The sequence below is a fragment of the Heterocephalus glaber genome, unplaced genomic scaffold (genome assembly GCF_053883595.1).
Source record: "Heterocephalus glaber isolate CG9 unplaced genomic scaffold, H.glaber_assembly_v1.0 deba00001442, whole genome shotgun sequence".
Taxonomy (NCBI): domain Eukaryota; kingdom Metazoa; phylum Chordata; class Mammalia; order Rodentia; family Bathyergidae; genus Heterocephalus; species Heterocephalus glaber.
The window spans coordinates 50,633,119-50,705,207 of record NW_028258296.1 but is presented as its reverse complement, the minus strand read 5'-3'; the positions used below and the strand labels follow the sequence as shown (position 1 = coordinate 50,705,207).

Sequence of the window (72,089 nt, the reverse complement as noted above, 5' to 3'; positions counted from 1 at the left end):
GGAGCGTTGGAGCCTGTTAGGTTTAAGAACAGGTTGGGTGGATCTTGGATATTCTTACTAATGGCATTCCCACTTACCATATACAGTAGACATTTATGTTAAGTTCTTTGAGCCCCTCTGATTTGCTAAGTCTTCCCAGGAGAAGAGATAGAAAGAAGAAAGTCCACACACTCAGAGCCAGCAGAATCCCAGGCTGAGACTAGTTGGGTTGAGAAAGCAGCTTCACCTGACACCATCCTGTTCTGTGGGCCTGGGCTGCCTGTGTATATTTATTTACTCGGAATCTTTTAAAAGATCAGCTCTATGGTAAATGGCAGAAACTGGGTTTTGAGAAAAACAGAATTCTTGGGTTACTTTGTTTAAATGGTTATTTTTCCAAGTCAAATAAAATATGAAAACTGCTTAAAAATATAGTTCACATACTGTAGCAGTAGTCCGCTCTTGTATTTCCAGTGTAAAGAACAAAGAAGGATATGATACCTTGACTGCCCTTTATATTATTATTAATAATAAAGGAAACATACCGATACAGAAGAATTCAAAGCACTCCTCCCTTCCCCTCAGCCTCTTGAGTAGCTGGGACTACAGACATGCACCACTGCACATAGCTTGCTTAAATCTTTATAACTTGTGTGGTAGAAACACCAAGTGGGATTTAGAGAAGTTAAGCAACTTGCTCCAGGCTGCTCAGGATGAAGGAGAACTGTCGTCGCATCCAATTCACAGACTCCATGGCCCTTAATCTACCACACGGCTCCGCTTTTCCGCAGTGTGATCCAAGTAACGTGACCTAGCGTCTTTCTTTAACCACAGCTACTATCACCACCACTAACAAAACTCCAGGAATGTGTTGTATTTGTGAATTCCCATCCCTGCCCTCCTCCTGCCCTTTCCCTAACTCTCTCGATTCCTGAATTTCTAGCCTGGGACCTCCTCTACTTGGATGGAGCATCCATCCCATTTAGCAGCAAACTATGCACATCAGGTGTTTCTTGTGTGTGTTTTTTCAGCATTATTATGTGTGATTGTTTAACTTTTTTTTTGTATTTGTTTAATCTCTTTCAGAGTCAGAGTTGAACAGGAAGGGACTGTGTCATACTTTATATATATTTTAATTTGTCACCTTTCTAGCATGACACTGGGCCCACATTAAGCTCATAGTACACATTTTTTGATAATTCAGTTAACTGACTTGGGGGTGGCAGCCATGTGGAAGACACCTTGTCCTGCCTCTCATGGTACTTAGTATAGTACTGGGTGCATAATCAATGCCCATTTCAGTTGTCAATTGAGTGTCTGACTACCTGGAAGAAAAGGTGAGTCCAACAACCACTGAGTATCTACCACATACTTTAGATATATGATTTAATGTAGGGTTCACAATAATTTTGTGAGGTAGATATTGCTTCTACTTTTCATATAGCCCCAAATTATACAGGTGGTAAATGTTGAGACTAGAGCCTGGCAGCAGGGTGAGGAGACCATAGGCACTCTAGAATGTTGGCATGGGACAATCAAATGTCACCCTTGGGAATACCCAGGAGGTAGTTGTGTAGAGGTGGGAAAGCAAGGGTCTAGAGAGTCGGATGGTCAGGACCTAGGAAAAACTGAGAGTGAGCAGCTCCCAGGAAGAGCCCAGGCTAGGAGGAATTTCTGTTCCCAGGCCCTAGGCTGAGTTCTGCCACCCAGATCTGCTCGTGCTAATTTGTTGTCTTTGGACAAATGGCAGCAACCACTCCAGGTATTACTTCCCACTTGTTGTTGGACCTGAGCTGGTTCCAGATGGATAAATCTGCATCAGATTGGAAAGAGGGCTCCCCAGGAGACTGGGAACCCTGGCGTAGGGACAGGAGACAATGGGCTTAGAAGAATGAACAAAGAACGCATTCCTTCAGGGGAGACAGTGCCCAGTGAGCTATTGTGAAGCATTTGTGGAGTGGGATTTTTTTGTAGCTCAAAAATAAGAGAGTTTTGGGGCCGGGGATTTAGCTCAGTAGTTCCGCCGCCTGCCTTGCAAGTGGAAGGATCCGAGTTTGATCCCCGGTACCAAAAAAAAAAAAAAAATAAGAGAGTTTATATTTCCCAGAACCTCTACAAAGTACTGCAGCTGCTGCTAGTCTGGAGGTGAGAGTGCTGGGTCTGTTCTAGGGTTCCCAGTCTTTTTTGCCAGTTCTCTGCTAATAGCCTCCAGGACCTGGCATTCCCACTTCAACCTTGAAAATCTTCCTTAATGACACCGATAGGTGAAATAGACACCCACAGCACATGGATATGGGGGAGAATACTCCAAGCCCCATTCCACCCAAGCCCAGCACACACTTACACAGATCTTCCCTTGGGCCTGCACACTGTCTGTGCCTGGGCTGCCAGAGAGGGGCAGCCAGCCTGGACTGCATGTTCCTTTCAGTCTCACCGCGTGAGGCCTCCCAGCCCCTCCACCTGTGCGCACCAAGATAGACTGCACGCTTCAGGAGAGCAGATGCCATGACTTGCTTATTCACCATTGCCCGCGTACAGTAGGCGCTCAATAAATATTTGTTGAGTACATGATTTCACATTTCAGCCTTATGAATCTGTTCCTCTCTGCAGTGCTGTGACTGGTTTGGCGATTATATACATGTGGCAGGCAAAGTGCACACGGAGAGTAGAGGTGGGAGGGAAGCCACTAACACATATGAATGCCCACTGGTTCTCAGAGTGTGGGACGTGCTTTGGCTCCTCCAGCTGCCTTCACCTAAAGATGGGGAAACTAGGCCCAGAGAGGAGAGAGGACTTCCCTCTCAGAGCAGCCTATGTTCCTCTCACTTTCCTTCCTAAGTCTTCCTAAGTAATCACACCTTATGGGCTGCTAAGCCCTATCTTTGGCCTGGGACCCAGGCCCTTCTAGACTCACCTGTGTACCGATTCTCCAATCTCACTATCTCCTGTCCACTGTGCTTGCTGCTTCTACTCAATTTCAACTGCCCATTCTTTCCTTTCCCTTTGTGTTTGAGGAATTTCTTTGCACTTTGGCATCCACAGCCATTACCTCCTCTGAGAAGTCTTCCTGGGATGCCTCTAGGCAGCTTAGAGGTTACTTGTCCTTAAGTCCCAGAGTAGCCTGAGATTGTCTTTGTGTCGTACTCATCCCATGCAGTTGTGAGCCATTTGTGTTCGTTGGCTTTCTCCCTCACCCTCCTGGAGATCTTCAAGAGGAAAGATCTTGTCTTCCACCCTGACCATCCTGCCAGTCTACCATGTGGAAGAAGCTCAGGGAAGACCACCGAAGGATACCAGCTACGTTTACTCACACCAGGAACTTCCAAAAAGCTCTTTACCTACACGAACTCATTTGATCCTGCAAGGATTGTTGTAAACAACTCTACGAAATAGATGATTATGATATTTATTTTTATAATGTTTATTATTATGATCATCATGGCCATCCCATTTTATTAGAGAAGAAACAAAAACACAAGCTAGTGAGCAGCTGGCCCCAGAACACATAGAAGTTATCACCTCATTACCTCTTCCTGCTGGCCAGGCAGTCTCTGTCCTGCTCCCGGACCTGCTCATTCCTACTTTCTCAGAAATGTTCCCCTCCTCCACTGCCTCCCCAGACTACTGGCTCCCCATTTCCCATAACCAGTTTCTATATTTCTGGCCCAGACAGCAGTCCTGACATCTCACAACATTATGGGCCTCACATAACTAATGGCATTCTTTGACTCCTCTCTTGACTGTGTCATAACATTGCATTCTTTCCAACATAAGGGGTACTGTGTGTCCTCTAGCCAGGCTTTGTGTCTCCTGTCCTTTCTGTGTCCCTCCCTCGTGTTCAGCAGATTATTAGGGATGTGACAGTGCTCTGTAAATACTTACAGATACTTTGACAGAACACTTAGAAGTTGTGCTGCATCTTTGCAGCCAACTGTGGCTTTGTATCATCATCACACTGACAATACCAACTGCCCCTTCTCTTCTAAGTGTGTGCGTGTGGCTCCCATCTAGAGGTGCACTCAAGCAGACTGAGGCTGGGGACATTTTGGTGTCATGTGAGTGCAGTTCTTTGTCCCACTGTCTGGAGATCAGACCTTATTTGCAGGTTTCTGAGTATCTGGACTCTTCCTTTGATTTCCTTACTTGACCCTTGGAGAAAAGAGATTGATTCAGTATAAAACAGCTATTGAGCTGAATTAAGAAGTGGTAAGAAATAAAATATAAGGGATATCCGGGAAAGAAGCCTTCAGATCAGCTGGTACTGGGATCTGAGTTGTCACCTCTCCTTTTCTGGGTATGTCCTTAATGACCCAGCAATTCCCCTGTACCTTAGGATCACCTTGTTTGGAGGAAGATCAGAGAAAAAGCTGAGAGATCACTTACTACATACTCTGCATGACTGGGGAAAATAGTCTTTTTCTGGATTCTATTTTCTTGCCTGAAAAATGACATGATTTCTAGCCTATCTAACTCCTTAGGAGCTGGCGTGTAGAATAAATGAGACAAATATGTCAGAGTAACTCCATAGACCATAAGCCACTTCTTCCCTCCATCTGTCTATCTGTCCATCTACTCATTCATTCTTTCAATAAATATTTGTTGAGCACTCACTATGTGCCAGATACCCAGTCAGGCAATGGAGACACAGTGCAGGCATTTTAACCAACAACACTGTTCCTTCTCTAGAGATGGTGGGGGGAAGGCCTTCATCAGGTAATCACACTATTGAGTAAATAAGTACTCCATGAGATATCAGGAAAGGAGTTTTGTTCCATGGGACAGTTGGGCAAAGGGATAGATCACGTGACATACTTTCTTGCTCTTGTAACGAAGGCAGCGGTTTTGGCATTGGGATTTGCAAAAATCCTCTGGGAAGCTTGTTTAACATGCAGATTCCTGGGAAACAAACCCAGGGAGTCTGATTTATGTTTAGAAATGTATATACTTAAATGTTCCTTCAAAACACTTCTCTAAATGTTTCTCTTGTAAATGGCCTTTGGCCAAATTTTAGGAGTGACAAAGTTAGGGAAGGGTCTTACTTGGAGACCGTCACCTATGACATCTTTGCTGATTGTGTGTGTGTGTGTGTGCGTGTGTGTGTGTGTGTGTGTGCGCGCATGCGCGTGTGTGTATATTTCTAAGAAATTCCACTCCAGGACATTCCTTAGGTTTGGTAAGCCAACATATTTTCTCTTTGCTTACACAAGTGTGAGTTGGGTTCCTGTCACTTAAAACTACCACATCCTGGTTAACTCAGGTCCCTGTTGATCTTTATAGTTTGCACTGGTTGAGTGGTGAATACAAGACCTACAGGAACAAAGTTAGGATTTATTGTTAGAAACAACATTTAGCATGGTTACTCCAGGAATAGATATGGAGAAGTCCTCTGTCTTTACAGATCCACATATACAATTACAGGCTGTTTTTGAGCATCTGTGACATGCACAATTCATAAATCATGAACATCAGTAACTTTCCTCAAACTATTAAATTTTGACCAAACAAGACTGTTCACTACACCTATGACAAAATAAAAATAATTTTGGTGGGTTAATAAAGGCTCATAGTTGCAATTAGTCTATTGTCATAAAATCACATAAATTGGAGATTGGTGTTTGGGTTCTGGAGTCACTCTTAGATGAGTCCTGGCTTTGCTACTCCCTGGCTCTGTGATGCTGGACAAATTACTTTACTTCTCTGAATCTTTATTTCTTCTTCTATAAAATGAGTATAATGAATAAGACTTATCGGGTTGCCATGAGGATTAAATACACTATGTATATAAAGAGCTTAAAACACTGCCTGGCACACAAACAAGGTTTGATAATTCTTAACTATTACTATGCAGATTTAAAGAGCTTGCAATAGCAATTCCTACATAGGCTTCTCCCAGCCTAAGGACCTTTTTCCCATATACCCATGTTAGGAAATCTTGTTTGTAACTTTATTTCCTTTTTCTTCTGCTAATAAATACTGTTTTCCATTTAAATCTATAATCCCATCCCCTAGAACTTGGGCCTCCTGAACACTTTCCTTTTTTTTCCTGCCAATTCACCCAATTCCTAAGTTTCTGTGATTCCCCTTTCCATATCCCCAAGCCTCCACTGTAAGCCCCTCTCCCTGAGTACATCTCCTCTGTAAGTCGGGGAGCTCCTAGAGGTCACTGAGAAGCTCCAGATCACCTAGGTCCCCAGAGGCCAGCCCACACCAGCAGGGCCACAGAGGCCCTGAGCCAGGCACCAGCTAGCTAAGGATGGAACTCAGTTTGTACCCTATGCCCTGAGCATAGGTGACCTTAACTATAAACTGGGGTATCTACTACTCACTCAACTGCATTGCTGTAGGAATTGAAGGTGATGAGAAGTGCAAAGCCCAGCTTAATAGTCTTAACATTTACTATTATAAATATTGTTATTATCTGAATCTTCAGAGAAAATAAAACATGAAATCTCCTGCTCTGTTTGAAGACTGCTGATACCTCCCACTACCATTTTGCCTTCAATCTCTCTCTCTTATTGGTAAAAATACACATGTCGATCAGCCCGCTGCAGACAGGCAGGTCTGCGCACGGACTACTGAGGGCCTGAGTCACGCGGAACAGGCAGAATCAGCCCGCTCCCTGGCTACAATCCACTGGACCCCCACCCCCGCTCCTCTGTACAGCCACCTGGTTCCACACTACAAAGATGCAGAGGACACTGGACCACCAGGCCACGGTACTGAGTCCCGCTGCTCCCGGCCCAGAGGTAGGGGCTTCTGAGCTGCTGTCCCACTGCTCCTGGCCCAGAGGAAGGGGCTTCCAGGCCACCATCCCTCCCACTGCTCCCAGCCCAGAGGATAGGGCTTTTGGGCCACCTTCTGTCCTGCTGCTCCTGGCCCAGAGGAAGGGGCTTCCAGGCCACCATTCCTCCTACTGCTTCCGGCCAAGAGGTAGGGGCTTCTGAGCTGCCATCCCACTGCTCCTGGACCAGAGGAAGGGGCTTCCCGGCCACCATCCCTCCCACTGCTCCCAGACCACAGGAAAGGGCTTTTGGGTCACCATCCCTACTGCTGCTCCCAGCCCCTGTCCCACCCCTCCCAGCTCAGAGAAGGTAATCCGTGCAGGCGCCAACAGCCCCCACCCCAGTTGAAATGAGAAAACACATAAATAAGTCTCAAAACCAGACTTCCAGATCACCTACAGCAACCACAAAGGGAAATGAGATGGAACACTCTGATACTCAACCACCTGGACCCACAGAACTGGCAACAAAAGGAGATCTGGAAAAAATGAAATCAGAAATAATTTCTCACATAACAGGAGAAATTGTGCCCCTAGTGCAAGACATGATTAATAAATCTAGGGAGGAGCTCAGGAACATGATGGAATCCCAACATAGGAAACAAATGGAATCTATAAAACAGATGCAAATAGATTTCCAGGACATGAAAAACTCCATTGAAAGTCTACACAGCAGAATGAGCCAATGTGAGGACAGAATTTCAGATATAGAAGATAAGATTGCAATTAATGACCAGGAAAAGAAAAATTGCTGCAAAATTATAAGGGAACATGAGAAATCAATCCAGCAGCTGCTAGATGATGCAAAGAAGAATAACATAAGACTGATTGGAGTCAATGAAGAAATAGGAAAGAGTGCAGATGACATAAAAAAAAAATCTCTTCACAGAAATAATGGCAGAAAACTTCCCAAGCAGGGGAAAAGAACTTGACATACAGATAAGTGAGGCATATAGGACTCCAAATAGCCTTGATCAAAAAAAATCTACACATAGGCATATAATTGTTAAGTTTCCAGAAACTCAACAGAAGAACAAAGTTCTCCAAGCAGGCAGAGAAAAGAAACAAATCACATACAAAGGAAAGCCCATCAGAATCACAACAGACTTCTCAACACAAACCATCAAGGCAAGAAGAGCTTGGAGTAACATATTCCAAGCCCTAAAAGAAAACAGCCTCCAACCCAGATTGACATACCCACCCAAACTATCTTTCAAAATGGATGGAGAAATAAGATACTTTCATGACAAAGAGCACCTTAGGAACTTCGTGAACACCAAACCAGCACTCCAAAGAATTTTACACAATATCCTAGGAACAGACATTGAGGATCACAACCCCAGGAAGCAAAGCAGAATGAACCCATCTGGCATGACAAGAAATTAAATGTAAAGGGGGAGAACCCAACAAAAAGAAAAAGTCATGGCAATGACAAGTCAATATGTTTCAGTTATAACCATCAATGTTAATGGTCTCAATTCACCAATCAAAAGAAATAGACTGGCAGAATGGGTCAAGAAGCAAAATCCAACAATATGCTGCATACAAGAAACACACTTAATTCAAAAGGAAACTCATAGACTGGAAGTTAAAGGGTGGAAAACAATACTTCATGTGACGGGAACCCGAAAAAAAGCAGGAGTAGCTATGCCCTTTACAGATCAAGTAGATTTCAAACCAACACTGATTAAGAGAGATGAAGAAGGACACTACATCCTTGTAAAGGGAAGAATCCAAGAGGAAGAGATGACAATCATGAATATCTATGCACCAAACACTAGTGCACCCAACTACATAAAACAAATACTAATGGACATGAAAAGTCATATATGCACTAATACAATTGTAGTGGGGGACCTCAACACCCACCGTCACAAATAGATAGATCGACTAGACAAAAAATCAGTAATGAAATACTAGAACTCAAGCGAATTCTTGAACAAATGAACTTAACAGATGTTTACAGAGTCTTCCACCCCACAAAATCAGAATACACATTCTTCTCAGCTGCACATGGGTCATTCTCCAAAATAGACCACATACTCACACATAGAACATGTTTAAGTAAGTGCAAAGGAATTGAAGTTATCCCCTGTATATTACCAGACCATAGTGTGATGATATTGGAGATTCATAGCAAAAGAAACTCAAAAAATTTCATAAACACATGGAAATTGAACAACACACTTCTGAATAACCAATGGGTCACAGAGGAAATTAAAGAAGAAATCAGACAGTTCCTTCAATTAAATGAAAATGACAATACAACATATCAGAATCTATGGGACACAATGAAAGCAGTCTTATGAGGGAAATTCATAGCAGTGAATACGTGTATTAGGAAAACAGAATGAGCCCAATTAAACGACCTGATGCTGAACCTCAAGCTTCTAGAAAAAGAAGAACAGGACAACCCCAGAGCTCATACAAGGGAGGAAATTATAAAGATCAGAGGAGAGATCAATGCAATGGAGACTAAGAGAATGATACAAAAAAATCAATGAAGCCAAGAGTTGATTCTTCGAAAGAATCAATAAAATTGATAAACCCTTAGCCAACTTTGTCAGAAAAAGGAAAGAAAAGGCCCAAATCCATGCAATTAGGAACCAAAAGGGTGAAATTACAACAGACCCAGCAGAAATCCAGAGGATCATCAAGACCTACTTCCAAACCTATACGGCAATAAGATGGACAACACAGAAGAAATGGACAGATTCCTAGATAAGTATGAATTACCAAAGTTGAACGAAGAAGACCTAAAAATTCTGAACAACCCAATATCAACCAATGAAATTGAAAATGTAATTAAAAACTTATCAACTAAGAAAAGCCCGGGGCCTGATGGCTTCACTGCTGAATTCTACAAGACATTTAGAGAGGAACTGCTGCCACTACTGTTTAAACTCTTCAATGAAATTGAAAGGGAAGCAATACTCCCAAATTCATTCCTGGAAGCAAGCATCACCTTGATACCGAAAGCAGAGAAAGACCCATCCAAAAAAGGAACTATAGGCCAATCTCACTAATGAACATAGATGCAAAAATCCTTAATAAGATACTGGCAAATAGAATGCAGAAGATCATCAAGAAGATCATACACCCTGATCAAGTGGGATTCATCCCAGGGATGCAGGGATGGTTCAATATACCAAAGTCAATCAATGTAATACACTATATCAATAGAGCCAAGGACAAAAACCATATGATTATCTCCATAGATGCAGAAAAACCATTTGACAAAATCCAACATGCATTTATGATAAAAACCCCACAAAAAATTGGAATAGATGGTCTCTACCTCAAACTGATAGAAGCCATCTATGAAAAACCAACAGCCAATATCATACTAAATGGTCAAAAACTGAAATCCTTCACACTAAAATCAGGAACATGACAAGGATGTCCACTATCATCACTCTTGTTCAATATAGTACTGGAAACATTAGCCACAGCAATTAGACAAGAGAAAGAAATAAAAGGAATAAAGATAGGAAATGAAGAAGTCAAACTGTCATTATTTGCAGATGACATGATACTCTATATAGAAGACCCTAAGAACTCCACCAAAAGTCTTCTAGACTTAATAACCAAATTCAGTCAAGTAGCTAGTTACAAGGTCAACACACAAAAATCAATAGCTTTCTTCTACACAAACGACAGACTCATTGAGAGAGAAATAGGGTAAATAATTCCTTTCACAATAGCATCCAAAAAACTGAAATACCTAGGAATCAACCTAATGAAAGAAATCAAAGACCTCTTCTCTGAAAACTATGGCACTCTGAAAAGAGAGATTGAAGATGATATCAGAAAATGGACAGACATCCCCTGTTCCTGGGTAGGAAGGATTAATATAATGAAAATGGCCATACTTCCAAAACTGCTATATAGATTTAATGCAATTCCAATTGAGATCCCAGCAGCATACATCATGGACCTTGAGAAAACAATCCAAAAATTCATTTGGAACAAGAAGAGACCCAGAATAGCAAAAGCCATTCTAGGTAACAGAGACATGGCAGGGGGTATCACAATCCCCAACCTGCAACTCTACTACAAAGCTACTGTGATAAAAACAGCATGGTACTGGCAAAGAAACAGACCTGAGGACCAGTGGAACAGATTAGAAGATGCAGAAACAACGCCAGACACACTCAGCCATCTCATCTTCGATAAAGGAGCCAAACACCCTCACTGGAGGAAAGATAGCCTCTTTAATAAATGGTGCTGGAGAAATTGGGCTTCAACTTGCCAAAGATTAAAACTAGACCTATATCTCTCACCATGCACTAAACAAAAATCAAAATGGATTAAAGATCTAAATATTAAAATAGAAACTCTGAACCAGTTGGAACAGAGGTTAGGTAGAACCCTTGAAGACATCGGTGTAGGAAAAGATTTTATGAACAAAACCTCAGTTGCCTGTGAACCAGCACAAACAATCAACAAGTGGGATCTCTTCTTATTAAAAGGCTTCTGCACAGCAAGAGAAACCACCAGCAGTGTGAAGAGACATCCCACAATGTGGGAAAAAATCTTCACCTGCTCTTCCTCAGACAAAGGTCTACTATCTCGAATCTATAAAGAACTTAAAAAGATCAGACCTCCCAAATTTGAAGACCCAATCTGAAAGTGGGCATCTGCAATGAACAGACATTTCTCAGACAAAGAAGTAGAAATGGCAAATAAATACATGATAAAATGTTCAACATCACTGGTCATTTGAGAGATGCAAATGAAAACAGCGCTGAGATTCCACTTCACTGCAGAAAGAATGGCTGCTATCATGAAATCCACCAATACCAAATGCTGGCGGGGCTGTGGGGAAAGAGGAACCCTGCTCCACTGCAGGTGGGAGTGTAGACTGGTGCAACCACTGTGGAAATCAGTATGGAGATACCTCAAAGAACTAGGACTGGAAGTCCCATCTGACCCAGCTAGTCCACTGCTGGGGATCTTCCCCAAAGAATGAAAAGAATCATACCACAGTGATATATGTGGACTCATGTTCACAGCAGCACAGTTTGTAATAGTTAAAACTTGGAAACAGCCCAAATGCCCATCAACTGGAGAATGGATAAAGAAAATGTGGGGTTTTTTTATAAAATGGAGTACTACTCAGCCATAAAAAATGAGAAATTAGAGACATTTATAGCTAAGTGGATGCACATTGAGGCGATACTCTTAAGTGAAATAAATAGGACACTCGTGTAAATACCGAATAGTTTCTCTGATGTGAGAAAGTGAAAGTGTAAATAAGGACTAAATGTATTATAGGTAATGTGAAATAGGAAGAAAAGGGGCAAAGGGGAAGGAAGTGGGAGGGATAGAGAAAAGGATAGAAGGGAATGGGATTAATATGAGAAGATGGAAAAATAGGAACAAAATCTTTGTAAATAGGGAGGACTGGAGGGGTTGAAGGGAGGGCTGGGCAAGGGTGAAAAATAAGAACCAAGAGAGACTATGTAAAGGTGCAAATTTCCAATGATGAATGTCATTATATTGTATACCTAAAATGTACCAATGATTAGAATGAATAATTGATAATGCAAAATAGGAAGAAAAGGTCCAAAGGGGTAGGGATAGCGGGAGGGGCAGGGGAAAGGAAAGAAGGGAAAGGACAAATGATGAGAAATGGAAAAAATGGAAATAAAGCCTTTGTAAATAGGAAAGGGTGGAGGGCGTGAAGGGAGGGCTAGGAATGGGGGAAAATAAGAAAAAAAATACACATGTCATTAAATTTACCATCTTCACTATAATTCAGTTGCACTGAATTCATTTCACGTTGTCATATAATCTCCATAAATTTTTTCATCGTGCAAACCTGGAACTCTATGCCCTATAATTCCCTATCCCTTCTTGCCACAAATCTTGGCAACCACCGTCGTATGCTCTGTCTGTGAATTTTACTATTGTAGGTGGCTCACATAAGAGGAATGATTCAGTATTTGTCTTTTTGTTATTGGCTTATTTCTCTTAGCATAATATTCTCAAAGTTCGTACATGTTGTATATTTCAGAACTTCTACCCTTGAAGGCTGAAAAATATTCCTTTGTGTATTTATATCACATTTTGCTTACTCATTCATCTGTCAATGAACGGGCTGCTTCTACAATTTAGCTACTATGAATAATGCTGCTATCAACATGAGTATACAGATAACTCTCTAAAACCCTGTTTTCAGTGCTTTTGGATACATACCCAGAAGAGAATTGCTGAATTGTACTGTAATTCTATGTTTAATTTTTTGAGGAAATATCATTGTTTTCCACAGTGTCTGTAGTGTCTTATATGCCCATCAACAGTTCACAAGGGTTCATTTCCTCACTGTACCAACACTTATTTTCTGGTTTTTGTTTTTGTTTTTGTTTCTTTGTTGGCTTTTTGCAGCAGCTATCTTACTGGGGGTGCGGTGGCCCATGACTCTAATTCTTGGCCTTAGGGAGCTTCTGACCAAAGGCAGCCTTCAGGGGAAGAGTTTCCATATGCACTCCCAGGGTGGATTCATGACAGAGGGAGCACAGAACCCAGAGCTCCACCCCCTAATCCATTTATAATCAGAATTTCCATTAAATCCGGTGCCTTAATTTCACAGGTAAGAAAGCAGACTGAGGGTGTATAAGCAGTCTGTCCAAGGCTCACGGCTGGTAAACTAGTAGCTGAACTGAACCATAAATGGGGAAGAACTGCCGTGTCAACATCCACACCACATTCTCTGAGTTCGAGGTGAGAACACTTCCTCTGGGAGTCCCTGAAGCCCAGACACCCTGGGCTCTGCTCTGCTCCTGCTGGCTGTTGGCGGGGGTGGGGTGGGGTGGGGTGGGGGGGGGTGCCAGTTGATGAATAGAAAACAAAGCAGATTGCATTCAGTAGTCAACCAGGTCCCCAGATGCACCTGCTGTGGCATTGGGTGCTATTTATGGTCACAATAAAATGTACAGCCCCATCATTGGGAAGTTTATGGGAGTTTCCTTCAACTTCCAAACTCAGAATTGAGAGAGGGACCTGCTTTCCTTTAGAGTGTGACCTGCTTGAGAGAGTCCATAAAATTACTGCCCTGGGTTTCGTTTTTGCCTGATCTTTATCCAAACAGAGCTCTCCACCTGCAGCAGCTGGGCAGGCTCACTCAGACACCCCTTGCTGGCACTGTGGGGTGTCTGTGGAGAAAAGCCAGTGCCAGACTGCCAGGATCCCAACTGCAGAGGACTGGTCCCATCCAGGGTCTGCTGACCTCTTGCTCTGCAGCATTAATGATCAATCAGCCTTTTGAAAGTGAGCACAGATTTACTCTCCAGGTGTGCCTCGGGGCTGCAGGTCGGTAATGAGAAGCACCATCTCTCACAGTAGGAACCCCCAGCCAGTGGGAGCAGTGCCCTTGAGGCAGGCTACCAGGGAACTGGGAATGCAGACAGGTCCGGCAGTTAGCAGTGACAAAGCAGGCAGCACTAGAGGAAGCAGCTTGAAAGGGGAAAGAAGCGTGGGACAGATCTTGGTGCCACGGGGACCTGTAAGGGAGAGATTCTGAGCTGACTTGGAGTGGACAAAATCATACAACTATCACCATCCATGAGCTTGGAAAAGAGATGGGGGAATGCAGGGCTATGTGGGGAGTGGGGCATGCAGAACACATAGCGGGCTTTCGGCAGAATGCAGTTGGTCACCAAAGCATTAGGATGTGAGGAAGAGGCTGGTCATAGTTTTGACTCATCGGTAACATATCTATTAAAATACACTTTTTTGCTTGCCTCATGGGGTTTTCAAAGTGAGTGCAACTGCCAAGTCTGTATACATTAAAAAGTCAGATCTTTATATTCAGAGGGCATGCAGAATGGGTTGAAAGCTCAGATGCTGACCTCAGGGGACTTGGATTCAACTCTCAGCTTCATACAGGGTGAGCTTGTGTAAACTTCCTAGTTCCTGTAGTTCTCGGTATCTGATCTGTGCAAAGCAGTACAGCACTACTTGGCCCAAGGCAAAGCCAGCACTTAGCAAGAGTTAAATTAATGAAGCTAAGACTAATAAGAAAGCAAAGAGGTACCTACCATGTACAAACCACAGGGCTGAATTATATATGCAAATATATATTATTTAATCCTGATCATTTTGACCAGGGAGTTATAAGCATCCCCACGTGACAAACAAGAATAAGGGAAAAGGAGGGAGGACTGGCCCTCCATTGCACAAAGTAGTGGGTAATTGGCCAGGCACATCTACCCCTGAGCTGGCTGGGAGGCAATGCTCGCTTAAGGAGGCCCAGCAAGAGCCATAATTCAGCCCAAATGTCCCCAACAGGCTCTGCTCCTTTATCTACAGTGAGGCCTGAACATGTCCAGCACCTGTGGCATTAGATGGGCGCTCAGGGTTAGCTTTGGAAAAGAGAAGGTGGGTAGGTCAAAGGAAGAAAAAGGAAACACTACCTGGCTTTCAAGACACCCTTACACAAACGCAGACTTCTTCCCATTCAGCTTGTGTTTCAGACTGGGGAATTCTACAGCATCTTAGTCCTGGAAAGGATGTAGGGGTCAATTAGTCCAGCCACATCATTTTACTGAAGGCTCAGAAAAGGAAGGTAACTTGCCCCGTGTCACGTGGCTAGCTTGTGACAGTCCAAATCAAAACCTTGATTTTTGTCGCCCCACGGCACTGTTATTCCCATCTCCTCAGATGGCCTCCAAATTGCTCATTTTCCAGATCTATCCTATAAGACTTTGTCCCTGGCTCAGAGATGTGGGGCCTTGGGACAAAAGCCAGTGCTTCAAGGAGCAGCCCGAGAAGATGTGACTGGGGAGATGAGGGACCCTGCCAGTTAATTGCATTCACTTCAATGGGACCAAATGGAATCAGCACATTAACATGGCCAATGTGCCTCTGAGTTGTCTAAACCAGCACTGAATACTAACCAGGGAGCTTAGACGGAGCTAAAAATAACTGGCTAATAAGCACCAGGAAGAATTAACGAGGACTCCCAAGAAAGGAAAATGTCTTAATATTCCATCTCTCCAGTAGCTGGGCTCCAGCTGGGACTGAAGTCTCCTCCCAGCTTCCACTGGGCAGGTAATTAGACAGGATTGAGGAGGCTCGGAGCATAGAGGAACGGAGGGCCTGCCCAAGCTTCAGCGGGGTAAATGGAACAGGGTTAGGTGGGGTGAGGTGAGTTGGAAATCATCGGTGAACTCAACAGAAATGAGCTGCAGCAGGATCCAGGCTTTGAAGAAAAAAAGCAGTCATCATCACAATTTATAGCTTTTCTCCTTGCAGAAAGTAAAATCCTTATAGGGAAACATCATTTGACCTTTCCGGCAAACCCCCCGTGAAAGTCTCCCTTCCCCAGCTACATGCTCACGATTCTTCCCTAGTCTGGGTACTCGGTAAGGGTCTGTGGCAGAATGAGTAAGAGAGGGTTGTAAGGAAAAGAATGAGGGTTAGAATAGTATGGACTTTGGGGTTTGGTGCCATTGCAACATTTCCTAGCAGGATGTGCTTGGCAAAATAACAGTTCTTTGGACTCATGTGCACACATGGATTCTGGGGTATCTTCTTCTCTGGGTTGTAGTGAGACTCAAACACCCAGAACCTGGAAGGATACTTCATCTGTGCCCATGTGCAGTACAAATGCCACTGTCCTGCTAGACTAAGAGGCAGATGTGCCCTGGCAAGGTGGGCAATCTTTCTCATGTGCAGATGTGAATAAAGAAGTTTTCAACGCTTAGGGCCCACACCCACTTTCTGTCCAGTCTTTTCTGAGAAGCAGGGTCTCCTCCTTTCTCTGTTATATGTTCTAACCCTGGGACAATGGCAGCTGGATCTCTGGGAAGGGAGGTATTGTAAGTAGCAGAGGCTGATTTCTGGAAGCCAGAGCGTCTCTGTTAGTGTTGTTTTCTCACAGCCAGAAAGGCCCCCTCTTGTTGCATGAGTCACACTGTGATCCCTAGGGAGCAGAGAGCGGCTGCATTTCCAAAAGGAAGGCTGTGAGCTGCAGAGGATTCTGCCTGGGGCATGAAAGAAAGCCAGATTCATTCAGAGGTACAAAAACTCCACTGGCATTGGACTTGTGTTGGTCCCCTCTCTGTCAGTAGTGAGTTGTTGTTGTTTTGTCTTTACCTGGCATTATTCAAAACCCCCAAACAATGTAATGACATTGGAAGTGAAAAGAGAAATCAGAAAATCAGGTTACATTTCCAGCTGTGTCACTTACCAGTCATATGATGCTAGCAGATCATTTAACCACCTGGAGCTTTAGCAGGTAAGAGCAGGAAGAAACACTCACAGCCACCACAGAAGGCTGCTGGGATTTGCTGGAGATGGTGCATGGGGTTAGAAACAGCAACATCCTCTTCCGCTGTAAGGTTACCTGTCTTCTGAGCTGCTAGGTAGATGATCTCGCAGGCATGGTGGCACATTTTTCGAAAAGATGCGGTACAGGGAAGTGTAATGCCCACCTTTAATTTTTAGGAGTATTTCTATTGGTTGATTATTAATTTTATGAGTTTTATTATGTTAAACAATGTTTAATTACAGGAAAATATCAATAAAATATTAAATTTTTAATATGTAATGGGTGTGTAGAATAAGCATCAACATTTTCAACATCAACTGTCTACCTGCTTACAAGATCTCAAAAATAATAGCAGAAATAAATTCCTATGTGAACTACAATGAAAATACAAACAAAACTACCACAGAAGTAATCTTTGGCTCAATTATCACACCTAAGGGCAGTCTTCACACACAACAGCGTGTTCCGTGCACAAGTCTTCCTTATACTGACAGCACATGTGCTTAGCTTTCCTGTCCTGTGTGGCAGGTCATCCCCGTCACCTCTCTTGTCCTGAGCTTCCTATTGTATTACACAATGTCCACTTAGCATAAAAATTAAATATCAGTAAAATACAACATCAAATATATATTGTTTAGAATAAACAACATTTTCTACATCAATTGTTTGCTTACTGAAATCTGAAAAATAACAGCAGAAACAAATTCCTATGTGAACCACAATAAAAATACAAACGAAACTCTACCATAGAAATAATCTTGGAGCCCCTAGAACTTGTATTTGAATTTAGCAGGATTAGAAAACACAAGGTATATATAAAAATTCAGGTCTGTGTATACTTGCTATAAATGAAGAATTGGATATTGAAATTTAAAAGTTATGTAGGAGTACAAAGGACCTAAAAAAGTTAAAAAAAAAAAAGTGTTGGAAGACGTTTAGTACCTAATTTTAAGACTTCTTCTAAAGCTACAGTAATCAAGGCAGTGTTGGTGTAAGGAAAGACATATAGATCATTGGAATAAACAGAGAATCTAGAAATAGAACCACACATATATGGTCCACTGAGTTTGAAAGATTATTTAACATTAGCATTTTGTAGAATATAAACTCAATTCGAGAGCCAAGGAAGAGATAGTGTTTTCAGCAAATGGCACTAGAACACCTGGTATCCGTACATAAAAAATTAACCTCAACCCGTTTTTTCCATACATGAAAATAACTTGAAGGGATCTGTGAACCTAAATAAGAACGCCTAAAAGTATAAAACTTTAAGAAGAAATTATAAGGGAAAATGTTTATGAATTCAGGGTAGGCAAGAACTACATAGTATACAAAGGACATGACATATAAAAGAAAAAAATTGATAAATGAGATTCCATCAAAATTTAGAACTTTAAATGACATCATTAAAATGAAAAATAGTCCTTAAACAGACCATATTTACAATGCATATAGCCTATGACCAGAATATATAAAGAATTCTTAGAGCTCATTAATAGACAACCCAATTAAAAAGTAGACATAAGAAGATGATAAATAGCCAGTATAGCACAAGGAAATGTGTGCAACTCTAGAATCAGAAAAATACTAATAAGTACAATAACAAGATTGAATTATACACTCATTAGGGAGATGAATTTAAAAGTTTTAAAAGCCTTGTCATGACTTTTTCTTTTTGTTGGATTCTCCCCCTTTTCGTGTAATTTGTCACGCCCAATGGATTCATTCTGCTGGGTTTCCTGGGGTTGTGATCCTCATTGCTTTTTCCTAGGGTATTGTCTAAAATTTTTTGGAGTGCCGGTTTGATATTCATGAAGTTCCTGAGGTGCTCTTTATCATGAAAGTACCATTTTTGTGGGGCCTAGGTTACAAAGTTTAATGGACAGATAAAGAGTAAGCATATTTGCCCTTCTTCCTCACCTTAAGGAGAAAGCATTTATATAAGGCATTCATACTGGAAGTATGGAGTACATGTCTTTAATCTGTTGAGAAGGTTTTGTTCTACTTCTAGTCTCCTGATAGCTTTTACCATGAACAGCTGCAGAATTTAGTCCAATACTTTTTCTCCAACTAGTGACAGGATCATATGGCTTTTTCCTTTTCTCTGTGAAAATGATGACTTTTGGGGGTGGATCTTCCAATGCTGAACCAACACTGCCATCCCTATAACAAAACCACTTTCTACATACTGCCAGATCTGACTTCTAATAGTTTGTTTTGTTAAACAAATTTCTATCTATGTTCATACCTTTTTCTTCTATTATCTTTAGCCAGTTTTAGGATTAGCACAATGTTGAGTTCCTAAAATGAGGGGAGAAGTGTTCCTTCTTTTTTCTGCTTTAATTGTTTGATATAATTTATCAGTTAAAATGTGTATGAGCCTGCTGTTGTCATATAGCCAGGTTTTCAAGCTAGGAATATACTTTCTTTAATAGGTGCTATTCAAATTTTATATTTCCTCCAGAGTTAGTTTCATTAATTTGTCTTCCAAGGTACTTCTTAGAAGTTGTCAAATTTACTTCAAAACAGATTTTTGAAATATGCTTTTTATATCCTTTTAAATTCTGTAAAATCTGTGGTAATGTCTCCTAGATCTTAATATTGTAATTTTAAAAATGTATAATTGATATTGTGAAATAGGAAGAAAAGGTCTAAAGGAGCAGGGGAATTGGGAGGGATAGGGGAAAGGAAAAAAGGGAAAAGAAAAAATATGAGAAAAGGAAAAAAATGGGAACAAAGTCTTTGCAAATAGGGAAGGGTGGAGGGGGTGAAGGGAGGGCAGGGGAAGACGAAAAAAAAAATAAGAACCAAGATACTCGTGTAATGGCACAATACCCAATGATGAATGTAACTGTATTGTATACCTAAAATGTACCAATAAAGTTAATGGGAAAAAAAAGAAATAATCTTTACTGCAATTACCACACTTCAGGCAGACAGTATGTTCTATACACAAGTATTGCTTACACTGATAGCACCTGAGTCTCATTTTCCTGTCTTCTTTGGTGGGGCATACTTGAAGTCTTGCTGCTTCCTGTTTTCTTAGGAAGTTCCTATGATGTTTCAACTGTCTGTTCACCGGTCTGCTCCAGAATTCTTTTGAGGAGTTCTTTGGGCAGATGTATATGGTCTTCCTCTGTAGTCATGGATCATTTATCAATTCCAGTCCCAATCCCCTAAGATTTCTCCATGATATTTAGTGCTTGTTATTTTCTCTATAAATTATGAAACTATGCCATACATGTTTGGGATAGAGTAAAACACAACCATTGGCCAATGCTTTATGTTTCAAGTGACATCATAGTTGTTGCATAACTCATCAACATCTACTCTGCCTTTCATTTTGTTGTAAAATGTGATCATTTCTGGCTTCATGTTCAGGATTCACTATTAATCTTTTTTTGTTTGTTTGTTTTGAGATAGAGTCTCACTATTCGTCCAGGTTAGCCTTGAACTCACTGTGTAGTACAGGCTGACCTTGATTTTACAGGATCCTCCTGCCTCAGCCTCCTGAGTGCTGGGATTACAGTTGTGTGACACTACATCTACCCTCACTATCAATCTTATCCTGGTGTAATGTTGACAGTACCAATGCTACTTTGTTTTTCTTCACCATATAGGAGGGCAATGTTATGTCTTTCTGAAATCCAAAGATTGTACTATACATTTCTCTATTGTGAACTTGTAACATTTTTCAGGAATCTTGGCTTTGTTCTTACAAATAGCTCCTGTACTGGTCAACTACTGTTCTTTTAGCAAATGTGCCGAATATGATATTTGGGTTATTTTTGGAAATAGGTGCAACAAGTTTGTTCACAACAACAGATGGTTTATTACTGCATGAAGAAAGACCTGGTGGCTGAGTTCCCAGATACACTTCTAAATTCAAGGTGTAAAATGTTTTTGCATCCACTGGGTCATATATTTTTATACCCTATTTAGAAGGTTTACTTGGCATACATATATTGCCAAAAGCTTCAATAACCATGAAATGATGCAAGTTGTTTAGCAATTGTTATGTATTCAGACAGTGTATAAATTGCTTGACAGTTTGGAACAAAGTTTCCAACAAATGAGCAAATAGCAGCCAAATTGTCAATTTTTTTTCTTTCTTGGTGAATCTTTTTGTATTCAAAATGTAGGCAATTTTGAAGGAAACCAAATCTCTTGAGTGTCATTATTGTTCTAAAACTGTCCATGACACACATCTGTCACTTCTCCATAAATCCTTTAGGTTCTGATGATTAGAATAACAAAGTCTTGCTTCCCTGAAGCCTTTTAGTTCAGACAGTGAGGTGTCATGGTAAATACATTTTTGAGTATTCCTGTTGATGCATATAGAATGTTTTCTTGTATTTCATTATTCACAACATCTTATAGCATATCATCCATTACAAACAATTTCCAATACTGAATTGAAGGAAGTGATCTCCTCAGCACCCCACTCCCTGTCCCTACCAAGTCCCCTTCTTGGAGACGTGTGGGGCCTTCAGCTTCCACTCCATCTGCACTTTTACTCACATTTGCATCGCATTTCTTCCAGCCTCCAAGACCGAGAGGTCCTCCCTGCTGTCAAAGCCATGCCTCTCCCCTTCTTCCACCCACCAGGCCCTGTCAGCCAGATGCTTCTCCATCGGTCACTCCTCCTCTCTCACACGTTCTCCATCTCACCATCCTTACTTAGCCACTGCCCTAGCCTATGAGCTTACCCAGGTTCCTTCCTCAAATCTGCCTCTCTCCTCACTCCTCACTTGAGCTTCTGGGCTCCATGCACTCTTGTTACTTCCCTATGTTGCCTTCACTCCACCAAGCCCTTGGTACCAGCACCGGGCAGAACAAACACACTGGGAAGGGAAAATTGGTGAAAGAAGAGACAAGAGTACATATGTATATTAAAAGGTCCAAAGGGGAAGGGGAAGTGGGAAGGGCTGGGGAAAGGAAAGAAGGGAATGGAATTAATATGAGTAAAGGAAAAAATGGAAACAAAGTGTTTATAAATAGGGAGGGGGGGAGGGGTTGAAGGGAGGGCAGGGGAAGGGGGAAAAATAAGAACCAAGAGAGATTATGTAAAGGTGCAAATTTCCAATGGTGAGTGTCATTATATTATATACCTAAAATGTACCAATAAAATTAATTTAAAATATTTAAATTGATGATATCTTGGGAAAAAATTAAGATTCTGTTGGACTTTATCAAAATATAAGTTAGTGTTGATTTTATTTTGAAATACACATGAGGAGGACAGCATAATCTTTTTGGTTTTGGGGCTCTGAAGGCCTTCTTGCTCTGGAAATTAGGACTTAGTGGTATTCACAACCAACATTCGCACAGGGTCATCAGTAAACGACTATTAGTAAACTCCAATGGATATTGTGCATCTTAGACTCCTCTGCCACACTGACATCTTTGACCATCCTTCCCTTAAAACCCTCTGCTCTTTGACCTTTGTGATTTGGTACTTTTTTGGCTCTTCCCTGGCCTCTCTGGCCATTTTCTCTGCCTCCTTCTAGGCCCTTTCCCAGTATGCCCATCAAACATGGCATGTCCAGAGTTCTGTGCTTGGTCCACTTCTCTCTGTTCGTTGTCTCTGGGCCATCTCCACTGCCTCATGGCTTTCACATCACCTAGAGCTCCCATATCCACATTTTCAGCCCTCTGACTCCCCAGGCTTTGGAACCTTTATCTGCTGTATGTATATCCTAAGATGGCCTCCAACTAGAGATCTGTATGTGTTTCCTGTAGCTCTGTAACAAATTACCACAATCTTAATAACGTAAAATAACAGAAATTTATCCTCTCACTTCTCTGGAGGCCAGAAAATGAGGCCACACCCCCTGAGGCAGCTCCCAGGGAATCCTTCTCTCTTCCAGCTTCTGGTGGCTGTCAATAGTCCTCGGCTTCTGGGCTTGTGGCTATGTGAATCCCATCTGCCCCTCTGTCTTCACTGGGCCTTCCCCCCCCCCCCCCCCCCCCGTGTGGGTCATATCTCTTTCCATCTGTCTCATAAAAGGACAATTGTTGTTGACTTAGACCCACCCAGATAATTCAGGATGGTGCCTTTATCTCGTGATCCTTAATCTCATGATCCTGCAAAGCTCTCTTTTTCTTGCCCAAATGATATAATATCCATTGGTTCTTAGAATTAGGATGGGGACATATCTTCTTTGGGGCAGCCACTGGTCAACTCACTGCAATGTCTAGGACTAAACTCATTACCTTCCCTGTTTTGTATTAAAGACATCCCTCCCTCCCGTCAGTAACTTGGGCCAAATGCCTCAGAATCATTGGAAACTGTCTCATTTATTCCACTCTGATGAGCCACCAAATAGGGATAGTTTTTTTAATACCATCTATGTCTCAAATCTGCTGCCTCCTCTGCATCATTAGCACCCCTGACCTGGTCCCTGCCTCACCACTTCTGCACCCCATCAACTCCTCCCAGGAATGCTCCCTCCCTTCAGTGAGACCATTTGCACTCAACCACCAGAAAGGATCACGTAGTTTCTCTACTTTATGGCTTCCTGTCTGGTACAGAGGAGTCCAAACTCCACTGATATAAAGGGCCTTCCAGAACCTTCTCCTAGTCCTTCTCAGACTCATCTATAGCATCTCGCAACACAGTTCTAGAGCTCCTTGGGTCCTCCTCTCAGAAATCATACCATCTCCTCTCCTCTCTATGGGCTTTTGCTTGTGCTGCTGCCTCCTTCCGGAGTCCTTCTACCTTTCTTCCAGTTTCACCTCTTCCCAGAAGCCTTCCTTTAACTCCCAGGATCTGTGAACATCTCTACATTTCTCACTGATGTGGTGCACCCAAAGTGTTTATATTTATGTCTTCCCAGATGATCTCTAAGATCTTACTCACCTCTGAACCCCAGCCCTTAGTCCTAGCTTGAAATAAGTATAAGTTGACTTGGAAAGAAATTTGCCTAGGGCCGGGGGGATTTAGCTCAGTGGTTCCGGCGGCGCCTGCCTCGCAAGCGCAAGGTCCCGAGTTTGATCCCTGGTACCAAAAAAACCAAGAAATTTGCCTAAATGTGTAGCAAATGAAGTGTGACAGGCAGGGCCCAGGGATAATGTGGGTGAGGGGAACGATCTGGATTGCAGAGTCTGTGGGATGGGAAGGGTGGAGTGAAGGAAGCCCATGGATGCCTTGACGGTGGCTAGGAACTTCTGTGTACATATGCGAAAGTGCAAATTGGGGGGTTGTAAATACAAAGAAAAGGGAGAAAGGAGTGGTGAAGAAAGGGAGGGCAGAGATAGCTCAAGAGAAGGGAAGGAGGAATGGAAAGTTATTAGCCGGGTGGGACCCATTAGTGGTGATGGGAAGCACACAGCTGCTGCTAAGAGGCAGCAAGAGGAACCTCTGCAACTGCCTTGCTTGGGCTGGGAGCCTGCTCGGGAGATGATCAGGATCCTTAAACTCCAGAGATGTTGCTGTCCTTTTGGAAGTTCAGGGTCACTTTTTCTTTGCCTCTGAGCCCCTTCAGATGATTGTCTTTTATTTCTCTGACAGAATAAACATTATCTGTTCTCAAAAGTGTCTCCCTACTTACCCTGCCAGTTGATTCCTTTCTCCAGGGAATCCGCCTTGGCCCAGCTGCAACTAAAGCCACAAAAGAAGACTTCCAGGACTGCTTCAGAAAGTAGCAAGAACGGTGCGTGGGTATGTGTGTTTGAAGCAAGGGGGAGGATTTTGAGGGGGAATTAATGGCACTGTGTCTTTTACTGTAATACATTTTTTAAAAAGGTAAACATTCATTGTATTTTTTTTATCACACCTTGTAATTTGCTGCAGGAGTTCAAATAAATAAACCACCCCCAGAAGAGCCCTTCTGGCCGAAAAGAGTCCATAGAGCAACCAGTTTCTCCAGTGTGGCCCCTGCTGGGCCCAAATGGGAAGCAGCCCGGAAGAAGGGTACTTACTGAGCTCTCCCCTGAGTTTGGTACTTACTGAGCTCTCCCCTGGGTTTGGCAGTCAGAATCCATCTGCTGAGAGAATCTCTTCTTCCACTGTTTGTCAGCAGCTGTCACCAGTCTGTCCCAGTCCCAGGCATGCAGGAGACCCAGAGTGGGCATGCTGGAGACCTAGGGACAACACTGGCAGCACGAGCCAGCCTCTCTCTGCTCCTGTTCAGTTTACTCTAACAAGCACTTCTTGAGGGCCTACTGTGTGCTAGACACCTGTGCTAGATGGCTGAATACAAACGTGAGCCTCAGCCCTTGCCCTTGAGAAGGTCACAAGATGGCAGAGGAGCCAGATAATGAGCAATTCTTACAGAATGATGGAGGGGCACCTGCCCTAGCTTTCACAGTGGTTTGGGAGAGAGGGCCAAGGAGAAACAGCATGTCCTGGGTAAGCTTCTGGAGGAAGTGTGGTGTTGACCAAGGTGAGATGACAAAGGGTGTGGCAGGAGATGGGACAGCCGGACAGGACGGTAGGGCTGCTCACTTCCTCCTTATCTTTCTGTTCTACTCTGACCTTTTGCTCAAAAGTCATGCAGCACCACAGGAAGTGCAGGAGTGCAGGGACAGAGTTCGGACAGAGGGCTGCCTGAGGCGCAGAGGAACAGACCACGGAAGAGCAGGAAGATATTTTCATTTCCTTGACTTCCAGCCAACCAACCCAGTGAATGCAAACTTACCTTCCCTTGCTCGATGGCTGCTTCCTCAAACATATTGGCTGCTTTATCTTTGGGTGTGGCAGGGTCGGAACATTCCATCTTGGCAGGATGCCTCTTTTTGGAGAGAGTTCAGAAGGAGCTGCCCTCAATGGCCAGAACAAACTGAACCTGAGTTGGATGCTGTCACAGGCCAGGGACTTTTTGGAAGGAGCCTAGGCGGGCATAAATTCTCCAGGAATCCATAGTCACTGGTCCTGAAGGGGGCGTGCCAAGTCCTGTTTGGACTTGCTGAAACGGGTTCTTTAAGGTACAGCTGGCACTTGCAGGTTCTTGTTGAAAACCAGTTCCCACACATCAGTTTCTTTATCGGGTAGTTAAAAGCAGAGACAAGTTGCTTTATAACAAGGAGAGGAATTGCACCACAGAGCGTGTTGCTTGTCTGAGTTTGCCTTCCCTTTGGCAGTTAATTGTAGAAGTGGCCAGGATTAGATCCCAGAGAGTGAGTCCCACCACTGGGCAGTGGTTCCCTCAACTTCCAAAATAAAGTTCAACCCCCTCACTCCTTCTGCCTGCTGCTATTGCATGTGGCCTGCTTTTTTGTTTCAGTGGAGAAGAGTATAACTCAAAATTTGCCAATGGCACCTGCATTTCCTATCTTTGTGGCTCAAATAAAACAAATCATGAGGTGTAACTTGTTGAAAGTGACCAGCCCTCGAGTCCTGAGCCATTGACTCTCACTGCTGCTTGCATGTCAGCAGGGCCCAGCCCTACTGTTGGGGGTGCAGCTTGGCTGGTCCACAGCAGCTATTATGGCTTCCTACATGTACCATCTCTCTCTGTCTCTCTCTGTCTCTCTCTCTCTCTATTTCTCTTTTCCACTCCCTCTTTTTTCAGGTCAGCATACCTAACATCTTAGACTATTCTGCTACAACTAGGCGCTTGAAGTTATGACAAATATACCAATAGGCACTTGAAGTTAATGACCTTCCAATATTTCTGTTTCAAAACTGGCCACTTGGATTCTTTTTCCCCAACTGTATAGCCCCTATCCAACAGCACACTCTTTTCTGACCTTGCTGGTTTCTTTACTAGCAAGATAATAAACTTTATGCTTAAAATCAGCATGTCTAAGACATACAGTGCTCTGGCATCTTCCCGCCCAGCTGCAAGTTTCCTCCTCTCCAGTTTTCTCCCCAAGGCACCTTCAAGTGCACAGAAGATTGGTAGGTCTCCAGCCCATGCTCTGCAAAACCCCTCTCATTTTTCTTAAACCTGCAAACTCTGTCTTTCAAGACTTTGCTGAATACCATCTCTTCCTGAGAAGCTTCCCTAGCTGAGTCTGCCGCCCCTCCTCAGCCTTCCCTGTCTCTGTGCCCCAGGCTAGGAGGTCTCCTTGATGTTCCCATAGATAGCTTCTTAACATCTATCACTGGGCACAGTAAGAAAAACACATTGAAAACCACCCAGCTTTAAAAGTTAATCATGATGTGCAAGAAAAACATTTGCAGCTGACATTAATTTCAGTGTTTACTATGCGCTGGATACCTAAAGCCTGGACATAAACTATTCCATTAAAGTCTACAACAGCCCTGTATAGACACTGTGGTTGCTCACCACACAAACAATTCCTCTTCATGGCTGTCAGAGCCTAATTTGTTTCAATGTTGTGTTAATCAGCTTTCTATTGCCATGAGAAAATAGCTGAAATAAACAACTTAAAAGGAGAAAATGATTCTTTTGGCTTATGGTTTCACACTCATTGCTTTTCATAAGGCAAAGTAATGCTGGTAAGGTGGACTATGCAGAAAGAATGTGGTAGAGGAGGCTGCTCCCCTCATGGCAGCCAGGAGGAATACGCTCTTCAAGGGCAACCCCATAATGACCTAATTTCTCCACGGAGCCCTGATCTCCTAGTTTCCACCACCTCCAAGCATTCAACTCATGAACTTTTGGAGGACATTTAAGATACGAGTCGTATGGATTTTTAGAGATGAGGAAGGGGATCAGAGGAGGGAGAGGATAGTGGTCACAGAGATGAAAATAATCATCACACTGTGTTACATGCATGTGCCATATACTAAAATGAATCTCATTATTCTGTATCACCAATATGCACCAATTTTTTTTTTAAAAAAGCATCCAACCCATAACAAATGTCCACTCCTCTTCCTGGCAACTGAAATAAATAAATAAATCATATCCAAATTGGTCTAAACCAGTTACTGTGATCTCATTTCTCTTCAAGCAATTGGTTTTAGCACAGTCATGTAATGTAATTCTGGCCAATGAAATATAAAGTAAAGGCTAAAGAATGGAGAGAAGGGGAGGTCATGAAAGCATCTGGATACCAGAAACTCTGGCAATTGTTGTGCACCTAGAATGGCAACTAGCCTGAGAACAAAGGGGCATAAGAAAGTGTCGGAATTAAGCAACAAAAAGCAATTGAGACTCTGAGTCTATTGATTACTGAAACAACCAACCGAGGTATATCAAGACTTCTTTTTATGGGCGCTGCGGCCGCGATACGGGTCTCGCAGCTTCCCGGGCTGCCCGGGTCGTCCGCGGTGGGCGGCGCCCCCGGCGGAGCTTGGGGCGCGCGAGCGGGTTCCAAGTGCGCAGACGCCGCGCCCCGCACGAGGCGCGCGAGAAGGGCGGCGGGGGCCCGGCCGTGGCCCAGGCGCTGGGGCTTCTGTTCCGTCACCGCGGACGCCTCCCCCTCCCCAGCCCCGGGCCAATGGGGCGGGTGAGGCGAAGCGAGAGAGAGCCGGATGTCCTGGTCCCTAGCTCATTTTTCCAGAGTGACAAGTGATTACAAGTCCTTGCTGCCTTCCCTTAGGAATTAGCAATATGCACCAGGAAATGCTTCTAGAAGAAAAACAATTGAGATTTACATACAGATGTCCTCATATTGAGTTCCAGAACTGAAAGAGAAGTTGGAGGTCTCCATCCGTTCATCTGCTTCACACATCCTAACAGAGAAAATGAAGCCCTCTTCTGAAATGAAAGTTATTTTGCTCAGGACCACGTTTCATTTCTGCACAAGGGGCCACTGAAACAGAGGCAGAGCAGGAAAAAGGACAAAAAAGAAATGAAGTGATAGGAAGAGAAACGGAAAGATACAGCACAAGAAGAACATCCATCAGAAAGAGAGCAATGCAGATTTAGTTACAGATAATGAAAGGGCCAAGAGCCACCCTCAGTCACAGGAGAGTAGACGTAGAGATACAGGTCCTGCAAGCGGCATTCACAAAAGCTGAAACAGGAGGAAAAGGATGGCATGCACAGGAAAAGTGGAATGCAGCATACAAAAAGAAAGAAAAAACAGTCTTTCAAGGGACAGTATCCCTTTTAGGCTAGCACCAAGAAAAGCCTTACTGCATTTAAAGAAACGTGGCACAGCCAGGCGTAGTGGTGCATGCTTGTAATCCCAGCTACTTAGGACTCTGAGGCAGGAGGTTCGCAAGTTCAGCCAGGCATGGTGGCACATGCCTGTAATCCTAGCATTTGGGAGACTAGGAGGATCCCTGTGAGTGTAGGGCCAGCCTGAACTACATAACCAGAGCCTGTCTCAAAAACACAAAACAGATAAGCAGAAAGTAAAACCTAAGTTTGAGGCCAGCCCAGACAACTTAGTGAAACTATCACAGAAGTCTGCACTCCCACATTAAATGGGGAGGCGGAAGGAGGTGTGGTGATGCACGCCTGTAATCCCGGCACTCAGAAGGCGGAGGCAGGAGGATCACCTCAAGTTTGATGGCAGCCTGGGCTACATAGTGAGTTTAAGGCCAGCCTGAACCTCCTAGTAAGACTCTGTCTCAAAAAAACAACCAACCAAATTCTATACATACATACATACATACGTAAAAATGATTCCTCCACCTGCCTCACAGCATGGCTGGAAGAACTAGGTGAGAATATTTTTAAAAATACATATCAGAGGGCCAGGGATTTAGGTCAGTGGTTGCTGCGCAAGTGCAAAGACCTGACTTTGATCCCTGGTTCTCCCCCCCGCCCCCAAAATACGTATTAGGGCTGGGAATTTAGCTCAGTGGCACCGTGCCTGCCTTGCAAGTGCAACGTCCTGAGTTTAATCCCTGGTACAAAAATAAACCAAAAAATAAAAAACAAAAAAAAGTATTAAACTATATGCTGGACACACACAAAAAGACTTCTTTTTATATAAGGAGATATATTTTCCTTATTAAGAGGAAATTCTAGTAGCCTCTTGATTGTTGGAAAACCCGTTAGAAATTCTATTATTATTTCATATTATCATTGTACAAGTGAAGCAATGAAGCTCAAAGAATCCAAGTAAGTAATTTACCTAATTTAAAGTGCTTGTAAAAGGCTAATCTGCCTGCAGGACTTTTAAGTACCAAAAATGTTCACTCTCAACAAGCAGCTCAGTATCACTCAGATTGTAAATCCTTGCTTCTAGCACAATGTCTAGGATCAAGATCATTATTGTTTTACTATTCATCATTGTAATGGAAATTCTAGCTAGTGGATTAACATAAGAAAAATAGAGTTAAAAAATAAGAAAAGAAGAACCAAAGCTATTATCATTCATGGGCAATATTATTGCCTACAAAAGAGAAAAGGCCAAGGGAATCTATGAAGACAATTAGCACTAATAAAAAATGTTTTACAAGGTTGCTAGATAAATGTGCAAATTCATATTGTGTCCCAATATATCTGCAACACTTAGAAAAGATAACAAAACCCACAAGAAAGATACACAGTACAAGACCTCCATGGAGAAGATACCAGAGCTTATTGAAAAATATAAAAAGAAGATCAAAATAAGAGAAGAAATATACCAAGCTGATGAATTGATTTATATTATTGCAAAACTTCCAATTCTTCTCGAGTTAAACTACATGAAGAGGAACAGAAGGGGAAATTTGACTTGCATTTTTGTTAACAGCTGGATATACATTAAGTGTCCTTCACTGGGAGAATGGGTAAATAAATTGTAGAACCTTCCCACAATAAAAGAGTACACAGTGACTAAACTGGAGGGAACAGCATGCCTTTCATACCTGACTATAGATGCAATCATGCCATGGTTGGTTTCCTTATCTCTAGTGTGTCCATTTTGGTAAAACTAACAGATCTTTGAAAATCTGAGTATGCTCCTACTTTAATTTAAAAATGCTCCCATGGATTTCAAACAATGGTTTTATTGAGGTGTAACTGATAGGCAGTAAACAATATGTTGAAAGTGTACAGTTTGGTGTGTTTGGGCATATATGCAAACATCATGATTGAGGTAGTGAATACATCTGTCATACCCAAAGTTTTCCTTGTCCCTTTTTGGTCCCTTCTCAAGCCCTCCATTCCATCACCAAGTAATCACTGATTTGTTTTCTGTCACCATAAATCAATTTGTATTTTCTGGTTTTGCATAAATAGGATCATTGAGCATGTATTCTTATTTTTATCTATCTTCTTTCACTCAATATAATTAGTTTGAGATTTACCCACATTGCTGTGTAGTTCATTCCTTTTTCTTGATGAACATGACTCGCTAATATATACCATAATTTGATTATCCATTCACTTGTTGATGGATATCTGGCCTGTTTCCAGTTTTTTACTATTACTAACACTGGCCTACAAGTCTTTGTGTAGATCTATGTTTTCTTTTTGCATAGATAAATACAGTGCCTGGATTAAATGGTAGGTGTACATTTAACTTTTCCCATTTCCCATGGTTTCCCCATTTCGCATTCCCACCAGCAGGCTTCCGTGGGCTTTGGGAATGAGATTGCAGTAGTCTAGGGCACTTGTTAAGCATTCAGTCCATCAATCTACTCCTCTGGGAAAACTACTTCAATAGGTCTGAGAGGGACCTGAGAATCTGGACTCTAGATGTTTAACAGGTAACCAGGTGATTTATATAGCAGGTAACTTGTGAATCACCAGCCTAGGGGACACATTCTTCACTACAGAGCTGTGTTTATGGGGCTTGAGGCTCTCCTGCTGTCCAGCTTATCAGTGCAATATTCCCTGCCTGCTTTGGCACTGTTGTACTCTACATAGTTCTTCGTAGGATAAGCTCTCTTGTTCAGCCAGTGCTTACACAAGGTAGTGGGTATAACAGTGCCCCCCAGAAGATATGTTCACGTCACTACCTTCAGACCCTGAGACAGTGATCCACTTTGGAAAAAGGGCCTTTGTCAATGTAATGAAGTTAAGGGCCCTGAGACGAGATCATCTTGGATTTGGGATTAGATCAGTATCACGCTGCCTCAACCCAAGGAACACTTGGAGCCCCTAAGAGTCCGGGAAGGATTGTCCCCTGGAATCTTCAGAAGCCATGTGACACTGCTGATACCTTGGTTTGGCACTTCTGGCCTCCAGAACCATGAGATTAAATTTCTGTTGTTTTAAGTCACCCAGCTTTTGGTAATTGGTTATGGCACTGAGGATTTGAAAAGTCTGGATCCCACTCTTGAGAAATGTAAAGGTAGAAAAATGGATTGATATTATGCTAAAATGAGGAAAATCACTATGAGTGAGTGTGTTCAGTAAGGAGAGTGAGAACAGCCACATGACTGAAGGAAGGAGGCGATTGTGTCCTGCATTCCTTTCCCACTCTTGCTTGTCCCAACAACATCAGCACTGTGCAAATGACACAAACCAGAAATCTAGGGGTCACCCTGGTCTCTCACTGCCCCCACCCGCAGCACCCCAGGTCCAGTCAGTCAACAAATCCCTACTAATGCTATTTCTTTCATTTCCTTACTATTTCTAAAAAATCCACCTCCCCCTGTCTCCATTACTACCCCCACAGTCTGAGCTCTGTCACCTCTGTCCCGCCTCTCTCATGAGTTTGCCCAGTGTGGTACTTAGGACAAGGACAAGCCCCCAAGCAGACGTGGGGCCTGGCCTCCAGCGCTGCAGGCTGCCTCGCCTACCCACAGCCTCTAGGAGCTCCTGCCACCCTGGCTGCCTTTGTCCACACACATTGCCAGCTTCCCTCACCACTGGACACTCAGGAACTGTTCTCTGCACGGAAGAACCATGACTGCCCTTCACTGTGACTGCTACTACCTCAGCCGCAGTTCCTCCGGGCAATCCTTCCTCTCCAATCAGCTCACACCCAGCTATTGTATTCCCCTAGGGGTCTGTGTACCTCTCAGTCACACCTTCGGCTTTATACTTACTTGTGTGGTCACTGCCCTCCGCCTCACACAGCCTGTGAGCTCCTTGGGCATGGGGACAGTGACATTTGTGTCCCTAAGGCACAGACTGGTGCTGTGTGGTGTAGCTACTCAGTGCATATTTGGTGAATTAATGAAGACATCATACCACCGTTTACAACGGAAAAGCTGGAGACAATTTATGGAGGACAAATTAAATTAATTATAAATTATGGCTTATATCCATGCTATGTAAGAGGACATAGCTCTTTCAAATAATGAATTAGATTTGAGGAAAGTTGGCTGTGATAGATTTTGAATAAAATAGCAACAACAACAAAAATGAATTGAAGAACAGTTCTTGGGTAAGCTATTGTTTTAAAATCGAAACAATTCTCTCCTTTTTTTTTTTTTTTGGTGGTGCTGGTGATTGAACCCAGGCCCTTGCACGTGCTAAGCAAATGCTCTGACACTGAGCTACCAAGCTATAACCCCACCCCACAGCAATGATTTTAACATAAAAAAGTACGTTTGACTGGGAAGAGAGAAAGGTGAGGCAGGGCAAGACCACAGTGTAACAGTACTTAGTGTTTGGTGCTAAGACTGAGAGAGTGAAAGATGCAGTTTAGATGTACGTTATAAAGATTTATAAAAATTTGCTTTGGTTGAGCTTTTCCTTTTCATAAGTACATATAATTTTTATAATTCAAAACATATTTTTAAAGAATGCGAGGAAGACAAGAAAGCACCCAAAGAAGGGAGGCGCACTCCCAGACAGCCAGCACTGCCCTCCTTTTCTGCCCACTAGGCCCCTGCATGCTTGACCCTACTCACCTGGCCACACCTCTGCACCGCACCCTCTCGCCTGTACCCTGTCCTTTTCCTGCACCTTGCCCTCTCACCTATGCCCTGGCCTCTTACCCATTCCTCATTCTGGTGCTTGTTCCCCACCCTCTCCCCTGTGTCCCTCACTGTGCCTGCAGCCTCCTACCCCCTTCCCAGAGGTGTTATTCTTTTGGAAAGTTCAGGAAAAATGAGGATGTTGGAGCTGGACTTGAACTTAAGCTCAAGTCAATTTATGTTAGTGACTTACCTCTCCAGCTGGAATGTAAACTCCTGGAGAAGGAAAGGAATTGACATATTCAAAAATTAAACTCCTAACACCTGGTTAAATATGTCTACGTATTTAACCCATTGCATCACAAGAACTTTGACAGCAGTTCTTTTCATCTTTATTTAAAAAAAACAGTAAGTGCTGGGAGCTTGTCACTTGCTCTGATAGCAAGGACTCAGCAGAGCTCTCTGATCGTCACTCAACTCCAAACTTTTTGGATCAGACACTGGGGGAACAACTGTACCATCCCCTCCAGTACATTTCCCAGTCAGTTCCTCCAAGATAGTAAATGGTGGGTAAAAGTTTGTCTAATGATGAAGATGGTTTATCCTTCAGCCAGCATGTTCATTCCCATTAAAGCTTCATTTCCCCAAAGCTTAAAATAAAATTGAAAATCTGCCATGTTTGACCAATTTTCATCCATTAGCATAATTTGTCAAATTACAGAACTGAGAAACAACATAGATAAAGAGGAGCTGGCTGGAGCCATCCCAGGGTGGGATTGGCCAGAGGTACCATGAAGAGCACAGGGTCCCAGGGACAGTGGAAGAGACTGAAAATGACTGAGAATGCAAGGCAGGAAAGAGCAAAGCCAAAAAACATCTATTTCATGGCCAAGTGGTAAGAACCCAGATTCCATGGAGGCAACCTGAACTTGGACTCCAGCTCTGCCTCTTCCTGGCTGAAAATCTAGGTCAAACCAGCTTACAGCATGAGCCTCAGTTTCTCTGAAAACTGAGCAGCTGCTAACCTTACTAGGGTGCCAGCACCAGTATTAAGGGGATAATGGTTATGGCTGCTGTTTTATAGAAATAACACAGCAAGGCAATGTGCAGTGGTTCCTGTGGTTGCTCTCTTGGCATGACCTTGTCTTTACTTTGTGTTCAACAGTCTCAGTCTGAAAGATGTTTTGAGATTGTTTTAAACAGTTTTAAGGCCAGGGCCAACTTTACCTTCCCCTACCTCCTAAGACCCAAAAAGATGACTTGCACATGATGGGTGTTCGACATCTGGTGAATGAAGGGCAAATGAATGAATCTGACAGCTTCCCAAGCAATGGTGCTTGAACAGTAACAGCGATTATATCAGCCCCCTAGCTCTGCTCCCAGGGTATCCTTGGATGTTACCCATCCAGCAGCAACCATGCTGAGATCAACATAGCAGGTGGGAGGAGTCCCTAGGAATGAGGCAAGTAAGGGGAGGAGAGTAGTGAGCTACAGGACGAAGAGACCTCTAATTCCTATCTTTGTTCATCACCGAAGACCTGAGAGAGAGTCAGGGTGTTGTCCAGTGAAAACAGACAGTCTAGGGAAGGATATAATGATCTGATGATGATTAATGAAAAGTGGTCTTCAAACTACTAAATGAAACCAAAAGGGACAAATGAATAAAAATAACAATGGATTCTGATCAGATGAGTCTTGTAAACACAACACACACCCCACACAAAACAATTTGTATAGTTACTATAGCTGGTGATATAGCTAAGGAAAGTAAGATTGTGTTTGTTGTTAAAGGGTTAAAATAAAATGTTCTCTCTCTCTCCCTCTCTCTCTCTCTCTCTCTCTCTCTCTGTTTCTACTTTCCAGGTCTCAGTAAACATTGTGCTGTGTTTCCATCCATGGGCAGCAATAGGCAAATTGTTCATTCTCAATTGCAAGTCTCGATTGCTTCTGGCAGCCAAAGCACTGTTAAGGGTCAGAATGAGTTGATTTGGTACTAGCAGAAGAAAATTGAAATAAATTCTTCCAGTGAGTTGAATGCTGGTCCCCGAGAAAGATATGCGTACTTCCAACCACTGAAATTTGTCAACAGCACCTTATTTGGAGAAAGGGCCTTTGCCGTTGTAATTACATTAAGAATTTTGAGATGACATCATCATGGATTATCTAGAAGGCCATAAATCTGATGACCACTGTCCTTGTAATAGAACAGTAGGAAATCCGGCATGGACAGGAGAGATGGCCCTGTGAAGACAGAGGCATAGATTGCACTGATATATATTGCTCTGAGCCAAGGGTCATCAGCAGTCACTAAAAGCCAGGAGGGAGGTATGGAATATATTCTCCCTCAGGGCCTAAGACAAGAGAGCAGTTCTGTTAATACCATGAATTTGGACCTCTAACCTCCAGAATTGTGAGGAAATATATTTCATTCTTTTCTTTTTCCTTGTGGTGCTGGGAATCAAACCCAGCTTCACACGCTACACAAGCATTCTACCACTGAGCTACACCTCCTGCCCAAGAAAATATGTTTCTGTTGTCTTAAGTCACTCAATTTGGGGTCCTTTGTTACAGCAGCCCTGTGAAACTGGCATCAGTGTGAAATTCTGGGCACATGTTTAAGGCAAAGTTTTCAGATAAACACCCGGGCCTGAACTCAGTGGTAGATGGTCCCTGTGGAAGTCCTGGCCGGCTTCCCTGGCTCTGCACCTTCACAAAGCACTTGCTTTCCCAAGGTCCCCAAGCTCTTTGATTCCTCCACTGGAGCTCTGCCCCACCTGGAGCAGTGTAGCCCCAGTGTCACCCTTCCCACGTGTGCCCAGCTGAGGCCAGCTCTCCAGTTCTGAGGACATTTGGCACAATTACTCACCTGCTGTGCTCCGGAGCTCCAGTGCTCTGGGGAAATCTAAAGATGTCTCTACAATCCTTGTCATGGGGGGATGTTGTTTCTGGCCAGAAGCACAGGGCTGTCTTTGCAGTACTGTGCTTATGTATTTCATCACTATTAAGTGCGAAGTGCTGCATGCACAATGATTAGATCTACCATATATCCCCATAAGACCTGCACAGGGAAACTACAAATGGGAGGAAATTGTCTGGATTTCTCCTCTACCTCCTTCTAAAGCTCCCATGGTCCCAGACGCCCAGGGCCTCTGCATTGCTCCACTGTCTCTTGGGATCATTCTGTCACTCCCTTTGGTCTAGAACTTTCTCCAATGCTAAGGGACCATTAAAACTAGTGCATAAACTAGGTCATCTCAAGAGTTGGACAAATTTTTCATGATGGGAACCCGATGGGGAAATGTGATTTGGACTGTGGATCCAGGGGTGAATTCACAAGGCCCATGGAAGGATGTTGCCAAGTAGATGCGACCGTGGCCATCTACCGTGATGCTTAGCCCTTCACAGAGTCCTGTCACACACATGATCGTATTTCCCTGAGAGGAATACAGAGGACATATTGTCTATCTCCAGTGTATGATGCCACTTTGACCTACAGTGGTAGTCGGTTGCAAGTTAGCCAAAACAGCTGGCATTTCTTGAAGACTTTGCTGTCAGATGCACAGATTTGTCATATGATACTCTGATGCCCTGCCCTCCAGATGTTTTAGCTCAGCTTCTGATAGCAGGAAATGCCCTTCTGAGTTTTCTGATAGCAGATTCCTAGGGAGCAGCCTAATATACAAAACATGAATTGCTCACTGGATTCCTTGAGGCATCTACCCTCTAAAGCATAAGTTTTCCCCAGCTTCTCCCAGATTTTTCCTGATTCTTTTTCATCAGAGACACCATTACGAAGATTAGATAAGTATATTTCAAGCAGACCTACAACTGTGCTCATTTATGCCCTCATTTCATTTTTTTCTTTCCTCTATTCATGTACCCATTCGTTCACCCACCACATTGTATTGAGCACCTGCGAAGTGATTAATGATTAGGCGAAGCAGTTTTAACAAATTGATTCCAAAATAGAATCATTTAAGAAAAAATATTAGTTTATTCCTCTCCCACCTAAGTGTGTGGGGTGAGCAGTTTGGTGGCAGGGATCTTTACCAGGTTCCTTTTGTCTAGTTGCTCTGCTGTCCCTAGAGTATGGTACTTGTCAGTCACATCCTCTTTCTTCCCCTTTTTTTTTTTTTGGTACTGGGGATCGAACTCGGGTCCTTGCGCTTGTGAGGCAGGCGGTGGAACCACTGAGCTAAATCCCTGGCCCCATGTCACATCCTTTTTCCATACCATGAGAAGAGGAAAAAGCAAAGGGCACAAATTTTTCCATTGTTAAGATCTGAAGTGGAAGTTCACCTCACTTCTGCTCTTATCCAATGGACAAAATACTGGTTGAGCCATGCCTGTCTGTGAAGGAATCTGAGAAATGTAGCTCTAGCTAGGCACCTGTGTGCTCTGACAAAACTTGCTACAAGGAAGAAGGGAAGAATGGCAGTTGGGACAACAGTGGTATCTACCATAATCAACCCTACATAACTGTCCTAGGCAAGATGAAAATACAATTCTCACTGCTTCCCAGCAGCCATCAAAGCAATGTGGAAGAAGGGTCAAGGAGTAGGGCATAGAGTTCAAAAACTTCAGAGGAGAGGGAAGGGTCCTTGAAGTTGAGATGATCAGACTCAGTTCTTGAAGGAAGTGGCATTTGAGCTAGCTGGACTGGGCTTAAAAGATGTTTATAATGCTGAAAATGAACCAGAAGTGAGGGCAAAAAGCAGATCAAAGAGCAGTGACAATCATAAACCAAAGGGTATGTTTCAAAGGTGAATGAGGGATTCTTCGTGCTATTTCCAGACAGCACTACACATTTCTTTCTGTACCCATAGGTCTAGCACATTCCAGGAACCAAGCCTTTATGTCCACCTCTGCCCTGGAAGATAGTGTACTCGACCATGCTCCACACCTTGAGAGCAAGCAAGCGTGCTGCCGGAGAAGGTGGACTGGGCAGTGAGTCAGAGCTGAGACCTGGGATTTCATAACTTATTAATAACAACAACTCCACTTCCAGAGCTTTGTAGTTTGCAGAGCATGCTTATCTATAGAATTTTATTTGATTTAATTCTCACCTCAGTTCAACTTAGAGAGCCTGGCTAAAGTAGAACATCAGAAATGAAAATTATTTTGAGGTACGATAGAAAAAATAAAAAATAGGTAGTAAGGAGACAAAGAAAAATCATGATTTTACAATTGTACTTTAAAGAAAACCGCAGCTTCAGGAAACAAAGTTACCCAGGGTTACAATGGCGCCTCCCCCCTCCTCCAGGAAATTCACTATGAAAGACTTGTGAAGTAGGCCTGAAAAATGGGCCTTTGCCTTTCAACTGTAAATTGAGCACCCCTCTTTTCATCTGATACTGGAGATTCACAAATTACAGAGACTGCCATCCCCAGCCACACATAAACACATCCAGGTCGGGCCCACGGTATGCCTCACCCCCGAGAACCTGCCCTCTTTTCTGAGCGTGGCCTTCTTTTCTGGTTAATAAATCTATGTGTGCCTCTCAAGGACGCTTGCTGAAATGCTTGGGAGTGACTACTTTACGGGTGGGGGCGAGCTGAAGTCTCCGGCTCCTCTTTGATAACAGTTTGTAAAATCAGAAGAATGGAGAATATCATTATGGAAACACTAAAACCTTACTATTTCCAACTCCAGTGATTCAAAATTTGGGGAAATTTGCATAAGACTGTAAGTAGGCTGAAAATTACCTTTATGGTCAGCACACCTAGAAGGATTTGCTAAGCACATTAACAAGCTGGCCAGGACTGCTGAGAGATCCAGGGAGGACAGTCCCATCCAACAATGATTGCAGCACTATTACAGGAGCATTGGATTTCCATTGATTTTGAACAATGCTTTCTTCATTCAGATAGGTCAGGTGGGACAAGCCCATAAAACTTTGTTAGCTTTTGTTTGAGCTTCTGAATATTCTGAAGAGTAAGAAAATCACTAAGAAAATCAATTTGGGGCCTCACAGAGAACTTAAGTGTTTAAGAAGGCACTGAACAACTGGCCAGAATGTTGAAAGCACCAGTTTGCAGGCTAGACTCATTTTGGCAGTTCCCCCAAATCCACATAAAAGCTCAACCAGATAAATGCAGCACGGTTCTGGCTCGGTGAGGATCTATCTGCTTGATCATCCACCTTTGCCCAGGTGATGAAGAACTCACCCTGAAACTTGGGGACATTTTGAATTCTGTGGCTGTTCTATAATTGGCAGCTAGCATCTCTTCCAAGTTTATTCTGTGGCACGCCAATGCTGAGTGCCTGTCTCTACAGAGGGGAAACTGGGTCCTACAGAAGTTAAGAAACAAGTCCACAGGCACAGCCATAATAAATGGTAGAGTCAGGACTTAGTCCCTGTACTGCAGATGAAAAGCCCCTGCTTTGATAAATCACTCTCTTTGCACCATTATGCCTTGGAATTAACATTCTCTATTTAGTAGGACACGATTTAGTGGTCTTATTTTCTGCATTTTTAATAGTGTACATCTAACAAAACTCAGAGAATGAGGACCTATCTTCCAACCACATCCCTTGAAGTCTTAATATGAAAGCTTGTAGCTTGGAGTCTGTGTCCTCAGGGGTCTGGACATAGGTGAAGTTGGCTACAGCTGAGGAAATCAGGAAATCAAAATCTAAGTGTATAAATTCGCACTGCCTTTCAAAGTGGAGGCATCGTTGAAGGGGTAGGAGGTGGGGGTGGGGCTGTTGCTTAGCAGGGGCCAGAAATCAGACATTTGCAATGCACATATATAGCCAGCTTAAATTTGATTATTTATATGAACTTCAGTCACTCACCAGACATTCACTGAGCCCCAATCTATGCCAGGCACTGGGCTGAATACTGGGGACACAGAAAAAACGATGAGGTCCTTGCCCCTCTCAGGATTGACTTATTAAGGGGTCATATGAAACATAATCAGAATAATATAGTCTGGGCCAGGACCAGTGAGGACAGATGTGGCTTCAATGACCAGACTAGTCACTGCAGGGCTCTGAATGGCATTGAGTATATGCACTGCAGTAACAAAGCAGGGCCAAAGACTTCGTAAATCACACTTCTGTGCAAGCTCCTGGCTCCCCAGATGCTGCTGCACTCATTTGCAGAGGGTGAAATTTTGGCGAAAGTACAAGGACTCTTGGGTGATGTCACCAGCCTCCCTCTGCAGCTCCAGGTCCCCTGCTCTGTGGCCCTGGCTGGCCACGTTTCTGAACAGAGCATGATTGATGGCAAGCCTCCGAGTCTGCTCCTTCCCCTCAGATACCCTCTCCCTGCTCCAGGGGAAGCTGCCTTCTATCTGTGGTCAGCCCCTTCCTGGAGGACTAGCATTCTGTCCCCCTGGAGGGCCTCGGCCATCTAGAAAAACAGGACCTGCCAGCTCCTCAGGGCAGGAAGACTAGGGGCTGGCAATGGCTGGGGAAGATGAGCAACTAACAACAGGATTTGCATTCTGTTTACCAGCTCGTCCCTGGATTCCCATGAAAGACCAGTTGTCCTTACAGCCATCCACACCCATGGACATAAGCCCCATACCTGACATGAGCTGAATCAGACCCTGGGGACAACTGGAAACTTGACTCTACCAAGGGAGCAAAGGGGACAGGAGCCAGAACCAGGGGTCCAGGGAGGAGTAAGCTTCTTTTTTTCTCTATCACCGTAGCATTGCCTAAGTGCTTTCACTTCCTGTCATGATGAAGACTCTTTTTTTCCTTCCACCTTCCTCCCTCCTTCCTCTTCTTTGTTCCCTCCCTGTCTTGCCTCCTGTCTTGTTCCCCACATCACCCTTTGGATCACCAGGAACCTCGCACTGCCCACAGCTTCTGCTGCATCAAGGCCGCTGCTACCTTCATGGCTCTCCTTGCCGGCCCACTCTCTGGGAACTCCATTCCAACCTGCTTCCCTTTCTTGGGTCCTTCCAGTCTCCTGCTTGGATTAATGGAAAATCCTTGAACGCATCTTCCCAGTCTCTTTGCTTTCTATTTCATGGCATGCCCAGCTGCCAGCTGGGAGGAATTCCTTCCTCCTCCTGTTCTCTGTCTCTCTCTCTGTTCTTGTTTTGATTGTACTGGGGATCAAACCCAGGGCTTGTGCATGTTGTGTCAGGCAAGTACTCTACCACTGAGTTCTAGCCCCAGCCCAGCATCCCTTAAGAGTTCTTCAGCCAGAGGGAAGTTCGAATGACCCTACGTAACCCACAGGTTTTACATCTGACTCAGCCTGTTTTCCCAACCCCATTTCTTTCTGCCCCACCTTCCCTGTATCGGAACGATCCAATCTTAGAGAACAACCAGCAGCTCCCTAGCCTGGCTGCCCTCGGTCCTATTATAACTTTATGCAGGTATTTTCATTGTCTAGGATGTCAGAGGTAGAAACAACAAGTCTACTGTCTCCACACTCACTATGTAGCCCAGGCTGGCCTTGAACTCAAGGCAATCCTCCTGCCTCAGCCTCCCAAGTGCTGGGATTACAGGCATGTGCCTAGACTATACTGGGCTATAATCTCCATTTTACATGTTTAGAAACTGGGACTTGGAGCAAGGTATATTGGCGCATGCCAGTAGCCCCAGCTACTCAGGAGGCTGAGGCAGGAGGATTGCTTACTTAAGTCCAGAAATTTAAGGCCAGCCAGAGCAACATAGTGAGACCCCCCATTTCAAAAAAGAGAAAAAAAGAACTGAGATTTGAAGAGCTTAGGAATTTAAGCAGGATTGTGCAGCTGATAACTGACAGAGCTGGCATAGGATTCTAGGGTTCCAAAGAGGCAGATTCTACTGCACGTCCTCCTGTATGTATTACACATCCTAGTCAGGCTCTACATGTCAATTGCCGCATCCCGTTATCTGGAGCCCTTCCCTGACCATTCTTTGATCAGCAGTTAACTTCCTTCTTCCTGTCACCCTATCTGCCACATCACTGGATTCTGTCACCCATCTCTGCTGTACTGGGCACGTGAGCGCCCCTTCTTGTAGAGGCAGCCATGTGTGCTTGCTGCCTGCCTGGCCAGGCTGTGGCTGATTGAACATGGAAGGACAGCTAGCCCCACAGGGCTATCCCCAGGCCTGGGACACAGCTGCCATATCTATGTCTCTGTCTAAAATGAGAACTCCCGGAAGGCTGCGTCCTGTGGTAGCTGCACTCTGATTCTGTCAAGAGGACCCGATGCAGGCCCCGTGGCTGAGGGACAGCCTCCAGCTGCTGCCCTGGTCATCCAGCGTGGCTTGGGTCTCCTGTCTGCCCAGCCAGTACGCACCTAGCATGCCAATGCTGGCCCCTTCCTGCCCTGTGTGGGCTCCTTGGCAGCATGGTTGGCACGAGCACGGAGCACCTCTCTGCTGGCTCAGCTGAGGCTCCATGAGCTGCGTGGCAGTCGGTGCTGCTCTTCCCTCTCTCTTCCTGCTGGAGCCACAGCCCGGTCACAGTCTGAGGATTCTCCCCACCCACTCCTGTGCCTTCCCCCTTTACCTTTCACAAGCACTTCCCCCAGTATTTTTCTAGCCCATCAAATCCGGCTTGGTTGTCTGTTTCTTGCAGGAGCTAAAATGACTGAACACCAGAAACCATCTTCATGTATCTGACTCTTCACACCTGCCCATCACAAAGCAAGTGCCCAGAAATGTTTGGGGTATGAATGAAAGAATAGGCAGTCTGCTGACATTGCTATGCCTCCCTAATCGATTTTTGTATCACTTCTAGATCCATCTTCCCTGAACACACTCTTCTGCAGATGACTTCCTTTCCTTCCCATAGGCAAGGTAAGCGCAGGTTTGGTTTTAACAAACAAAAAGAGATACAATGAAATTTTTTACATGTGGCAATGAGATGGGTGTGCTGGTACATGAATGTAACCGCAGCACTGTGGGAGACTGAGGCAGGAAGATGTCAAGTTTGAGCCCAGCCTAGGCAAATTAGCAAGTTACCAAGAGCCTATCTCAAAGAAAAAGGAGGGGGGGGGTGGGATGTAGCTCAGTGCATAGGTCCCGTGTTCAATCCCAAGTTACACCAAAAACAAACAGAAAAATCAGGCGATGGATCATGGTGATATTACTAATGTGGGCTATAATCTTTCTAATTGAAGTCAGTTTTTTTTTAAAAAAAGCAGAAATTCAAAACAATGAGACTTTTTTTTTTTGACAACTGGGTAGTGAAGATGAATTTGAAAGTGTTTTTAGAAAATAAGAACTTCCCGGAGGGGAAATGCCTCTGCTCCCCATCCCAGCCCAAACATGACTCCTCTTGGAGTTCTTTCTACGTGCTGGGATTGACTTTCTGCAGATTCCCCTCCTTGTTCTCCCCAGAAGACCTTAAAATCCTCATGTCCCCACTGAAGCATGAGTCTCCCTGCCATCAATCTTTGATTCAGGATTTCACATCTTCCACAGTTCCCCACTTCCTATGGGTGACATCAGGGTTGCCACCATACTCAGGCCCAAGGTACCATTCCCGTCAGAGCCTCTGATGTCAGTTTCTCCGAGTGGATTCTCCTTGGGAAAACTTGCCTCTCCCCGCAACTCTATATCTTGAAACCAACCCAAAACACTGCCTATGTGATCAGATACATTCTGCCTTCGCTGGCAAATTTCCTTGCAAGAGACTATTCATGTAGAGTTTTTGGCATGAGAGTCCAGGAAAAGGTTATAATAAGCATCACTCTGAAGCCTTAAATACAGTCTTTGGCTCTGCAAATGCCATAATGACAGTTTTGTATTCTCAGTGCTAAGAAATTTTGTGGGCACTGGAGCTTAGAAATGTCCGAGCATGCAAGCAAGTTTCATTCTTATTTGTCTGGGGTCCAAAAAGAAAACGGGGAGTTTGAGGGGCAGTTCACCTCATAATCCCATGGAGCAGCGAGGTCTCCACAATGCATTTCGTGCTGAGAAGAGAAATGGAATACACCTTTGGGGATTCCTTGGTGCACTGTGGAGCCATAGAGTACAGCACTGGGATTGCAAAGCAGAAGCAGAGGCAAAGCCTAAGCAGTGTGATGGAGTTGCCTTTCCCGCACTGGGCTATGCTCAGAAATATGCAAGGTTGCTACTGAAATTGGGCACATACTGGGTTCAAATGATGTCAAGAAGTTACCTCACTAGAGCCACAAAGCAGCAAACAGTGAGCTTTCTTGCACACACCTCCCCAGGCTTTCCTACTGGTCCTCTCTGGTTGGTCACGGTGATGGGCCTGATCTAGTCACTCCGGAGGCCTAAGGCAGACTTCTTTTCAGAAAATCAAGACCCAGACTTGTTTCAAATCCTCATGTGCCTTTTTTTTTTTCCAGAGTTTATATTTGTTTGAGAAATTTAAGTAGAAATATAATTTTTTAAGTCCTTATATTTTTGTTAGGAAAGAAGGTGGAATGGTGAAGATTAATTGTGAACTCTGCTGGCTTGGGAGCTGCCTACGAAGTTAGTAAAGCATCATTCTAGATGTGTCTGGTGGATCATGAAGGCATGGCCTTAGGTACTATATAGGGTCTCTGGCCTTTTCCTCTTGGACATTATTCCTCTGCTCTCCTTCCTGGCCACAAAATCTAAGCATCTGTGCTCCATCATGCCCTTCCACCATTATGTTCCTGACTGGAGTCAGCCAACCATGGACCGTGTCCCCTGAAACTGTAAGGCAAATAAAATCTCTCCTTTAATTTGTGGGTATCAGATATGGTGTCTCAGTAATGGAAAAGCTAACTAGTGAAGAAGGAAAGTCTAATAGAAGGACTTCAGCTGTGAATCTTAACCTAGTTAATAAACCATCTTTTTCAACAGTGGGTCCCTTAGGCCTGGAATAAACTATGTTTTCCTAAGGACTCCATGTCAAAGCTCTGGGTTCCTAGTGAAATGGTTCACCTTGCAGGGCTTTTGCATGGAGAGACAAGGCTGGCCTGTGAATCTGACCATCTGGGAGCACTGTCAAGACCTTAGTGCTGGCCCTGATATTGATCTTGACAATGAGCTGGCATGAGGTGGGAACAGAGCCAGTTCCAGATGTTACCATCACAGTTGAAATATCCAGTTTCCAGAGCAAGCCCTTTCCCCCAGGGCACTGAAGCCTGGACTGGATTCCATGAGATTGCTACAGCCTCTCTCAGAGGTTTGGCCAGGGAGAGAAGACGCTCCTTCTTCATGAGTGGCATCCAGGTTGCTCGTGAGAATGCAAGCTCTTCATTATAGCAGCTTTAGAACTAATTTTACAAGGTGATTTTGGCAGGCCAGTTGTTTGGACTAGGATGAAAATTCATTATTAGAAGCAGAGAAAAACAAAGGGTCAATTTGATCTGTGAGCAGCTAACACCTGAGTGGTTATACTAATCTGTTCAGGCTGCCATAACAAAATACAGCTGGACACCAGAATCCTCGGATGCTCAGGTTCCTTATATAAAACAGCATAGTATTTGCATATAACCCTTTTATGTCCTACTTTAAATCTCTAAAGCACTTACAATTTGTAAACACTATGCAAATAGTTAAACAGCATAAGAATCATAACAAGAAAAAAATTGTCTGTACATGTTCAGTACAGACGAACAATTTTCCCCAAATATTTTTGATTCACAGTTGGAACAATCCACTGACAGGGAACCTGCACATGCAGAGGGCTGGCTGGACTGAAGGCTGGAGACACCCAAACTGATTTTTCACAGTTCTGGGACCCGGAAGTCCAAGACCAAGGGGCAGGCTAGTTTGGAGGGCTTTCTTCTGGGCTTGCAGAGAGCTGTTTTGTCTCCCTCTACTGTCTCTTCACCTATTGTATTGGATTAGCGTTCCACCTTTATGATTTCTTTTAACCTTAATTACCTGCCCCCCTCCCCAGCCTTGGCTCTAAATACAGTAACACTGGGGATAGGACTCAGCATATAAAGGGTGGGCACAATGTAGTCCACAGCAGTGGTGAAACAGGAAGACACTCTAGGAAGGTGGCAGTTTTGGATATTTGCTGGCCTCCCAGTCAAAGTCCCAGGTCTCATCCTCTGGGCTGCCCACCCAGGCGCTCCCTTCCACCAACCTAGGACCTGCCTGTGTTCCTGCCACACTATGCAGTGGGGTGGGACAGTGGCTTTTAAAGAGTGATAGGAACACAGCTCCCAGAGCTCTCTGGATGGCATTCTGTTACGGGAACCACCAGGATCTAGATGATGTCTGATTGTCCCTGTTCCTTCTTGGCCATTAGTCATACCCTGGAGGGGGGCAGAACTTAGGAGGGAGCAAGAGGAAGCAGAGAGCGACACACACCATCTGCTCTGTGGCAGGAGTGAGAACCCACCTGGGACAGAACACAGCTGCCTAACCAAGCCTGTGCTTGGCCAGGCTGCCTTGCCTACTGCCCAGGTGAAATCATTTAGGAGCTCATTGCGGGGTCTTTAGCTGCCTGGCCTATGAAGCAGAAAACTTTCCTTCTATGTGAAGGCCAGGTTCATCTGCCAAATAAAAATAGAAGTGAACAAAACCCACAGGATTTACCTAATATTGCACAGAGCTTCAATTACAGCTACAGACAACTCTCTGATCCCCTTTGTCCCTCCTTTTTCACCTTGGAGAGTGCCCCTTCTCTTCTGCAGCTCTCCTTCCACCAGCCCTCCCCACCCTGCTGTGGCTGCTGCCTTTGTCTTATAGCAGTGAGTGGCAACACCCTCTGAAAGCTCAGGGGCATTCTTCCATTGTCAGAGCATCCAGTCACACCGCTCAGGCAGTCCTCACTCAAACTTTAATTTTTCTAGTGATGAGTCACTGTGGCCATCTTGTCTGGTGGCTGCTTCCTGCAGGGAGACAGAGGAAGGAACAGGAAAGGAGGGGCAGGAATCCTGCCTGCATGGGCTGGGAGGCTCGCATGGGCCACATGTTCCCCTCTGCAAGGAATTGAGCATGGTGTCCTTAGCACAGTTCCAGATTCATGCCTAGCATCCTGGGCAAGTTACCCAGCCTCTTTTGGGCCTCAGTTTCCTCATCTGTACATCCAGGCTCCCAGTCTTCTCCACAGGATGATCTTGCAGGTCACATGCCATGTAAAGCACTTAGAACAGTGCCTGGCATAACATATTAGGTTTCATCTCTGACTCTCCCTTCTTCCCTCTCATTTTCCTCCTCCTAATAGGTGTGCAATCCTCCCTGTATACATAGCCTGTCCTCAGAAAGCACCAGCAAAGAGCCCCACCATCCCACAAAGGGAGGCTGTGCACACAGAGGAGAGAGTTCAGGCTTGCAAACAGGAACAGATGGAAAAAGATCTAGGGACAAATGCACACAGCCTCTACCAAGGGGGACCCAGGCGCACTCATTTGTTTCACTCACCACTCTGCTTGCGATGATTTATTGGTTCATTCTCCCATCTCGGAGTCATGGCAAGAATTTAAATCCCCATTTAAGGCAGTTCTTCGCGTGATTCAGCTCCATAATCACTATTCAATATTTATGATGTTCAGGGCATCTTTCCAGACACCATATATTTACTGCAGTCTGGAAGGATGAAGGCTGAGAGGGGGTGCTGGGGATATCCCTAAAGTGCCCAAAGGAGCAAGTCTTTGTTCTCACCGTCCTGATGGTAGAGGTTGAGTAAAGGGCTTGGTGACCTTTGAGCAAGAGGACTTTCAGGTTTAATGAAAAGCAAATACTATTTGCGTCCAGCCAGAACTCATTAGCCAAGAGAGGGTTGAGTGTGACCAGAAAGAATGCATAAAAAGTTTCAGGCAAATTCATGGTTGGCTGGCCTCTGTGTAGGGTGGCGCATGACCCTCTAAGATCGCCACCAGGAAGGTCGCTCAGCATTTTCCAGGCCTAAAGAAAGAGAACAACAGCCTCTGGCCTCCGGTTCTGGCCCAGGTAGCAATTCACATGCCCATGGGTTTGTCCTCGTGGAGTTCTTAGATTTGTGATTTTCCGACGCTACTAATAATCTGAATGGGTGGAGGGATCCTGAATAAAGGGCTTTTCAGCACATGTGGGGTGATCTCCTAGGCAGAATTTTTTTCTGCCTGAGACCCCAAAGGCATGTACTCTTTCAAGACCGCAATAGTCTCACAAGAGCAAGAAACATTCACGTTGGAAAAGAGTTGCTAGACCATTCCACCAACTGCAGTTTTTACCCTGAGCAGTTTGTGCATTAGCAATTGGACTCAGAAATAGAAACAGTGATGGTGCTAGAAATGCAATTGCTAAGCTATGTATCTCCCTGGCTTACTTATTCATGTGGCACATTTTGGGAGTTGGGGTTGTTTTGTTTTGTTTGAGACAGTATCTATCTAGCTAAGGCTGGCCTTGAATTTGCAATCCTCCTGCCTCAGCTTCCTGAGAGCTAAGATTATGGGCATCCACCACCACACCTGGCTGATCAACACAGTTTTTGAGCCTCAACTAAGACATGGGTTTAGGATACTAGAATGAATAAGATGACATTGCTGCCTTTCAGGAGTGTATCCAGTGGGGATACCAGGCAAATAACTCTAATACTGCAGGTATTAGGGGAAGAGGAAGGACAGGGGTCTATTTCTACCTGCAAGAGTCAGCTTTGAAGGATGACCTGGAGTTCTACAGTGGAGATAAAAAGGAGGAAAGAGGGTTTCAGGCAGACATGGGCATGAAGAACATTTGGGAAAGCTACTGCTCACTGTGCATGGAACTCAAGCTGCCTGACAGAAAGGGACAGGAAGTAAGTCTGGAAAGAAATTAAGACAAAGAAGACCTTGAGAGTGTATCCAGGCCAAGAAACTGGGCTCTATCCTGGAAGGAAGCTAGGAAGAGGCAAGATCAGGTGCCAGTTTTAGGAAGATATCCATCAATGGCCTAGCAAAGTGATCCCAGAAGAAAGCAAGGGATGAATAAAGTGACTCTTGCACTATCTGTGAGAGAAATGGCTGGGGGGCAAAGCAAAGCACCAAGGTTGAAAATATAGGGACAGATTTGAGAGTTATTCGAACGATACAACTGAGAGTTGGTTCCCAATGGCAAAGTCACAGGTTGAAACTGAACCCCCCAAGACGAAAGTATTAAGAAGTAGAGCCCTTAGAAGGTGATTAGGTTATGAAGGGATTTGTGTCCTTAGAAAGAGGCCCGAGAGACTTGTGTTTCATTTTGTCTCAGGAGGACACATGGAAGGCACTGTCTATGAGGAGCAGGCTCTCTCCGGACACCAAATCTTCTGGTTCTTTGATCCTGGAAGCAAGAGCAAGTAATAAATTCTTGTTGTTTATAAACTATAAAATACTTGGTTATAGCAGCCTGACTAGACTAAGCTACTGCCTAGGGAGGACCCAAAACAAAGTGTGATGCAAAGGAAGGCTATCACTGTAGAAAATACCAAGGGTAGAGGAAAATGAAGCCACCTAGGAGAGCAACAAAGAAATGGGAGGAGAGAGTCTCATCAGGAAACAAAGGGACGGCTGGAGCTCCGGGGCCAGGGGAAGAGGGGCCTCTGCCGGGAGCCCAGGCCTTTCCTCGCCCAGCACCACCCAGCCCAGTTCCAGCTATCAGCGCCAGTCCCTGCTGGGGACCCTAGGGTTACCATGAATCCTGCCATCTTCCTATCTTTACCAACCTCAGATGCTCCATGCTGCTCCCGGTAACTTGGGTTTTTACTTCTATAACAACTGAAATAACAAGTCTTGAAAATAGAGATGAAATTTTAAACAATGCTGATGTTGCTTTAGTAAATTTTTATGCTGACTGCTGATATAGCCCAGAGATACAGGATAAGCAAATACCCAGCCCTCAAATTGTTTCGTAAGGGGATGATGATGAAGAGAGAGTACAGGGGTCAACCATCAGTGAAAGCACTTGCAGATTACACCAGGCAACAAAAAGTGACCCCGTTCAAGAAATGCAGAACTTAGAAGAAATTGCCACTTTTGATCGCAACAAAAGAAATATCATTGGATTTTTTTGAGCAAAAGGATTCAGCCGACTATAAGGTTTTTGAAAGGGTAGCAAATGTTTTGCATGATGATTGTGCCTTCCTTTCTGCATTTGGGGACGCTTGATGTTTCTAAACCAGAACAATATAGTGGAGACAATATAGTCTATAAGCCACCAGGGCATTCTGCTCCTGATATGGTGTACTTGGGATCTATGACAAATTCTGAGTTGACTTACAATTGGATTCAAGATAAATGTGTTCCTCTTGTCTGAGAAATAACATTTGAAAATGGAGAGGAATTGACAGAACGACTGCCTTTTCTCATACTCTTCCACATGAAAGAGGATATAGAAAGTTTGGAAATATTCCAGAATGAAGTCACCTGGCAACTAGTAAGTGAAAAAGGCACAATAAACTTTTTACAAGCAGATTGTGACAAATTTAGACATCCTCTTCTACATATACAGAAAAGTCCAGCAGATTGCCCTGTTATAGCTATTGATAGCTTTAGGCACATGTATGTTTTTGGAGACTTTAATGATGTATTAATTCCTGGAAAGCTGAAGCAGTTCATAGTTGACTTACATTCTGGAAAACTCCACAGAGAATTCCATCATGGACCTGACCCAACTGATACAGCCCCAGGAGAGCAAGCCCAAGATGTAGCAAGCAGTCCACCGGAGAGCTCCTTCCAGAAACTAGCGTCCAGTGGATATAGGTATACTTTATTGAGGGATTGAGATGAGCTTTAAAAACTCAAAAAACAATTTGCAAGCCTTTCAACAGCAGCATTGACTGAAGTGGTAGAAATAATAAACCTATATTTTCATAATTCTATGTGTATTTTTATTTTGAATAAACTGAAAGAAATTTTAGGTTTTTGATTTTTTCCTCTCCCTGACTCAAAATGCATTGTCATTTAACATAGCCTCTTTTAAAAATCTGGTAGGGTTAAATAATAATAATAATAAACCAGAGGCCTGTCCAAAAAAAAAAAGAAAAACAAAGGGAGGGTGACTTTTGAAGAAAGGGTAGGGTGAGGGATGAAAGGATTCTATGCAGAGGGGCAGGGAGTTGCCAGAGGCTGTGGACCAAGGTGGCAATGACATGAATGCTCCTTGCAGGAACTCAGCTGGGAGGGAAGCAGGAGCTGGGTGGTGAACCAAGAAGGGAAATTCAGTGGAGGAGACTTGAACTTGGTTGTTTATCCACAAGAAGCAGCTTCTAGAGGAGACCGAGGAGAGAGAGAAAATGAATGCAGGAAGCGCACGGGGAGACTCGGAGCTCAGCTCAGGTACAGTGTGCTCCATTTTTCCTCTCTGTTCTGTCCCTCCTCCGCAGCCCTGTGACACACACTGGGACCACTCACCTAACAATGTCACCATCACTTTACATCGGCGTGTGTGTCTCATCTGTAATCTTGATGCTCTTCCAGGGCAGGAACTCTATCTTAAAACTATTTTGCTATAATGTGTGGTGAGTTTATATATATATATATATATATATATATATATATATATATATTAATAGAACTGAGTTCTGCAATATTGCTGTTTAATTGACATACAACCTTTGAGGTAAAGGACTCAAAAAAATGTACAGCTTGATGAATTTTCACACATAAACACAGACATGAAGCCACTACTCTAACACACTAGAAGATTCACTTATAGCCCCACCCACTGATATTCCACCCCCAAGTAAACTTCTGACCTCTATCATTATATAGTTTTGTTGTCCCTTGGCCTTTTTATAAATAGGAATTACATAGCCTATGTTCTTTTGAATCAGATTTTTTTTCTCTGTGTGCAATGGTTAGTCAAGTTCTTTTTTATTGCTATGATGTATTCTATTGTATAAACATACTCGCGTTTCTACCTGTTGAAAGATACTAGGATTTTTTCCACTCTGCATCTATTTTTTTGGGGGGCGGTACTGGGGATGGAACTCAGGTCCTTGTGCTTGTGCAGCAGGCGGGGAAACCACTGAGCTAAATCCTCAGCCCAACTCTGCATCTATTACAAATAGTGCTGGCAGGAATTTTCTTGTGTGTATACACGGAGGCCAATAGCAGCCACTCAATTGGGTATATGCCCAAGAAAGCTACTTCATGGTCATAGAGTAAATGTTTGTTCAATTTTAGTAAATACTGCCTATGTCAGTCATCTTTTTGTTGCTAGGATAAAATACCTTACATAACAGAAGAAGGAAAGGGTTTGGGGCTTAAGGTTTTGGGGGTGTCGGTGCATAGTTGGCTGGCTCAAAGGTAGCAACATCATGGTGGGAAGGTGCAGCAGAGGAAGCTGCTCACCTTATGGCAGCCAGGAAAGGGGAAAGATCCAGAGAGAGAGAGGAAGGGTGAGGGACAGGAATATGCCCTTCCTTGCTGTACTCCCAGTGACCTACTTCTCCCACCAGTCCCCACCTCCTAACAGCACATTCAGGTATGAAGTCATCAAGGGATTAATCCATCCATGAATGGGGGTTCATGCCCTAATGATTTAATCATTTTCCAAAAGTCCCTCCTCTGCACACATGAGCACTATAAGGGACATTTTTGGTCCAAGCCATAGCACTGCCAAAGTGTTTGTCACTTTAGATATTTGTACTGTATGGGTAATGGAATTCTATGCAAAATGCTTAAAACATTAAAAAAAAAAACTGCCTTAAAAAAGCCTCAATACTTCAGAAGTATCAATTAATATTCTAACAATTGTTATGGAAATAATACAGCACTCCTCTATCCACAAACTTCTATAACCTTCCTTTCTGGCCTCATTTGAGTTATGTTATTAAACATAAAATTAACCCATTTCTTTAAAAATAATTTCATAATTTATGAATGTCCTCCATTTTACAATGCTCTGTCACCTTACATTCAGATTCATGAATTATAGATGTGATTTTCCCTTAGAACTGGAGGAAGTGACTTATTTAAGCAGAGTGATGTGTACCCCTTGGATGCTGACACTAACTTGAGTATTTGTTTATCTATTCACTCTACAAGTGTATAGTGAAGAGCTACTCAGGGTCAGGCACTGTAGTAGGTACGGGGCAGGTAAGGGAGATGTAAAGAATTATCAGACTTGCTTTCTGTCCTCAAAGAACTTAGTCTAGAAGAATACATGGATACAAAGAACTGTACAACAGGAGAAAAAGTTAAGGAGTCTCAGACTTCATTGAAAGTGTTGGGGCAGGGTTACCAAGTTAGGTGGAACTTTAGCAAAAAGAGCTGCCATCTAAAAGGGTCATGTCTTCTCTTGGGCTGGAGACAGCAAGTCACCTGAGGGCAGATCTTTGTTCTCAAATCCCATGAGAGCACCCTCACAGGCACCTCATACTCTGGAGTGGGAAGGAAGTTACAAGAACTTTCTGGGCATTACCAGATCTGGTCTTCCAAATACCCCTAGGAAAAATTGGACCAAATTGCTTAAAATCAAAGAATCTCTCGAAAACTAGAAGTCTTAGACAAGGTCTTTGTTTATAATGTATCTGATCATGAATCTTAGCTGATCATACAGAATTATGTTGGTGAGAAAAGACCAAAGACTCCTAAGTGGAACCGACCGAGCTCAGTGGTAAGCCAGCATGGCTGTCTGGAGCCTGGTTCTGGTACAGTGAGCAACTATAGTCAGCAGCCTCTCTGAAGCCACCACACCAGCTCTGGGTGTAGCCACCGAGTGACCTGGGATCACATGGAGGTGGGATGTGAACATTTAAATGCTGAGTTGCTATTCACACTTCAAGTTGCTGAAGGGCTGCATGCCATCTGTAAGCTGTGGCAGATACTGTTAGTGTTTTGAGTTTTTGTTTGTTTGTGGTGCTAGGGATTGAAACCCAGGCCACACACATGCTAGGCATTCTACCAGTAAGCTACATCTCCAGCCCTAGATATTGTATAATGATAGCAAAGTTTTCATCTCACTTTCCTGCCAGATCTCTTTACTATTTCTGTGCCTGCCAGCTTCTATGATCTTCCTACAGGAAAACTGTCAGGAAAAATGGACTTCTATGTTCTGCATCTAACTTCGCCCTGCCTAACTTTCATTTTCAGGAGTAGGTCACACCTATTCCTAACAGTTCTCAGGGGAGGGGGTGGAAAGATAGATCTAGATGCTAAGCAAAGGGTAGAGGAAGCATGGTGATGAATATGGGCCAAGTTTACCTGGGTAGCCTATGGGTGCCAATACAGTGACTCTAGTCATCTCACAAATGAAAGGTTCCACTATGTCTATCTCCTGACTGGTGTTGTACCAGCTGGATTGTTATCCTCTGTGGTTAATTTACAGCATCTTTCTGGGATCTTGTTTCACTCTCCTCCCGGGAATACCCTTTACTTCTCCTATGTTGACATTTCTGTTCTTGTTGCATGTTTCTCTTTCTTGAGAAAGATTGTATAGGAAATACATTTCTGAGATTATGCATACCTAAAAAATATCTTTTGTTTGTCTTGTACTTGTTTGGTAGTTTGGCTAGTTACAGAACTCTAGATTGAAAAGCATTTACTTTTAGAATTTAGAATGTAATGCACTATTTTCTTTTTATTCCCATTGATGGTGTTGGAAGACTCAAAGCCATTCTAATTTCTCATCCTTTGTAAGTGACTTTTTTTTACTCTCTGGATTCTTGTAGACTCTTTACTTCCCCCAAGTTTCTTTTTGAAATTTTCCAATGAGGTGCCTGCATGTGTATTTATTTTCATTTGTTGTATTGAGTATCCAAAGTATTCTCTTTTTCTCTTAGATTCTATAGGTACATTGTAGGTCTACAACACAATTAAATTTCTCAGTGGGAATTGTACCTTTACATAATGCATCTTGGTTCTTGTTTTTTCCCCATTCCTAGCCCTCCCTTCACCCCCTCCACCTTTCCCTATTTACAAAGACTTTATTTCCATTTTTTCTATTTCTCATAATTTTTCCTTTCCCTCCTTTCCTTTCCCCTACCCCTACCCCTTTGGACCTTTTTTTCCTATTTCTTTGAAGCTCCAAATGCCTGTGTTTCATTTCCAGGAAATGTTTGTAGAATCATTTATGATGATGATCTGTTTCTCTCTTTTTTCTTTGAATGCCTATTATTTAGACATTTGACTTCTTAGACTATTCTTCTAATTTTGTTTTCTTTTCTCTTCAATTTTCTATCTTTGACTATTCATTCCACTTTCTAGGAGACTTACTACTGAGTGTTTGGGGGGTTTTTTTGCACTGGGGATTAAATCCAAAACTTTCACACTGAGCTATATCCCCAGTCCTTGTTCATTTTTAATTTTGAGACATATCTTACTAATTGCTTAGGCCAGGCTAACAATCTTTTTGCCTCAGACCCCCAGAGTGCTGGGGTTATAGGGGTACACCACCATGCCTACTACTGAATTTTTCCATTTCTACTGTCATCCTTTTAATTTCTAAGACTACCTTTATGGCCTCTAAATGTTCCTTTTTTGTTATATCATGTTCTCTTTTCTTAGATGCAGTATCTTTTGCTATTTAATTCTCTTCTCCCTGTGTATTCTGATTCCTCTACACAAACTTTTATTTCTGTGTATTTGTTGTTTGTTTTGGTGTTTATCATCCACATTACCACATTATCAGCTCTCATTTTGGTGATATTAGGATGACTGATCATAATTTCTTGATCATACGCAATCACTGTTGTACAGAACCATCGGTTTGATTGGAAGCTCTTACACTGATTCAGCAGTCAAGTGTATGGAGCTTTGAACTTTGTTTGGCAAAATAGTGTTGTTGGAGACCTTCTTGTGTCAGTGTTTTTAGGTCTGTTCTTAGATTACCTAAGCACTCTACATACTTAAAAGAGTGCCTGACATATAACAAGTGCTCAATATATGTTAGCTGTCATTGTCATTATTATTGTAGAAAAGTGTACGCAGAAAAAATATATATATAGTATCAGATAACCTAAAAGTACACAGCCTTGCTAGGAACCTCAGACAGACTTACAAAAATGCGATCATTCTCACAAACTTTGGCAGTTTTGATACTTCAGTGCTGGCAGGTGAGTAACAGACAGTACGAATAGAAGAAAGACACAGGGTAATCACAGGAGGGGATGGGAACACAGCCAATTGACTGGGGAGGCACAGTGGCTACAACAGATCCCAAGTAATGGCTTTCAGAACACCCTCATTAAGCCAGTGTCTAGCTAGTCTTTCTCCATCTCTGAAGTCCTGGTGTGATGGGTCCAGGCACACTTGGGGACAGATCTGTAAATTAGCTCCATGGCTCTGCCAGTGGCCATCCATTTGATGGTTGATGGCTCCAGAGGACGACTCTGCCAGGGGAGAGGAGGAATATTCCATTGATCTAGCTGTGGGTTATTAAGCCACTTTTTCTTCTTGTCACAAACAGATTGTAAATCACACTGTGTTCTCTCCCACCCTTCTCTCTGCCTCCTCTTGCCTTTCCACAGCCTGGGGAGGACAGTGAGACTAGCAAAGACTGACAGTTCCCAAGCCTGGAGAACAGAGCCGGTAGGTGCTGGCCTGTGCGGTTCTTGGTAACGGGCAGGCCCTTTTCCTTCTTCCCACAGCAGTCAGCTCACAGCCACCAGAACGTTCCCTCCAGAAACCAAACTAGCAGCTTCTGCAATGCCTGGTCGCTAGCCAGAGTGGTGGATTCCTTCCAGACACTGTTGTAGCCTTTGGCAGAGGACCAGCTCTGCAAGTCATTGATTTCAACTGCTCAGCATCTTTATCTCAGCTCTCTTTGTGCATCTGCTTTTCTCAATTCAAGTCTAATAACTTTATTGGCACAAAGAGATGGAGATAGCATTGCCAAACTCAATAATCAAGTTTCTGCAGCCAAGGATGATTTATTTATCTAGTTTTTCAGTTGTTTCAGGGTGGATGAGAACTATATGGGGTTACATTGTGTTTTGTGTCTTGGTTATTCTGTGGTAAGACAATTCATACTAGGAGATCTGAATCGTGTAATTTCTCCCATTTATGTAGTCTCACTATTATTCTGCTTCTTCTTGGCTTATTCTTTGTTTCCATGTCTTTTTTTCAGTGTTTCTTTAATGATGAAAAAAATCAGTAAGCAAATATCTGTGAGCATGTACTGTGACCCTGGCAATATGATGGGGGGAGTCTTTAAAAAATGCAATGTTTTCTATCTAGAGTAGGATTTAAAAGCAGGGCAGGCTAATAAAGAAGTGTTCAGATGTGGTTACTCATCCATCTGAGGCAACTAATAATGTAATCCGTATAAATCCTAGAAGAAATTGAGCTGAGGGGCTAAGTGTGTGGTTTCCCAATTCTACTCTTATCTCTTTTTTTATTTTATTAGTACTTGTTTGTAGTACATGAAGTTGACACTCATCTTAGGGAGTAGGTACATGTACATCACACATCTTGATTTTTTAAAATTTCCCTTCCCTTCCCCACCCTCCTCCCTCCCTCTGCCTCTGGATTCCCTTTCCTCATTTTCATGATTCCTTAAATTTTTATTACCTATTTTATAGTTACAAAACACGTAATGTTACATTAGTGGTGGGTATTTGGTAATGTACATGATACATCTTGAATCTTTTTATGTTCCCTTCCCCTCTCACTTCCCCTTACCCTAGGTCTCCTGAACCCCCTCCCATTTATAAAAGATCTATCTCCTTGGTTCCTTTTACCAACCTTTTATTTTGCTCTTTTTTTGGTACTTTGCATTACTCAAATGAGAAAACCCACACGGTAATTAAGCTGGTGTGTCTGATCTAATTCACATAACATTATGTTTTCCCTTTCATGTAACTTGGTGAAAATTTTTTCTGTGCCTCAGTTTTCTCACCTACAGAAAGGAACTGGAACCGTAGCACCTGTCTTCTACGGTTGCTATGGTGATTATGTAAGATTGAACATAAAGCGCAAGGGAAAAGTCCTGACACTTTGTAGGCACTTAATAAACATTAGTTCTTATTCTTATTGTGACCTACAGAGACTCTAAAGGTTTCTCTCTCCAAGCTGTTCTTCACAGTGAGGACACAGAAAACCCGAGAGACTGGCCCACAGTCACTGTTTGATTTCTTGTATTGCAGAGAAACATAGTTATTACGTCTGTACTATGTTGTCCCCTTGGTCAATGGCATGGGTTTTGATTCCAGAAATTCAAATACAATTTTGGCAAGTGGTGCCTCTCCCAACCACTGTCCAATGACTAATCCCTCACAGAGCATTCTGGGAATGTTACTGCGCCCCATCATTGGATTTCTAGCTGTGCAATTATATTGATAACATGAACCTCTAGCTGAATGATGGTACCTTGGATTGAGTGGTGTCAGGATGATACCATGGTTAAGAGCCCACAGCCCAGAGCCAAATAGACCTGGACCAAATTCTGGTTCTTCAGCTTCTACATACTGGGTGACTTCAGGCCAATTACTTAACCCATCTAAGGCTCAAATTACTCATGTGGATATGATGTAGATAGTAGTGACACCATCCTTTATTGTATTGTCATGAGGATGAAACAAAATAATATACAAAGAGCTTCCTGGCACAGAGTGACACTTGATACATGAAAATTAATGTTTTCATACTAGTTTCCAGTTCTTTTTTATCTATGACCTCATTTCATCTTCAAAACATACCTCTAAGAGAGAACACAGAGATGCTCTTGTGGTCACTGTCGAGTAAAGGAACAGAGGATAAGTAAAGAGGATAACCGAGAATCATACGGCCAGCAAGGGCAGCATGGGGCCCACCACAGACTAGGCTTTGTGACTCATAAGCTGCATTTACATCTCAGGAACTGAACAGACCTGAAAATATCATCATCGAGAAACGGAAAATAAAGAAGGACAGCTGGAAACTTGAGTAGGTTATCAGACCGTGAAAGTTACAGAGATGATTTGTTAAATCCAATGAACCAGAGATGGAAACTCCATCCAGCCCCAAAGGCCAAACAACAAATCCCAAACCTGCCATGCAGAGAAAATAAAACAAGTCAATAATTAGAAGCTCCCTCGTAAATTAAAGTCAGAAGAACAGTGTAAGTAATTGAAGGTTTTCAGCTTGTGACAGACTAAGGCAGAAACAAAGACGTGGAGAGAGAGATGGGCAGGGGCCCATTCAGCAAGAACCAGATCAGAGTCCACCAAGAGTCTGTGCAGTCCTCAGGAAAATGATCCTGAAGATGAATGTGGTTCTTAGGATGATAGTCTGTGTATGTGTAACCATGAGCCAGGGAGCCAGTGGGTTCCCAGGAAACTGGTCGTTAAGTCAGAAGCAGTTGGATGAGGAGGGAGAAGGATGCCCCCATTTGCAGTAGATCTTTCTACTCTTCCCTTCTCAAAGTAATACACACCCCAAAGAGGCCCTGCACAGACCTGCTGAGAAGGGAGCTGTTCTTGTCAGGAGCAGCAGCATGAGCGGGTTCTGAGGCCAGGAGCAAACACCGTGGTTTGGCTCATCTGCCTCCTCCCCAAACCTCAGCCACTCTGGATGGATGGGAAACTGACAAGATTATTTGGCATCAGTTTCTCCAACTTCTGTTCGTGCATGAGGATAGGACCTGGGAGTTTCAGGGATAAGAAGAGTGCTGAATCAGGACGTTGTTCTCTCAGAATATTGTTTTGACATGTGTGAGGTTGGGTGCTGATGGCCACGGATGACAGAGGGAATAGGACCCTTCTCTGCATCCCCTCCCTGCAGCCTGAGGAGTCCAGTCACCGGGAGAGTGCCCTTCCTGGTAGTGCTGAGCCCCCCGAGGAGGACTTTTGTCGTCTTAGTCACTCTGCCCTCACTGAGACACAATACCCAACACCCACAAATTAAAAGAGGAGACGTTTATTTTGGCTCACAGTTTGTAGGGGTTTCAGTCCATAGTCCTCTGGATTTAAGCCGGGACAACATGGTGGAGGCACAGAGGGGAGGAGAAGCTGCTCACCTCAGGCAACCAGGAAGCAGAGTGGGAAGGAAGGAGTGGGAGGGAGATTTCCCCTTCCAAGTCCCCCGCCATGGCCTGCCTCTTCTGACCAGACCCCACCTCCTAAGCAAGCCCGCTAAAGCACCCCCCATAATCCAATTACCTCCCAAAGTTTTGCCCATGAGCCCCTGAGGTTTTGAGATGGTGACAGATACAACCCTTAACAGTTATCTAGCGGGCAGCCTAGGTCCAGCACATCCCAGAGAAGTACGGGCTCTAAGACCCCAGGAATAACTGTACCGGCAGCATCATCATTATAGCTTTGCAACAGCTAAGGAAATTTTCTTTCCTTTTCTCCTGTGTTCTTTTCTTTTTTACCTCTTGGATAATAACTTTTTGCTGTTTTACTATCAGTGTATATTTATCATTCTGGTGATCTTCATTGCTCAACCTAATCTGATTTCTCTCAATGAAATCTCCTAATTCCCCAAATCGGCTACCTGCTTGTGCTGGGAGAGGTGGGATCTCCAGCTCTGCAAACTAGAGAAGGAATGGGATGTGGAGGGAAAGGATGAGAAGAAGTAGAAGGGGAAGAATGAGGGTCAGATATCACAGTGAGGGAGCTGGGTTTGACTATGTGTCTAAAAGGTTGGGAGGGACTTAGACTGGACCCATATATGGAACCAGAGGTGCAAGGCTGGGACAGGCCTGGAAAGGTGGTATTGAGGAGAGTACTGAGGCAGGGCAAAGGAGAATCTGGAAGAGCATCCCACCCTCTCCCCAACACCCTTGGTTTGTTTTGACCGCCTACTGGGAGTAATGTCGTCAGTGAGCTTAGGGATGGCGACTTTTTTCAATCAATTACTGAGAAAGGATGTGAGACTCAGTCCATGAGTTTGGGAACTGTATTTTCTAATGGAAAAAGGAAACTTCTGCTGCTTGAGCTCTCAAAAGACTTTCAGGCAAGTCCTCATGGGGTGTGCTGTTTTGAAATCAGAATCAAATTCAATTGAGAAGTAAGAACCATCATGCTGTTTGGATTTATTGGCAATTAGATTTTTGGATCCAACATTCATAAAGTGCTGTATAATTTAAAACAATCTTATACATCATCTACTTGGTTCTTGAAATAAATCTACTAGCTCCATTTTATAGTGGTAAAATTCAGGCCTTAAAAAGAGTCAAATAAAGTCATATAGCTAACAAGTACTCATCAGATTTCCTGGGTTTGCTATTTGGTTTATTTACCAATGCAAAATCTTATGGGCTTCCAGCCATCTACTAATCAGGGATATTTTAAGTCCATAGATTGGAGCCCTTGGATGAGTGTCAGTTCTCAGTGAAACTCTTAAAATTACACATGGAATTAGAATGAAAGCCATGTGTGCTCTTTCTCTGAGGATGGAGTCCATACGTTGATGCACAGATTAATCAGCACTGATAGAAGGAAAAACTGTCACTGGCTCACATCAAACAAAAACTAAACTTTACCATAAGTATAACGACTTCCAAACTGAGCCCTTTACAGCTATTCAAAAATATTTGGCATTGAGCTACACCACGCATTCAGATCAATTAAATCTACTTTATTGGAATGTTTTGGCAATGCATGCATACAGCCTATCTCTCCACTGTCCTCACCGTGCCTTCTGTTGTTTCCTCCCATCCCCACAGCCAGGGAAGGGAAGATGGTTGGACAGCCAAGAGAGAACTTTGGGGCCCTTGTTAGAGTGTGATTTTTCCAGCCTCTTTACCAGACACTAGTGGTTTCCTACCCAGAATCACCATCTTTTCCTGCGCACCTTCCTCAGCAGGACTGCGCACTTCCCTGGATTTGGCCTTATTCCCAGCCCTAGGGCATCAATCTTACTTTACTGAGTAGGAATTGGCTCAAGAAGAAACATGTAACTCAACTGTGGTCTATGAGGTTGGAGGGTAACTCTTCTTTAGGTGCTTCTGATAAAAGATTTTTGCTCTTAAAATAACTACAAGGAGTGCAGAGACCCCTTTTCTGGCTTTGAACGTGTTTACTGTTTGTTTACACAGAGAAATGATCACCAGAGCTCTGGCAGAGATCCTGCAGTCATGAGGGAAAACAGCGGTGTGACAGAGGTGGCCAGGCAAAAGTACAAGAAAATCCTGGGCTTTTACTGGGGTCTCTTAAATAGTGAATTATCCAATCCTGAAGTTTTCCCTCTTTCTGAATATTATGCCCTGTGACATATGATATGCTTAAGCCATTTTTAATGGAATTGACAGTTATTTTTTGGCAAAAATCTACTAATTAAAACAAGCCTCATGCCATAGAACTACCTTCTGCGGAATATCTTAAAGGAAGAAGGTTTTACTATTTTTGAGATAAACTCACCATGTAGATAATAAAGAAGGACTATGACTGGGTGAATGATCATCATAGAAGAGTATTATTAAGTCTCACGACCTATCTAACCCAAAATTACAAAGTATAGAATCGAAGGGACTTTTGGGATAATTACTTAAGCGATTTTTCAAAGCTCTGACCAATTGACTCTTATAGTTAGGCAGAGATGCTTTATTAATTTACAAATATTTATTCAAATTCATTTAGGATTTTATTTTACAATTTAAAATCCTTAAATTAAAAAGGGTTTACAGTTAAATGTTTAAGCTTACAAATTAGAAACAACAAATATATATATATATGTATATTTCTAAGGTATTGTATATTTCTTTTTTTCTTTTTTTTTCACTTCATTAAATTCTTTTATTGGTACACTGTAGGTATACAACACAATTACATTTCTCATTGGGAATTGTACCTTTACATAATGCATCTTGGTTCTTGTTTTTTCCCCATTCCTAGCCCTCCCTTCATGCCCTCCACCCTTCCCTATTTACAAAGGCTTTATTTCCATTTTTTCCATTTCTCATCATTTGTCCTTTCCCTTCTTTCCTTTCCCCTGCCCCTCCCACTACCCCTACCCCTTTGGACCTTTTCTTCCTATTTTACATTTCCAATTATTCATTCTAATCATTGGTACATTTTAGATATACAATATAATGACATTCATCATTGGAAATTTGCACCTTTACATAGTCTCTCTTGGTTCTTATTTTTCACCCTTGCCCAGCCCTCCATTCAGCCCCTCCAGTCCTCCCTATTTACAAAGATTTTGTTCCTATTTTTCCATTTTCTCATATTAATCCCATTCCCTTCTATCCTTTCCCCTAGCCCTCCCACTTCCTTCCCCTTTGCCCCTTTTCTTCCTATTTCACATTACCTATAATACATTTAGTCCTTATTTACACTTTCAGTTTCTCACACCAGAGAAACTATTCAGCATTTATACATGCGTGTCCTATTTATTTCACTTAAGAGTATCCCCTCAATGTGCATCCACTTAGCTATAAATGTCTCTAATTTCTCATTTTTTATGGCTGAGTAGTACTCCATTTTATTAAAAAAGTACATTTTCTTAATCCAGTCTCCAGTTGATGGGCATTTGGGCTGTTTCCAAGTTTTAGCTATCACAAACTGTGCTGCTATGAACATGGGCACACATATATCACTGTGGTATGATTCTTTTAATTCTTTGGGGAAGATCCCCAGCAGTGGAATAGCGGGGTCAAATGGGACTTCCAGTCCTAGTTCTTTGAGGTATCTCCATAGGAAACAACCAATATATTAAACTGTACTTCCGGGTTTCCATGCTTCTGTGTATATAGCTTCTGTCATAATTTTTTAATAAATGCTAATTGATTTGAAATATTGCAGCCCTGTACTGGTCTTTTCTCTATTATTATTTTTTCCCCTTTTTTACTATTTGTTTAATGCAGATCTTCAAGTGTCTTTACATAAAATTATGTACGTGTGTATCAAATGTAGCATGCCCAGCCTCTATGAAATCAAATGCCAGGTAAAACACATTTTGCTTAGTATCTTGTGTGATCATAGGGTAATAACCAGTTTTAAAATAACAACTCAATTTTTAATGTCACATTATGCATACTTTTAGAACTTGTAAGACTTGAATGCTTCTCTCTTCCTTTTAGCACAGTTTTTGTTTTGAGTTTTTTGGGGTTTTTTTGGTGTTGGGGATCAAACTCTGGTCCTTGCACTTGCACAGCAGGCTGCGAAACCACTGAGCTAAATCCCCAGCCCAAAATTTATTTGTTTTTTTATTTTAGGTTTTTTTTGGGGGGGGTTTTGGTACCAGGGATCGAACTCAGGACCCTCAGGACCTTGCGCTTGCAAGGCAGGCGGCAGAAACACTGAGCTAAATCCCCCGGCCTTCTCTTCCTTTTAAAGGGTGAAGAAGTTCACCTTTGGCGAAGCAAAACTTCTGGGTTAATTCTAAGTAATTGGTCAGCAAGTATCTTAGGGATAAAATACATGTCCAGTGTTCTAAGCAAAGCAAATTCTTTAAAAATTTTTTTGAGTAACTATCTAACAAAGGCTGTAATGGGGGATCTGAGTCATCACTGGACATCACATAATTGTTAACAGTTGTTTTTCAACTGCTGCCCTCCCCTACTATTCAGACTGGACATTTGCCAGCTAAGGAATGAAAACAGGTCTTACATGGGATCATTGACTCCACTCTGAAGGAAAACTGCCCAAACGCTCCTCTTCCAAACTTTCTGACCTCAATTGTAGGGTGAATAAACTGTTATATTTGTAACTTTTCATTTTTGAGAAATAAAATTTTTTCAATTCTGGGCTACAAAAACAAAATTAAACAGCACACTGAACAATGAGGTGGTATTAGACTGCAGCTGTAGGGTCCCCCGTGCTGTCAGATGTTATCTGTTCATTGAAACAACTTTCCCCCTTGTAGATTGATTTGCTGACAAGAAAATGTTACAAAACTAAACTTACAAAGTAGGTGTTATGGTGATGGCTTCCACATTTCTCCATGTGATAGGCATAGACTTGTCCATCTTGATTTGGACAATGACCTTAGGAAAGTCCAGCAGCTAGGATGAAGCAAATATTGGAAAAGCACTTCGGAGCAAGTAACAGAGATTCAGTGGCTTAAACAAAGAGGTGTTTGTTTCTCTCATGTAACAAGAAGTCAGGAGGTGGGTGGTACGCTGACAACTTGGCAGCTCGACAATGTCAGGGTCAACATCTCCATGAATCTCTTGGCCTTTCTGTAATGAGCACAAAAAGCCCACATAGGTGCAGCCAACACTGTCACCCTCCAGGCAAGAAAAGAAGCCAGGAAAATAGCTGCCTCTTTTGTCCTTTCTATCAGGAAAGGAAAGCTTCTGTGGAAGCCTCCTATTGAGTTCTGCTTACCTCTCACTGGCCAAACCATCACAAAGTCACTTCAGGTGCAGGGGAGGCTGGAAAAGCATTTAGCTTCCCTGAGCTTCAGAAGTAAAGTGGGAAAGAGAAAATGGGGTTAGGAACGGGTACTGAGTCAGTCAATATTCAGTGTATACCTTAAAGAAGAAATAAAGATTTTCCTCATTACACTGAGGAAAATGCTACCCATGCCCTTGTGTTGAAAAATCTCCTTAAATACTCAGTGTATCTAACTAGGTGCTGGGGGGTTCCGAGGTTTGATTGTAAAGGGTTTTGTGGCTTGAAGAAGGATGAACTTGCTGGCTAAGCTTACTAACCAGTTTTTTTTTTTAAGTGTAAAAGAATCATAGGAAATTCCCAATCTCCATTTTTTGTGTCAAAGAAAGAATTGAATCTCTAAGGACACTTTAAACTCTATAGGGTTGTCTAATTCTGTATGAATAATTGTTTAAGAGACCCTCCATCCTTGTTTCAATGTCGCTGTCAGTATTCCTGTCAGCAGCATGTAATGACCCATATTTTCCCAGTAACTTCACTGGTCTTTGCATTAATTTGCTACGATGGGAAAATCAGGATGTTGCGCAGATATCAAGTTTTGAATGGCAGCAGTGCCACAAGCTTAACAAACAAAGACAGGTGGCAGAAGCTTAGAAAAGACAGAAAGCAATCAGCATAAATTAAAAATAAGAGTTTAGAACCTTAAGCTACCATTAATAAGCAAATTATCACTATAATTTTTTTGCCTTAACATTCTGTCACTGGTCCAAGGTATCAGTGGTCCCTCTAGAACCACAGTCAAGGCGTCTTTAATGAGCACCTATTATGTGCTCTGTAGTAGGCCTGGTGCAAGTGCAGGGAAGAAGGAAGAAGGAAGTGAAGGATTAGCAAGAGTTCTCACAGGGAATGGTAATTTTTGAGTGGGACCATAGTGCAAGGGCAGAGAAACATGTTTGGAAAATCACATGCCATTTTGCACATCTAGAGCATAGTCTATATGAAAGGCAGTGATGATTAGGACCCAGAAATGTATCTCATTTTAAAAATATTTGGGTATCTTGCATACAAAAAAATTGGCCTAGAAAACTAAGGCAAAACTGTCCTGGATAATGGTATAAGTGGTTTGTTTTTGCAAGCAGTTTTCATTTCTACTACCCCTTTACCACAGGGCCAGAAAGTATGGAAACTATTGGTCTCATACTCTTTAACCATCAGCGTTCTGAACATCATGAATATGTAGCCAGCCAGATGCACCTGCTTAATATTTGAAGATGGGAGGGAACAGGGAGCAAGCTATGTCATTCTCTCTCTGGCAGTGGCTTGTGAATATTTGGGCTTTAGAAGAATTGATTATTTATAACATTTTCAAAGCACCCCTCTCACCTACCTGCCATAGGATGTCTATGATCCTTAGTGGCAGTGTCCTGACCTGGGTCATAATACAACTTCCTGATTTGAAGGACCACAGCTGCAGGACTAAGAACCTAAAAGCTATCCAGTTTCCCCCAATTTTCCCTACTCTCATCCTCCTAGCAGTTTTGCAAGCACCCCTCTGTTATGACTGTCCGCTTGAAATACCAAGACCTTTTCTTTTTCCTTCTGGTCATTGATCCTATATCAATAAAACCAAAAAAGAGAACCCAAACCAGTCGTACTAGTGGTCAATATAATTGTCTGCATTGAAAATCAACGTACATGTACACTTAAGCTTTAGAACTACAAAGAAAGTTCAACAAGATTGCTGGATGCAAGACTAATATATAAGAAAACCAATGAACAAATGACAAACCTGGATATTGAAGGTGATTCTACTCTGTCACCTCCCACATCTAATCAGTCATCAATTCCTGCTGCTTATCCCTATACGGGGTTTCTAAAAAATCCCTGCCACCACCCTAATCCTATTATCTCTGTCTCTGTTATCACAACAACCTCCTAGCTGGATCCTTCTTGATGCAATTCTACCTTCTTGGATTGTCTTCAGCATAGCTGGAGTAGTCTTTCTAAAGCACTGGCCTCCAGCTCCTGCCATGGTTTACAAAGCCCTCCCCAGTCTTCCCCTGCTTACCTTTGTCTCTTGCCAAATTATACTTCTGTCTTGGAAAGTCCAGCCACAGTACGATTCTTTCACATTCTTAAACGAGCCTTGCCATAAGCCTTCATTTCCCTCTGAGACTTTCTCTATCTTCTCCTTGCACCCTTTTTGCCCCTTGAGCTCCTGATCCACTCTCAGGCTTCAGACTGAACCTCACTTCCTCTGACTCTCTGAACTAGGTAAGAAGTCCTGCCAGGTGCTCTTGTAACTCCCTGAACCCCGTACCCTACCATAGCACTTCATATACTTTACTGCTCCTGCCTGTTTGTCACTTTCCATCAGCCGGCTGTAAGCTCTCTGGAGGCTGGGAGTGTGTGCATAATTGTATTTTTAGTGCTGATATTTGATAGGCGCTTATGAAGTATGTACCAAAAGTAAACCTCTATACTACGCCTTCATCAGATATGGGATTGAAGGATGAAGGGGTGGGGTAAAGGAAAGGCCAGAGTAAAGAAAACCAAAGTACTACTGGTAAATTACTGTCCTGAACAAGCCAACATGGAAGACCACAGTGAAGTTCATTTATATTGCAGAAAACTCCAAATGCATTGTCTTACTTCTTACCCAAACATCCTTGGGGAGCCCATGTGCTTACAGGAAAAATACAGGGAGGCTGAGAAAAACTAACACAAAACACCTCCATTGTGTTAGGGACACATCAGATGGTGCAGGTGTCCCCGAGTAAAGAACACATAACTTCCCTCTGGATTTCCTTGTGTCCTCATGAAATAGGATGTGTTATTTCCCTTGGGTATTGATGGGAGATGTGAATCTCAGAGAAAAAAATAACTTGTTTAAAGCTGTAAATCAGTAACAGACAACCAGGAATCGAATTATTACATGGTGTAAACAGGAAATTTACTTTTTGTAAAGGAGAGAAAAATTTCCCAGTGCCATACACTGATCTGTTCACCCTTTTCCCACTGATTTGAAAGGATAATTCTAGCACATACTAATTCCCATAGTTAACAGATATATTCCATACACAAATGTTTCTGAGTTTCTTTTTAGTTACATTGTTGCTATGCCAGCACCACACTGTTTTAATTACCATAATTTGTAATATATTTGATATTTCAAAGCACAAGATTTTCTTGACTAGGTACAAAATATGAATTTTAGAATTAATCAAAATTGATAGGAAACTTCTATTGCTATTTTGATTGGGATTATGTCAAATATAGATTAATTTGGGAGAGAACCATTATGTCTTTTCAGTATTGAATGTTTGCATGCAAAATTTATGTCACTGGTTTTAGTCAGGTTTTTTTTTTCTTTAGTCAATAAAGTATTTTAGTTTCTTGGGTTTTTTTTGTTTTCTGAAGTGGTTCTGATGTAGGGTAGAAGAAATAAAGATAGGTAGAAGGAGACAGGGAAAATCATAAGTATTAAATTGCACTTTTAAGAAAAACTGCAGCTTCGGAACACAAAGCCACTTAAGATTATAGCCCCTTTTTCCCTTTCAAGAAACTCATTCTAAAAAATTTTTTCCCAAGGGACTTATAGATGCAATAAGCCTGCAAAGGGGGCCTTGGGTTTCCTCCCAGATTTCCATCCCGATTCTTTCCATCTTCCAATTTATATCCAAACTTCAAACACATGCAAAAGCTTTGCTTTCTAACACAGCCCCCCACATGGCTAATTTGGCAGACAGTGGAAATATACATCCTAGATCACTGTCCTGAGGGGACCCCAGAGGATCACATGAAAACCCCCAAGTCCAGCCCATAATCCATCTCTCTCCTAAGGGCTCACATTCTTCTTTTGGAGTGCGTACTTCTTTCATCCTGCCTGATAAACCTTTCTGATATCTCCCATTATGCATCCTGAAAATTATTTTTCTGTGATGAGAATCAGTGAGTTGAGATCCCCATCTCCTCTTTGGGAGACCTCCTTGGACCTTGCTCAGTGACAGCTGAAAAATTTTTTTTATTAAATTCTTTTATTGGTACATTGTAGGTATACAACACAATTACATTTCTCAGTGGGAATTGTACCTTTATATAATGCATCTTGGTTCTTATTTTTTCCCCATTCCTAGCCCTCCCTTCACGCCCTCCACCCTTCCCTATTTACAAAGGCTTTATTTCCATTTTTTCCATTTCTCATCATTTGTCCTTTCCCTTCTTTCCTTTCCCCTGCCCCTCCCACTACCCCTACCCCTTTGGACCTTTTCTTCCTATGTTACATTATCAATTATTCATTCTAATCATTGATACATTTTAGGTATACAATATAATGACATTCATCATTGGAAATTTGCACCTTTACATAGTCTCCCTTGGTTCTTATTTTTCACCCTTGCCCAGCCCTCCCTTCAACCCCTCCAGTCCTCCCTATTTACAAAGATTTTGTTCCTATTTTTCCATTTTCTCATATTAATCCCATTCCCTTCTATCCTTTCCCCTACCCCTCCCACTTCCTTCCCCTTTGCCCCTTTTCTTCCTATTTCACATGACCTATTATACATTTAGTCCTTATTTACACTTTCAGTTTCTCACACCAGAGAAACTATTCGGAATTTATTCATGTGTGTCCTACTTATTTCACTTAAGAGTATGGCCTCAATGTGCACCCACTTAGCTATAAATGTCTCTAATTTCTCATTTTTTATGGCTGAGTAGTACTCCATTTTATTAAAAAAGTACATTTTCTTAATCCAGTCTCCAGTTGATGGGCATTTGGGCTGTTTCCAAGTTTTAGCTATTACAAACTGTGCTGCTATGAACATGGGCACACATATATCACTGTGGTATGATTCTTTTAATTCTTTGGGGAAGATCCCCAGCAGTGGGATAGCGGGGTCAAATGGGACTTCCAGTCCTAGTTCTTTGAGGTATCTCCATACTGATTTCCACAGTGGTTGCATCAGTTTATACTCCCACCAGCAGTGGAGCAGGGTTCTTCTTTCCCCACAGCCCCACCAGCATTTGGTATTGGTTGATTTCATGATAGCAGCCATTCTTTCTGGAGTGAAGTGGAGTCTCAGCGTTGTTTTCATTTGCATCTCTCGAATGACCAGTGATGTTGAACATTTTTTCATATATTTATTTGCTATTTCTACTTCTTTGTCTGAGAAATGTCTGTTCATTTCAGATGCTCATTTTTGGATTGGGTCTTTAAATTTGGGAGGTCTGATCTTTTTAAGTTCTTTATAGATTCGAGATAGTAGACCTTTGTCTGAGGAAGAGCAGGTGAAGATTTTTTCCCACATTGTGGGTTGTCTCTTCACACTGCTGGTGGTTTCTCTTGCTGTGCAGAAGCCTTTTAATAAGAAGAGATCCCACTTGTTTATTGTTTGTGCTAGTTCACAGGCAACTGAGGTTTTGTTCATAAAATCTTTTCCTACACCGATGTCTTCAAGGGTTCTACCTAACCTCTGTTCCAACTGGTTCAGAGTTTCTATTTTAATATTTAGATCTTTAATCCATTTTGATTTTAGTTTAGTGTATGGTGAGAGATATAGGTCTAGTTTTAATCTTTGGCAAGTTGAAGCCCAATTTCTCCAGCACCATTTATTAAAGAGGCTATCTTTCCTCCAGTGAGGGTGTTTGGCTCCTTTATCGAAGATGAGATGGCTGAGTGTGTCTGGCGTTGTTTCTGCATCTTCTAATCTGTTCCACTGGTCCTCAAGTCTGTTTCTTTGCCAGTACCATGCTGTTTTTATCACAGTAGCTTTGTAGTATAGTTGCAGGTTGGGGATTGTGATACTCCCAGCCATGCCTCTGTTACCTAGAATTGCTTTTGCTATTCTGGGTCTCCTCTTCTTGTTCCAAATGAATTTTTGGATTGTTTTCTCAAGGTCTATGAAGTATGCTGCTGGGATCTCAATTGGAATTGTATTAAATCTATATAGCAGTTTTGGAAGTATGGCCATTTTCACTATATTAATCCTTCCTACCCAGGAGCAGGGGATGTCTGTCCATTTTCTGATATCATCTTCAATCTCTCTTTTCAGAGTGCCACAGTTTTCAGAGAAGAGGTCTTTGATTTCTTTCGTTAGGATGATTCCTAGGTATTTCAGTTTTTTGGATGCTATTGTGAAAGGAATTATTTGCCCTATTTCTCTCTCAATAAGTCTGTCATTTGTGTAGAAGAAAGCTAGTGATTTTTGTGTGTTGACCTTGTAACCAACAGCTGAAAATTTTCAACTGTCTTCCTTGGACTGTCCAGAGAGGTAATTGTAATAAATAACACCACACAGGGCTCAGACTTTGCCAGGCACCTAAGGACTTACTTGTATTAACTCATTTAATTCTTGCAACTGCTTATGAAGTAGTAATTTAGTAGCTCTGTTTTCCAGCTAGGAGATTAAGTGACATGCCCAAGGCCACAGAGTAAAGGTTTGCATC

General features: G+C 42.9%; 1 long non-coding RNA gene and 1 pseudogene across 1 annotated transcript; one reads left to right on the top strand and one right to left on the bottom strand.

Moving 5' to 3' along the window:
- Positions 1 to 40,313: 40,313 nt before the first annotated feature.
- LOC147827744 (uncharacterized) lies at positions 40,314 to 48,224 on the bottom strand. The gene is made up of 2 exons (XR_015452046.1): positions 47,924 to 48,224; positions 40,314 to 47,391 (listed from the first exon to the last, which is right to left on the bottom strand). It is a non-coding gene; the product is annotated as an uncharacterized LOC147827744 (long non-coding RNA).
- A 1,906-nt stretch (positions 48,225 to 50,130) lies between these two features.
- LOC101697270 (endoplasmic reticulum resident protein 44 pseudogene) lies at positions 50,131 to 51,232 on the top strand (annotated as a pseudogene).
- The last annotated feature ends 20,857 nt before the right edge of the window (positions 51,233 to 72,089 follow it).